Source organism: Ambystoma mexicanum, chromosome 7p, assembly GCF_040938575.1.
Source record: "Ambystoma mexicanum isolate Mex_15411 chromosome 7p, UKY_AmexF1_1, whole genome shotgun sequence".
In the NCBI taxonomy this organism is placed as follows: domain Eukaryota; kingdom Metazoa; phylum Chordata; class Amphibia; order Caudata; family Ambystomatidae; genus Ambystoma; species Ambystoma mexicanum.
The window spans coordinates 513066332-513138420 of record NC_090939.1 but is presented as its reverse complement, the minus strand read 5'-3'; positions in this window follow the sequence as shown (position 1 = coordinate 513138420).

The following is a 72089-nucleotide window of genomic DNA, read 5'->3' as shown; positions in this document are numbered from 1 at the left end:
TAAACTGAATCAGTTCCGAACTAAGGAACGTTGTAGTCATTGGGCTGATCTGTCACCAAACATGCAATTAATGAACTGTGAATTTCCTGACTGGAATGAGCCTCATGAAACGTTAAGACATGTAGGGGCCGATTCATGGAACAAACTTGCGCCGAAAATCCCAGCGCAAGCAGGCGCAAGGAGGCGCAAGCGTGAGAAAGCAAGCGCACGCGTGCGATTCAAGGAAGGTGCTGCGCTACTTTCCCACTGGTTGTGCGCCAAATCCTTGCATGGCGCACGCTGGCGCACACGTCTCCAAACAGCGTGCGCTAAGCGCACAGCGAAAGCGCACATAGTGCAGCGCACACAACAAAAGTAGGCGGAACAGGGGGCGTAACACGCGGAATGGGGAATAATGCATGAAAAATAAGGCGTAACTGGGGAAGTACTGCTGGGAAGTACACGGAACACGCACGTGAACCACGCGTATTCATGGAATCGAAGAGGGCAAACCCATGCACGGGCAAAGACACGCACAGGCCTAAACACGTCCGCCACACGAAGGCAGGCTGTAGCGTCCCTGCGCATTACAAATGTGTGCACAAATAAAAAGCACGTATATACTGAGTGGGGTACGTGTATTACTGGGGTTCGCGGGAAGTTTTACACACGAAAGGGCCCTGTACGAGTGGGGTACGTGTATTACTGGGGTTCGTGGGAAGTTTTACACGTGAAAGGGCCCTGTGCGAGTGGGGTATGTGTATTACTGGGGTTTGCGGGTAGTTTCACACGCGAAAGGGCCCTGTGTGAGTATGGTACGTGTATTACTGGGGTTCGCGGGAAGTTTTACACGCGAAAGGGCCCTGTGCGAGTGGGGTATGTGTATTACTGGGGTTCGCGGGTAGTTTCACACGCGAAAGGGCCCTGTGCGAGTGGGGTACATGTATTACTGTGGTTCGCTGGTAGTTTCGCACGTGATAGGCCCTGTGCGAGTGGGGTATGTGCATTCCTGGGGTTCGCGGGAAGTTTTACACGTGAAAGGGCCCTGTGCGAGTGGGGTACGTGTATTACTGGGGTTCGCGAGAGGTTTCACATACGATTGACCCTGTACGAGTGGGGTACGTGTATTACTGGGGTTCGCGGGTAGTTTCACACGTGATTGGCCCTGTGCGAGTGGGGTACGTGTATTACTGGGGTTCGCAGGTAGTTTCACACGCGAAAGGGCCCTGTGCGATTGGGGTACGTGTATTCCTGGGGTTCGTGGGAGGTTTTACACGCAAAAGGGCCCTGTGCGAGTGGGGTATGTGTATTACTGAGGTTCACGGGTAGTTTCACACGCGATTGGCCCTGTGCGAGTGGGGTACGTGTATTGCTGGGGTTCGCGGTTAGCTTCACATGCGAAAGGGCCCTGTGCGAGTGGGGTACCTGTATTCCTGGGGTTTGCATGAAGTTTTACACATGAAAGGGCCCTGTGCGAGTGAGGTACGTGTATTACTGGGGTTCGCGGGAAGTTTCACACGCGATTGGCCCTGTGCGAGTGGGGTATGTGTATTCCTGGGGTTTGCGGGTAGTTTCACACGCGATTGGCCCTGTGCGAGTGGGGTATGTGTATTACTGGGGTTCGCTGGAAGTTTCACACGCGATTGGCCCTGTGCGAGTGGGGTACCACTCACCTTCTGCCATGTGTGTAGAAGAACGCGTAGCCGACACCCACCCGCTGTGAAGTAATAGTGTGTGAACCCCAACAGCTGGAAAACACACGCCCGCACCCCACGAAAAGTACGTACAGAGCAATGGAAAGCCACGTGGGATCTTCAACCCGTGTCAGGGCAACGCCCGTGCGCGATACTTCACAGACGCGCTTACGCGCTAAGGGCCTTTGGTCCAATGAAATCACGTACGTGTGCTGACGCGCTTACGCGCTAAGGGCCTTTCCTCAGATTTCACACTGACGTACACTTTTTTCACGTGCCAATGCACTCCGTATCAAGCTGGCCACGCGTACACACACGGAAGATCACGCTCCTGCCCTGAAGGCCATTTTCCTGCCCCCCAGAGCCCCGAGCACGCTCCCATCTGCCATCTGCTGCTGCCTGACAGCCTGCTGCCCCCGTGCCCTGCTATTTGGTGCCTGCATGTCAGCCAGGGTTCCAGTTGCTCTGTCCACCCCTGCTGGAACAGAAGACTCCGACTGGGATACCATCGCTCCACAGCCCAGCCCCAGGACCCAGTTACCCACCCACGCCTGCCTCTGGGGTCGCCATGTCGGGGCAAACACCATCTGAGACCACTGGCGACCCCCAGCGAGAGAGGCAGAGAGCCACCAGCTTCAGTGTGAAGGAAGTTGGTGTCCTGGTGGAGCATGTCATGGGGCATTATGATGCCCTCTTCGGAACATCACGCACCAACAAGGAAGGACGGGAGAGGATCTGGGACGACATAGTGGTTGCCATCAACGCGGAGGGGGTGGCAACCCGTGACATCAAGCACGTCAAGAAGCGCTGGGAGGACTTCAGGTCCAGGACCCTCCACAAGGCCCGGCGCCTCGCGGAGGGGGGCCGGGTCAGCATGAGTGACATCCAGATGAGGTTCCTGGAACACGTATGCCCAGCGCTCCACGCCCAGATCCTTCAGAGGAATACCCATCTAGAGTTGAGCGATAAGTGGCCAAGCATTGGTGTGCGAGACAGGGCATGTTGCAGTGTGCTGGTAGTCTGATACTTGCCTGTATGTGTGACATGGGCCATGTATGGATGTGTGTGTGCAGGGACATCATGGTCATGCATGTGAGACCAGTAATGTGCGAACCACATGGTTGGTGCATGAGTTCCAAAGCTACATGGGGAGCTGTATGGCAAATGCACACATGAAAGCATGCCAGTGTCTGTTCTTGCACATGGTGGCGGTGTGAGGGATGGGTGCTGCTGTCATGTACATGTATGGTGCACATGTGTGTGTGTCTGAGAAGTGTTTCTGTGACTTTGATATGCCATGGATTCATGACACATATCCGTGATGATGTGTAGATTCACTCATGCAGTGCGGTCACCATTGTATACACTGTGTCTATCCACTGTGTCTGTGGTGTACAAGGCATGATGCATGACACTCCGGTGATGTGTGTGCATGGGATCAGTGTGAGCCAGGATGCATGTGAGTTTGAAGGCAATATTTTGATTAATAGAGGCCCTTGTACATGGATGCTGATGTTGATTGCAGGCGCCATGCCTGTTCATGCATGTGTGTTGTGTGCATTCACCCATGTGTTGTGGAGGGACAGGATGGAAGTGACATTAGACACTGCCACTCATGTGTTATTGCTTCCTGTCTAGGGGAATATTGTACTGTACCCTGATGCTTGTGTTCTATGTCTCCCTCTACGCAGTGTCAAGTGAAGAAGAGGGCAGAGACGGCGCTATGGAGCCAAGCTGCGGGGATGCCTCGACTGGGCGGCGATGCAAGGCCCAGCCACCCTCCCAGGACTTGCCATCATCAGGGAGTGAGGGGGCTGGTGCTGCGTCTGCCACTACGGCTGTGGCGGAAGGGCCGGGTGAGCCCCACAGGGGCTTGCAATGGCAGAAGACGGTACAGAGACATCCAGAGGAGGAGGAGCCTGCTACTGAGCCGCACATGGGGCCTGGTGGGGGTAGTACCACTGGTGCAAGTGGTGCAGTCCAGGGCCAGGGTCAGGAGTCAGCACAGGTCACCGTGGAGGGGCCTGTACATATCCCTGTCCTTGACCCTATGACTGCACCACCATGCACCAGCAAGGAGGCCCCGTCCCAGGCCCGTCCGCAGGTAGGGTAGAGTGCCATGTCATCTGCCTCTCCACTACCTGCGGATGAGGGGTCCCATGAATGTATGGGCTCCGTCCTGATTGGTGTCGCGTTGCGCACGGGTGACATTCGTGATGACGTGCGTTCTCCCTGGGCAGGGAACACACGCCATCACAAAGAGCAGCGTCGCGACATGGCACTGTTGGTAGGGGCCCTGGTTTGTGGGTTCCTACATGTGACGCGCACTCTGGCCGACCTCTCCTCCTCTGTGGAGACTATGCGCCAGTCGTTCTCCCTACCGTCTTCCAGCCCAGATTCCACCAGGGCCCCCTGTGGACCTGGCCTGACCTACACAGCCAGCTTGGTGGAGATCCCATCCCTGCCAGAGTTGGGAGTCGGCAGTCCAGCAGGGGTGGACACCACAACTGGAGACCAGCTGATGGAGGATGTGCAGGTATCAACGGACAGGGCACATGGACAGCAGCAGCAGCAGGAGCAGACTCTATGTGGGAGCAATGATGGCTCGGGGCCATCGACATCAGGGGGGCAGGCATCGGCCAGAGGGCAGGAGGACCCTGGAATGGATGTGTCTTCCATGTGGCTGCGGTTGGGCCAGTGTATAGGTGCGGAGCGGCGGCGGGCGGAAGAGGCGCGGCTCACTATGGTCAGGGCGGAGTTCTCCATGCGTCGGGCGTTGAGGCGGGCAGAGTGCCTCGAGGCGACTCGCAGGGAGTTGGAACAGGCCATGAGTGCCTCCCTGCGAGACCTCGGGGCCAGGGCAGAGGCCCGCCTCCGGGACATCGACATGGAGTTCGATGATGCCCTGGCCCGGGACACCACAGAGTGAGCCGCAGGACTTGCCCGCCGCCATTGTATATAGTTAGATAGTGTTAGGTTTCCTTTCCTTTTTTTTTTATTTTGGTTGCGCTTGGACAATGCACCACGTTTTTGTATATACTTTTTTATTAGGTAGTATTTTTGGTAGGTTTAATTTCATCAGTTGGGCTCATGGACCCTGGAATGTTCATTTGTAGATAGTTCGCCATTGGATTATTCTCATTTTTTTTATTTTCACCATGGAGCAATGGATTTCACTTTCTTTTTTCCCTTGGATTTGCTTTGTTGGACTCTGACTTTGGATGCCATATCTTTTGGATTTCTTTGGATTATGATTTCTTGTTTTTTATTCTTTTACGGAAATGCAGCATTTCTTTAATTATTCCCATTGTTGTGTGTTTTGTTTTAATTACATTCATGTTGTGTTTAATAATTTTTTTCTTCATACTCCGATGTGTGGTATTACCTCATTGGTTTCATGCATGTCATGATATGGGTTTTCACATTCACTTGCACCCATTGTGTGTGTGTGACAGACATGTGTTCAGTAACATACTTGCCTTTGGGGTTGTATCATGTAATTAGCTTTTCTATGTGGGTGTATGCAATACTTGGTTGGATCTTTGGGCTCGGGAGGCTGGCCATAAGGGCCATGATTGAGGATCACCATGACGTGGGGGCAGGGGGACATGAGTGGGACATGAGTGGGGGCCTGCTGGCAGGTGCCCCACACTGCTGGGGGGGTGGGGGTGCAGGAGGACATGAGTGGGACATGAGTGGGGGCCTGCTGGCAGGTGCCCCGCACTGCTGGGGGGTGGGGGTGCAGGGGGACATGAGTTGGTGATCAGTAGTGCAAGCTGACATGTGGCTTGGCTGGGGGGCAGGCCCATGGTGGATGGGCTGCCTGCGGGACATGACCAGGGGTGCAGGGTAGTCCCCTGTGGTGTGGGCTACCTGCAGGGGCCGTGGAGGGTGTAGAGGGAACACCTGGGAGGACCCACACTGCCAATTCACATGTAGGACTCCCCGCGCACCCCAGAAATACACGTACCATGCTCAAATCGCGTGTGAGATTTCACACGAACCCTAGTTATACACGTACCCCACTGTACCCCACTCGCACAGGGCCATTCACGTGTGAAACGTCCCACGCACCCCCGAAATACACCTACCATGCTCAAATCGCTTGTGAGGCTTCCCGCAAACCCCACTAATACACGTACCCCACTCGCACAGGACCCTTCGTGTGTAAAACTTCCCGGTAAACCCCATTAATACACATACCCCAGTCGCACAGGGCCCATTCACGTGTAAAACTTCCCACAAACCCCAGTAATACACGTGCCCCACTCGCACAGGGCCCTTCGCGTGTAAAACTTCCCGCAAATCCCGGTAATACACGTTCCCTGTTTGCAGTGCTGGTACAGGGTTAGCACACCCCTTTGCGCTGGATTGGGAATTTTGATAGCTTTTCCCTGCGCGAGGGGCGTTCTTGGGGGCATAACTGGCGCTGCTGCAGGGTCGCTGCGCCACTGTGCGCCACAGCTGGATTTGGTAGCTAAAATCCATGAATACGTTGTGCGCGGAAATGGATTTTAGCGCACACGGCCGGCGCAGAGATTCACACGCGCACACTGTGCGCCAGCCGCGTGTGCCACTTGTGCGCTAAATTCTATCAATTACCCCCGTAGTTCGCTTATGCCCACAGTTCAAATCAACGCGCACTAAGTTTCTGAAGAAATTTGTTAATCCTGATTTTGTAGACTGTTCTGTTTTTTTGTGCGAAAGGTTGATGAATGGGAATCACAACCCATACATTTTTGCTCCAGGTCACCTATTAAGGATTATAGAAAAAGATCTTGCACTGTACGCATAAACCATGATGAAATTAGAAAATGATGAACTTTGAACTCTAAAACTTAATAATGTTTTCTTAAATTTCTGTGATATTTTAAAAAATGTTTTAATGTTTTATTGGTATATCGTATATTTTGAAAATGTTATGCAAATGCATCAAGTACTTTTATTTTACATGTTTTGTAAAGGTTTTATTAACCAAATACAAATAAAACAAGTTTAAAAAATGTGATATTACAGTGCGATGCGAATGTGCTTATGCCAATATTTACTATCAGATGGTATTATAGAAAATACATTTTCACACCTTGTGCAGCTCGGTTTTCTTTGCACGTCGGCTTACTTTGCGCTATGAAATCCAGGAATATACGGAAAGTGGAAAGTGACTTTCGTGCGCAGTTGTCCACAAAGTTGTTTTATGCGCAGAGGTGTTGCGCTTAGTCTATACATTGGGCCCTTTAAGTTTTTCAGCTCTGTGCTGGTTGGCTGGCTGGCCGACTAGTAATGTAAGCGATATTCAATCAACACTACAGCTAAGTCAATGCCTAGTCTGGGATGCTGAGGAAAACCCTTATTGATGTATTTTTATGTCCAGTTCAGTACTCTGGATGACAACCCTTGTATAACACCCCCCTCTTAGAATCCCCCTGACCCCACTGAGCCAAGAAGTAGGTTTGTTTTGCAAATTTAAAAGGTTTATTTGGACAATTCAACAATATATATCTATCACACTTTATAAATAAATTGATAACTGCTATCACACTTCAGAATATGACCGTGATCAACAATGGATAATATTACAGGGGTACACTGATTTGGTTACTTAGGAGTAGTGTAGAGGATGCGGTAGCTGAAAATGCTTGATGGTTTCAAGGAAATGCAAGGTGGAATAAATGCAGTACAGAAAATAAACTGATATGGTTTCACAAGAGATAATATGTTCACTTTTCCCCTGGTGGCAATTCACCCCCCCCCCCTATATGCAATGCAAGGAGATGGAAGTAACACACACAGTCTTCGGGAATACAATCAAATACAATACGGAATTCAGTCCCCCCCCCCCAGCAAGCTTAGACAACAGGTATGCTTCTTAAAACACAGGCAAGAGTGCTTTGTAATGTGGTGGCAAGGAAGTGAAAATGTGCTAACTGATTTTAATTCCCTCTAGAGATTCAGGGTGTGAGATGCTTGTTGGTATTAGTTCAGGCTCACTTTAGCAATGCTCTATGAGTTATTACCAGGTTGCAAACAGATTTTAACAAAGGAAAGAATGGAGCTGCTATTTTGACAAGTGGAGAAATTGAGCCAAAATCGCAAATCGCGGTAAATTTCGTGAGTGCGTAAATCGCGATTGCGGATAAAGTATAGGAAGTCGGTTCTAGGTTCATCGGAAGGCCTAGATTCTAAGCTTTCAGAGGAAAGTTAAATCTCGTTCCTAGGGCAAACGGTTCTATAGATACGGACGATTTAATAAAGGTAGATTTTTGGATATAAGGTAAAACTCAAAATGACAGGTGACAGCTTGCAGCTGCAGAATCGACAGATGACACGATTTCTAGGAGGCTGTTCTAATTAGGTTAAAAGAGTTTAGATTAGATTATTTTAACTAAGAGATTGGTTCTGCACAGTTCTGCTAGGTACTCACAATATAAATTTGAAATAGGCCTCATCACGGATCTGGTCAACACGTCCGGCGGCGGTTCTCTCTGCTCGGCGGGTCAATCGGGCACCGGTTCTGCTCACAGCGATCTGGATCTCTGGTTCTGCTCACAGCGGTCTGGGTCTGGTCTGCGGTTCCGGCACAAGTTCTTGGCAAAGAATTCAAACAGCTCGCCCGGCTGTTGAATAGTTTGGTTAGGTTTGCTGGATTCTGAAGGCCTGCTGAGAATACTTTTGCTTGCAGTGGGCCTTCTAGGTTCAAAGTTCTGTAGTCTATGTTTAGCTTGGAAGTCTAAGTGTTGGATCTCTGGATGTGAAGTCGTCGGTCAGCATGCTCAGCAGCGAATGGAATTGAATGTCCCTACCTGTCCCAGCAGTCTCTTTTTATGTGTTTTGGGAGTGGGTGTGTGCGTGGCATAACTGAGCCTGCCCCTCTCTACTTGTCATTGGCCCAATTCTCCCCTCTCCCATGATTGGGGGAAGGAAATGGATTGTCATCATGATGAGGTCTGTTTATGTGTCAGAGGATCCTCCCCTGGTCAATTTGCCCACAAATCTATATTTGATTCAAATACATATTTCCCAGATACACAATTTGTTGAAATTACATGTACACATTATATATTCCTTATGGTCCATGCTTGTCCGCCTCCGATCTTCCTGGGGGCTTGCATTCAAAAATGACAACATTTTGCGCTTTTTGACTGGTTTACCAATATCGGACATTTACCAAAAATGACACACATGTGCGCAAGGGGTATGGACATTGATTGATGAAGTGTCAGATTTTTAACATGCAGACATTTGGAGTACAACCCTATTTTCCGCTAGCAACCCCCAGAATACACCACAGGGTCCTAACGCCTCTTAAAACGTGCACAGAAAAATCACAAGAATAATGATATTACTTATATAATTTTGACCTGTCCGCACGATGAGTTATCTATCTTTTTAACTTATGCCCTGGTCAAAAGGGGGTGTGGCTTCCCACATCACATGGTGGAAGAACTGGTTTATCCTCTTCCCCCAAGCTCAGCTGGCTCTCACAGGTACTTCTCCTCCCACTTCTCCCAAGAGGAAGCCACTTTATGGCCCCCCCAATATAACATTTGCCTGAGTCCATTGTTCAGTTTCCTGCAGTCCCCAGGTAATTCAATCAGAGAGGTGTCACCTCCTTTTTGTGGGGGCAGCAGAATGCAGCCAGGCCTGATAACACAGCTGTTGATCCAGTTTCAACTCCTGTTGGGGGTAGTTGTCAGGCAGAATCCAGTTTCATTAAGCCAGGTTTCAGCTAAATGTCACTTTTTGTTTCCAGTTTTCTACATTCAAATCCAACTGACAATTTTTACACATGCAGCTAGAATGCTGATTCTAAGTTCAAAACTATGACATTTCAACAGTTACAAACTATGTGACACTCAAAAGTAGGTCCCTCATTTAATTTAAACATTTCGATTTTAGTGGTTTTCAGTTCAGTTTAACTTAAGCTGCTGACCTCCACAGCTCAGCCAGTTTTGTTATGAACATTGTTTTGGGCTCTTTTTCTTTCCAGATTTTGTATGCACACAAAACTTCATTCTGCCAAATGTCTGCTGGTGTTCAGTGAGATTTTTGAATATCCTGCAATGTTTGAAATAGGCATTTTGAGCTTGCATTCAGAGAAACCAAGGTGATTTCAAAGCGCTTTTTAAGCTAACAGGCACTGCTGTTTTTCCTTTGGCACACATTCCACTCATGGCACCCCTGGCCCATCACGCTCGCACTGGTGGGTGGAAGGTTAGGCGACCATTTTGGTGTGCGCACAAACTGCGCGGTTCTCCTGGATTCTGGCGCACATGTGGGCTTTTTGGCCATCTTGGATTTTCTAAGCCCACAGCACCAAATGTTGCAGCTTAATGACTCAAACGTGGGTCAATACACCTGACAGTAATAATCTGCAAATATTAACCCAGGCTGTGTGTCTTTATGTCCATTATAATGTATGCTCCCCACAGGCCCCTCAAACTGTTTTTCTCTGCTCAGAACAAGTGGGGCCCCCAAACACCATGTAGAAATTAGCTCACCAGCTGCCAGCGAGTAGCTTTAAAAACCCCATGGGCCCGATTCATGGAATTCGTTGCACGGTTCAAAGTGGCTTTGCACTGCTATAAAGTGACTTTGCACTGCTGACACAAACCCTAATTCATGAAACTGTGCAAAGTGTATTTTTGAAGGACAGAGTCAGTGCAAAGTCATTTTGTACTGTAGAAATGACCACTTGCACTGACTTTGCACTGCAAAAATACTCTTGCACAGTTCCATGAATCAGGGTGTGTGTCGGCAGTGCAAAGTCACTTTCAGCAGTGCAAAGTCACTTTGAACTGTGCAAACAATTCCATGAATCGGGCCCCATGACTGCCAACAGTACCAGAGCAAGTTAAAAAATTAAAATACGTGAAAATGTAAAAGTCACAGAATGTAGATTAGATATAGGCATATTACAAGGAATACGCTCTGGGCTAAAAGTCACATCTCTTAAGTTCATTGCAGCTTAAACTCATGTGGGTTGGAGGATTATAAAGGTAGCAAAGAGTGTGCAAGTAAGAAGTGCAGTGCAAAATATATTGGGCCTGATTTACAAAAGCGTTTTTCAATGGAAAATCGACCTTTCAATTTGTTTTCTTTCACGTTAAAAATCACACATTTTACCAAATTTCAGATACACATTGTCAAGAGTAAAATTTCAACAATATCAAAAAATTGATTAAACGAAAAGGTCTACGCAGATAGTACATGTCTGAAGGATCAGTACAGGCGTCCAAGCAAATTGTAGACAAGTGATACATTCTTGTATATTTCACTAAATATTTAAATAATGATAACGCAGATTCACAGTCTAATCAAACATTGGCATAGTATTATTATAAGCTAAATATAAAAAGATGCTTTGGTTCCAAGAGTGGTAAAGGGTTCGCTGGTGATCAAAGATTATTATCACTCCCTGGCAGGATTTTTTAAGGCAAAGGGTGACCCATCCAAGGTTACAGCTTTAATTTATTTGTTGTTGTTGGTATTGCAATTTGGCTTCACATTAACCTTTTGCAAAAGATTCATCATTAAACATATATTCTATTTCATGCATCAAAAATTCAACACAAAACATGTTCTATTGCATAAAATCCAAAATTCAATAATAGAAACATGGCCTATTCCATACATTTTTTTAATTGTCAATTTGTACAATGCCAACTGCAAAACATGCTTACCTTGTGGCGCTCCAAGGTGGAAGTGAGACAAGATAAAGGCAGATACCAAAGAACTGATCTTCACAGGTCTTTTTTCCATTCAGATCATAATAAGTGGAAAGGACCAGGGTAAAGAAGGCAGAGTGCAACTTGGGATATGCCAACAGGTGCTGGGCGATTCGTGCAAATATGTGTGAAGATGATGTCGATAAGTTTGTTTAAAACCTTTTTATAGGCTGACCTGGATATTCCTGAGGGAGTGCTTATCCAAAACTCGGTTTCCATGGATGTTTGCTAGATCTGCGGGCACAACCTGTGCCAACACTGGTGCACCCGTTGTCATCAGCGGCAATTCCCCTTGGTGCATGGTACTACACATGGATGCCCAATGTTGCCTTTGTTAAATGACCTGTCGTTGGACCCTTTCTGAGACATCAATATGGGGATGGATTCTGTAAAACATTGCCATATGCATGTGATGTCTCGCTCTTGGTGTCAGATCAGGAATGCCTGCTGTCAGTCTTATTTGGATCCATAAAGATATACAGTGGGATTTTGGGCTACAAGCTAAGCTAAAGATATATAAAACTGAGGCCATGCCAATATCCTATGTGTGCTTTCGGGGTCACTTGGGGGAGTGCGGGCTCAGATGGTGCAAGGATGGGCTCTGGTACTTGAGAAAAGCGATGGATAAATAAGTGAAAGGGCTACTGAATCATAATCCTTTGAGAATTTCGGGAACAATTTGGTCTCATTTCTCAAGATGGACAGCATTACACTTTAGTTTATGAGGGAATGTTCATATTATAAAACTGAACATCTGCTGAGAATTCTCTATGCTCCATTGTATCCAATATAGGTTGAGTAAGAGAATGTTGAACAAGCTGTGTGTGGGGACAAGCAACTTCCTCTGGGGTCTGGGGAAAGAGCCATGTTCTCCTGGAAGACTCTGGTGAGCGCAATAATGATGGACATTTGAAATTCCCGGATTTTTAAAGCATAAAAAGAGGCCTGTACCAGAGGACAGTTGTCAGTGTTCCAAAGGAATGCAGAGAGGAATAGATGAATGGAGATAGAGGGAGGGATTCTGGCCATCTTGCAAATAGGGGACCATATCTAAACGGAGATGCCAACAGAAGAACCATGTGCACTACACATGGTGAAAGGGGATGTCAAGGTGTTATTGGGGACACTGAAAGACTCAGGCCGAGGTAGGAGATGTTGGGATTCGTCCAGGATCTGGATTAGTCAAAGGTTCAAGGTGAATGTCAGAAAGATATGTTGAAGGTCCTGGGTTAAGAAGAGCAGGATAGTTTCTGTGGATCAACTCTAGCTTGATGGCAGCATGCTGTTGTTTCAGTTTCTGAGCTTTCATTATTATAACCTTGGCCAAGGTGAATTGAGATGACATGAATGACTGGAGGACTGTTTTGAGAGTGCGCTCTTCAAGAGGAAGGGCCTGCACTGGGTCTCTCCAATGTGTACTCAGGACTTATTGAGGAGAGAATCATGATAATTTGGATACAATTTCAATTAGTGTAGATTTGTGTATAAGATATGCTGGAGAACTGGTGCAAACATTGTTTGCGGGAACTGGGGGGTGGGTCTCACCAATGAGGTGGTAAAGGGGATATTTGCTCAACTTTTGGTCGACTCTGGATCAATCAATGATTTACATTACGCAGAGGACAGTCTTTGAGAAATGATGGACACTGGAATTCATGCTCAATTGTGGTCTGCTTGGTTCTATGTGATTTGGTTGAAAACAATCCATCGAATCCTGTAGAGGAGCAGACGTACACATCCGCAGGAGATCCTACCATTCTACCTCCCCTATATTGGAGACATGAGACTGTGCTCTGTCTGACACCCACCATTGTACCAATACTGCAGCGGGTATTCAGAAGACAGTATCCATTGAGACAACCATACGGAATGTACCCTTGGGTTGATGACAGCCTGCAGGGGGAACTCCCTGAAGCCATATGAGAAAGAACGTCCTGAAATACTGAATGAACACAATGTATGGATCCTAGAGGAGAAATGACGCAGCAAAGAATCAGGTGAACCTTTAAGTGTAAAAGAAGAAGATTACAGTGTAAAAAGTGCTGGAGAAATTACAAGTGTGGAGAATGTACAGATGCTGAAATGCAAGATATATCAAGCCATCGAAAAGGCTAGCTATAAGTAGTAAATAGAATGCAGGCGGAGCCGCCATTTACAGAAACTGGACATTGGTATATTGAAATAATAAGCCGAAGAATCATGAAGAAATAATGGAAGGCTGTGTTGGGAGGCTGTCTAGCCTGATGCCAAGAACTGAGATGTCGAGGTCAGCTATGTAGGCTGAAGAGGAACGTGTGTGCAGAGGATGAATCCTCTCACATTAAGGTGGAAGAAAGAACACAAAGGGTGCTTAATCTTAATTAATTTAAAACATTTGAAAGCTTGCAGGATGAACAGAATTATGGTCTCCTGTCATGTGAGTCGAGGATGAAAATAAGGCTGGAACTTGGAGTTCCAGGCACGATAGCGAGTGCCCTCACTTCCGTTGCATTCCGAGGACAAGAATACTCTGCAAGGATGAGTACAAAGAGAATGTCATGGCAGAAGGCATGGGTGATGAGAGATGTTGGGTTAATTCGGTAGTAGGGCAGTCTAATGTCCTATCTACTTGCACCTGGGTCTTGATTTATGTGCTGCTAATTGAACCGAATGTTAAAGACACGGCACAAACCAATTGTATTAGTCCATATAACGAAGGACCTTATAGCTTGAGAAACCAATAAAACACTGTGTAACTGAATTTTCTTAAATGACACGTATGAAGAGGTAGGCATAAGTTGTCCACCTGATATCAGAAAGCCAATAACAAACATAGCTCCTGGGAAGTACCCGAAGTACGGCTGTTGGCTGGGACTGCTGGCTCAGAACGTTGCAGAGGCGCTGCTTGACGCGGCTTGGAAATCCTTCGTAGCAAAACTGACAGGACGTATTTAAAGGCAACACAGAAGTTGCCTGTCCTTGAGGAGCCCCAAATGCACTGATTGTATATCCACTTTTCAAACCCGCCCCTGACCTCGCCCATTGGTAGCGTTAAATACGCTGTGCGCTGCGCACCTGCGCGCGCACCTGGGAAGTACCTGAAGTACGGCTGTTGGCTGGGACCGCTGGCTCAGAACGTTGCAGAGGCGCTGCTTGACGCGGCTTGGAAATCCTTCGTAGCAAAGCTGACAGGATGTATTTAAAGGCAACACAGAAGTTGCCTGTCCTTGAGGAGCCCCAAGTATAAACTCTAAAAGCTAACTACTGTAACGTTAATGCATAAAGATTAAGAGGTGTGCCTGTTACTGATTCTCTGCCCCTCCTCTTTCAGATGCACTGATTGGATATCCACTTTTCAAACCCGCACCTGACCCCGCCCATTGGTAGTGTTAAATACGCTGTGCGCTGCGCACCTGCGCGCGCACCTGGGAAGTACCCGAAGTACGGCTGTTGGCTGTTTGCTGCGTTGCGCAGTGTGCAGTCGAGCAGCTTTGTGTGTCCAGATTCATTAAATCTTATTCCTGAATAAAGGCACGGGATCAGGGCAATTTATAGAAAAAGGCAATACACCCATATGAGTTGTACTGGTGGAAGAAGTTGATCTGAGTAAGGTACGTGAAGGTCAATACCTGTATACGCTTGATTGTGGGTACTGCTTTATCTCCTCAGAACGTAGGAGTAGTAATGAAAAAAGGTTTGCCAGGGGTAAAAAAGATCCAGCAACGGCAATGAATAATATAAAAACGCGACGTATGAGTATAGCGCATGCTATTGCAATAGCTCTTCCATTACCCTCCGATTCTGATGAGGATCTGATTGAATGTGCCCAAAATGAATCTGCCAGAATAATTATTGAAAATCGAGATGATGTGATCCCTGCCTCCTCTCAGTCTCTGTTCAATGAGGAGCTGAGATTGGGAAGAGGGGACGGGATCGATATGGGATGGAATGCGGGAAATCAGTCACAGCAAAGACAGAATACCGTCTCATTTATAGATACACCTCACATATTTACCTCTGGAGAAATGACTTTACTGGGTTTATCTGAACACTTTGATTCATCCACACAATGTTCTAATTCAGCATGTTACATTGTGAATATAGAGGAAGCTATGAGCGAGTCCAGTCGCCCTCAGATTCCACAGAGAAATGATGGGATTCATGATTATATACTAAAAGAAGTGAAGTCGCAGACCCGTATTCTAAACGAAATCTTGCTTGCCTTGACAGCTTTCCCTGAAATGCTAGTTGAAAATATGGCAAAGTGGAAAGTAATGTCAGGGGAAGGCTCTCTAAATACTTTACCTAATACATTAAGCAATGGTGATAAGGACTCAAGCGAGTTACATTTGCTTCTTCCTAGACCTGGCATTGTAGATAATGAACAGAGTGTTATTGAGGTGCATAATACTAGGAATAACAATAGCTTGCTGGAAGATTTGCAAATTCCTGCTGCAGCCAATGAGCCTATCAGGGTGGCGGATATATTTAATGTCAAGATATCTAAAAAAAAATAGGCAAAACAGGTGCGAGCTCAAAAGGCTATGAATGCATCTGTCTTAAAGTCTTTGAGAGACATTGATATACGCAACCCTGATTTGGCAATGGGAGGGAAAAACATTACAGGACAGTCAAAAGCTGGGTTGGAAGTGTGCATGGATGATGGTAAGCTGGAGAAAAGAGGGACGACAACAGTAATCCCTCGTTTAAATCCTGCTACCAACAAGACAGAGGTGAATATCGCCCAGCTGGGGCTTGAGAATGGCACATGTAAGGAACCTAGGGCGATTCTGGCTTCTGATACAGGGACAAATAACGATCTAAAGGTGACTGGCTATTCTGATGCGGTAAACAATTTATCAGATGCTATGAAAAATAAAATAGTCACCAATAGAATCGACACTAACTTGAAAAACCTAGAAATGGGCATGCTTGATATTTTTGATTTATTCAAGAACCATGATGCTCAGATGCGAATAAAGATACCCCTCAGAGATCTGAAGGTGAATGACAAGTCGAATGAAATTGCGAAGAATGCTAGTAAGCTAAGGCAAATACATGAGGAGCGAATGGATGTACAAAGAGAGAGATCAAAGGAAGAGAGAAGTCCTGAGAGAATTAATAAAGAATCCTTAACTGTAGATCAGACGTGCACATATAAAGGGGTTCAAGTCATCTGTGACCCTTTGGCGAGCGTGATGGAAAGCCTAGTAGGTATGCCTGTACCAGAAATAATGACAAAGAGAGATAATATACCATCTAAAAAAGATGTCACAGAGGATAAAAATCAGCTTTTGACTGTGACAAGTGTGCGAGAAATAATACAGGAAATACTGTCAAATAAATCTGGAAGAATGCTGGCGACAGAAAATGTAATCATAGGTAACGGTATGCCGATTGACAATAGATATAGTGAACTAAGAAAAGGCTCCTGTGTAAAATCTATGTATGAAGCGAGAGTACAGGGGGCTGTTAGTTCTCATGGTGAAGATGCTACTAGGGATCGCGAGGTGTACCCCCACAGAGTGCAGGATATGGCATATGAAAATTATGTGAATAGGAAAAATCAGATCGGTAATCAGTATGATAAAGTGAGACGGTCTGATCATCCTAGTGATCCAAGTTTGATATTATACTATGTGTTCGATGATGGCTACTACCCGATCTTAAATAGATCATACATCTTGAACTTGTTTAGAGAGATCCCAGAATTAGCTCTTGTATCATCTTGTGATATCCAGCTAGTGGACTTTATTGATCCACATAGGATGGACTTTGTGCGCCTAGTGATTGCATCGCCTATGGTGCGAGCCCTTATACTCAAGGAAGCTGGGGTTCTGCAAAAGAGGGGGATTGACACGTATGCGTATGTGGATTCTGGTGAGAATATGCGAGAGAGAAATGATGAGCAATACCCTCGAAATAATAGTACAAGAGAGAAACAAAGGGTGATGAATCAAGTAGGGGGTTAGCACTTAACTGTAAGTGAAATGGACGAATGGAGATCAATGGCGGTTTCACTTAGGGATACTTTGGAACAACTAAAAGGTATGGGTAAATCCCTTTAGCGATGATAGCTTTTTTAAATTGGTGTCTTGGAATTCTAGAGGACATACACACCTGGTACAAAACAAAAAAGTATGTATGAATTTAGAGAAATTTGACTTTGTTTTGTTACAGGAAACTTGGGCATGTGGACCACTTTTATGGGACGGCTTTGTTGTCCTCTGCCTGTTTGACACGAAGGGCATTAGAGGTCGCGCCAAGGGTGGTTTGGCGCTCGCGTATCGTAATGATAAAGATATATCTCTGATAAAAGAGACACATGTTCATGAGTCATGCCAAGCGGCTAATTTCAGAATTGTAACCAAAGAGGGCATTACTCACCTTATGATCATTAATATCTATTGGAATGATGCGGAAAATGATGATCTTATGCTTGTAAAACTGTTGTCTGATCTGAATACATTGTTAGAAGAGTGGATAGTGTCCACCCCAAATGGTTTGATAATCCTAGCAGGCGATCTGAATGCGGATTGCGATCTAACAAGTAGTGAAAGAGCAGTGAGATTAAGTGGGTGTTGCAACCAAAGAAGGCGAATAGATAATAAACAAAATAGAGGAGCGTTATGGTGCAATTTTGCAAACTCCTGGGGGCTGACACGGTTGTTTAATGATAAACCCACCTGGAAGGCGCGTGGGGTTTCCTCAATTATTGATTTTATCTTTGCAAGTGAACACCTAATTTTAAATGGGGCTAATATGCATGTGGAAGTTAATTCAGAAAGCGATCATGCAATGTTATCATTGAATATAAATATAAGGAAACAAAATAATCTTACCAAAGTATATTGTGCCCAAACAATTGTAAATGTCAGGGCACAATATATCAAGAATAAAGAATAAATAAATAAATAAGAATAAAGTGGAATATGAAAAAAACAGCAAAATTCAATGATATGATGATGCACGATTTTGAGAAGTGCGCTCTAGAGGTAAAAAGATCCAATACTCGGTTGACAAATTTGGCGAATTCTTGGGTACAATGATGGCCAAGTTTGAGCAACCAACATCCAGAGTAGCGCTAAAAGACAAAAATCACAGGCACTCCTTTGACCTTGAGATCAAGTTGCAAAGGGCTAGGCTGAATAAGGACCTCCGTGCCATAAAAAAACAAAAGTTACTTGCTGATGATCTCGGGGAGCAATGTAGACGGAGGCGACAAGCTTATAGGAATTGGAGGTTACATCATCAAGCCTTCTTATTACAGAGGGATGGTGAAAGAATGCTGAAAGCAATGAAGGAAAGCAATTCGCGAAATTATTGGGCTATCATCAATAGTACGGAGATTACACAAACTCAATTAAACACTAATCCTATTAGTGAAAAGGTATGGTGTGAATACTTCGAGAAGTTATATTCAGGTTCCTGTAATGATGACTTTGTGCTCGAAAAGATGGCTTGTCATTGGTCCCTCGATGTTTCTGTGAATAAAATACTATCCATAATAAAGAAAATGAAAGCCTCTTGTACTCCGGGACCCAACAATTTGGCCATGGTGTTGATAAAGCAAAATGATTTGTTGTGGGCGAAAATACTCCATAAGATATTTAAAAATGTAATTGAGACGCAAACTATGCCAGTTTCCTGGAAAGTTTCATATGTAATTTTGATCTTTAAAAAAGGGAACCGACAAAGTACGACTAATTACAGACCAATATCTTTATTAAATATCGAGACAAAGATATTCTCAGCCATAATTTTAGAAAGTTTATTAAACTTGATGGAGGAAAAAGACATTTTAGATGTCCCACAGATTGGTTTTCGTAAAGACTTGGGAACTGATGCTGGGGGTCTAGTAGTTACAATTTGTCATGATGCCTACCCCCGGAGCACCAGGCCAGGCCCAGCACCCCTGGGAGCAGGCATCACGCTCCCGGGTAAAAGCCCAGCGACCCTTTATAGGGGCTCTTTGGACTCTGTCCTGGCGCCGTTGGCGCCAGGCTCATGTTGGACATCAGTCCTGGCGCCATAGGCGCCAGGCTCATAAGGGGAAGTGTTTGGTGCACTTACCTGAAGCAGACCATGCTGCACACTCACCTGATGCAGACCATGCTGCATGAAGAACCAAGCCAAATGAGGCTTAGGAGGGACTATTTTTCTGAAGGAACTATTTTGTTACTTGGGTGGGGCTGTGGAAGAATACTCACCTGGAACTTCTTCCAAGGCTATTTAAGCCACGCCCGGACAGCCACACGTGCTTCGCGTTGTTCTGCATCCCAGCAGCTGAACGCTCACCGTGTCTGCTCCTGCACCTGGACTCCAGCCACGCCCGCCTCGATCCTGGAACTCCTGTAAGGAAAGAAGAGAAGAGAAAGGTGAAAACCAAGAACTTATTCAACCTTCTTACCTGCATCCGGAATCTTCACGCCAGCATTCCTGAAGGAAGACTTCCATTTAAAAGCACTGCGTTGCTCGCTGCAGCACCGCGCTTCACTCACCTGTTCCCGAGACGCCGCCCGGCTCCATCGCGGCTCTCAGCACCGGTCGCCACATCTCTGCACCTAGGGGAGAGAAGAAGAAACAAAAGGTGAGCAAGGGAATGATACTCAGGGAATACAAGAGGAAAGCCGAATTTTCAGCCATATTACTTACCGGCTTTTCTTGGTGAACCATTCCACATCTCGGGTCGGCGCCGCATCTTTGGCAGGTACCGCACCCCGGCCCCTATGGGGAAAGGACAAAAGACATTACTGGGGAATTATAAAGACATTTAGAGGGGTCGCCCTCATCACTAACTCACCTGATTTTACCACCGGCAATTTAACCCCTCAACGCATCCTCTTTGTTCTGCACCTGAAATAAAGGACAGATCACAGGTTAGGAAAAACAACATAACAGGAGGCTCACTTGAACTTTTGCATCTTCTTACTTACGGCGTATCGCTCAGAAAAGTCAAGTGGATTTGCCAGCGCCATTCTGAAAACCAGTGAAGTAACTGGACGAACGCGCGCCCCTGCACCAGAAGCAGGATGGAGAGTTCATCCTTCCAAACCATAAGGTGAGCTTAAACCTGGGATTTTGGAGGAAGTCAGAGAAGAACGAAGGGGGAAAGGGGGGAGCAAGCACACTATTCAGCAGACAGTTAATCCCCTTTCTCATCTGCAGAAGGATATTCCTACGGGCCAGACAAGCAAGATTTGGGGGTCCTGTTCAATCGGTGGTCCAAATTCTGCGCATCACGCTTGAAGAGGCCACAGCAACCCAGACCAGACCAGCGCCTCCGTGGGAGCCAGGTGAGCGTTACAGAACGCGAAGCCTCCCTACAAATTCCCACCCAGGCGCTATGGAAACTTCTGAGACTGACCAGTTGGCCCAACTACTGGGGGAATTACGGGCCGAAGTACACGCCGCTCGTCAAGAGACTAATGCTCTCAGGAGGGAAGTGATTGTAACAAAGGAAAGGGCTGATGACCTGGCTAGACAGCTTTTGCAAGGTCAAGCTGGACAAACTCCTTTACCCGGTTCCGGAGGGAACCCCGCTCCTGTGCTTTCCAGTAACCCGGTGCAGATTAATCTACCTGGAAACATGCCGCTGGCCCCACCCGAACGCTTTGCTGGGGACCCCAAACGATTCGCCGTATTCATGAATCAGTGTCGTTTGTATTTCCTGTGCAGACCTGGGGCCTTCCCTAATGACCAGACCAAGGTAGCCTTTGTATTGTCATATCTCAGCGGCAGTGCTGCCGATTGGTCAGTTCCACTGGTAACTCAAGATGACCCGATTCTTCGTGATTTTCAAGGATTTCAAGCAAGCATGGAAAGGTTATTTGCTCCTCACTCCCAGGGGCAGGCTCTAGATGACGAACTTCTATCTCTGCGACAGGGCAATCAAGTCCTCCTTTCCTACATTGCAGCCTTTAATAGACTTATTGAGGAAACTGGGTGGCCAGAGGATAAAAGAATCACGTTATTTTATCGAGGTCTACGCGGAGAACTTAAAGATGTCCTGGCCCAAGTTGTAAAACCGCCCCAAGAATGCTCCGAATATATAGACTTAGTGGTCCAATTGGATCACAGACTGCAAAACAGAAAAGCAGATCGGTCCAAGTTTGAGACCCGGGTGTTAGTCAAGACCCACGCTAACCTCAAGGGGGCTGAAGCCTCTGACCCAATGCAAATCGGAGGAGTTAAAGGACCTTTAACTCAAAAGGAACGTGAAAGAAGACGGCAGATGCACTTATGTCTTTATTGTGGTTCCTCTGGACACTTTCTACGAGATTGCCCGGCAAGGCCGCCCAGGAAGGTGGTAGGAGCCGCTGATAAAATCCATGAAACCTCTGTATCGGGAAACGACCCCGCCCGACAAGCGTAGGGGTCTGCTTGCCGAGCTTGAAAACAAACTCTCAGACCTCGCATTTCATTGTGCCAATGGTCCTCGTAGATCCGGAACAGCCTAAGCGGTTGCATGCAATAAAGGCATACATCGATAGTGGGGCTATAGGAAACTACGTGGATCGTGAATTGGTCTCCAGGATTAACCTACCTCTGTGTCCTAAAACCAGCAAAGATGTCATCACCACAGTTGATGGAACCGAAATTGCCTCGGGACCGGTAACACATTCCACAGCTGAGGTGACACTTGTAGGTCCAGACGGCCATCGGGAGTCAGTTGTGTTTGATGTAATCAAGGCTCCACAGTTTCAGGTTATTCTCGGAATCCCTTGGTTAGAAACACATAATCCTCAAATTGATTGGCGAACGAAGAGAATAGCCTTTCCGGAGTGTGCACGAACCTGCTACCCAGAAAATCTGAAGATCAGTCTAGTATCAGTAACCTCTGTCTCCATGCAACTACCTCCGGAATACCAAGACTTTCAGGACGTCTTCCAAAAGGAACAGGCCAACACGTTACCTCCTCACAGATCGTACGATTGCCAAATCGATCTGGTGCCCGGTGCACAACCCCCTTGTAGCAGGATTTATGCCCTTACTGAGCCGGAGAATCTGCATTTGAGACAATATTTAGATCAATACCTAGCCAATGGTTTAATTCGCCCGTCAAAGTCTCCGGCATCCTCGGCTTTGTTCTTCGTGCCAAAAAAAGAAGGCGACCTTAGAACTTGTATCGATTACCGCGCATTGAACCAGATAACTGTTAAAAATCGTTACCCTCTGCCTTTGATCCCTGAACTCCTTGACCAGGTGAAGGATGCTTGCATATACACCAAGTTAGATCTCCGGGGGGCTTATCATCTGGTACGAGTAAAAGAAGGCGACGAATGGAAAACGGCCTTCCGTACAAAATATGGACTATTCGAATACCAGGTGATGCCTTTCGGGTTGTGCAACGCACCTGCTGCCTTCCAATTCTTCATGAACGATGTCCTTCGGGAACTCATCGATGTCTGTGTTGTCGTGTATATCGATGACATTCTGGTGTACTCCTCTTCGGAATCAGATCACAGAAAACATGTCAGGGCCGTCCTTGAGAAATTGCGCCAGCACAAACTGTTTGCAAAACTGGAAAAATGCGTTTTCCATAGCACCGAGGTTGAGTTTCTTGGATTCATCCTGACACCTAAAGGGGTCCGAATGGACTCACGGAAAGTGGACGCCATCCTCAAATGGCCATCACCTAGTTCGGTGAAAGGTGTCCAAAGCATGCTTGGTTTTGCCAATTTTTATCGCAGGTTTATCCCGGAATTTTCACGGGTGGTGCAACCCATCACTGCACTCTTGCGGAAGAATAAACATTTTGAATGGACCGAGGAAGCTGAACAGTCCTTTCAGGAATTAAAAGCTACATTTACGTCCGCACCTATTTTGAAACACCCGCGTCCTGATCTCCCATATATAGTTGAAACCGACGCATCCAGCTTAGCCATGGGAGCTGTCCTGTCTCAGAGAGACCCCGAAACCAACCAACTGCACCCCGTAACATTTTGGTCCAGAAAGTTCTCGTCGCCAGAGATAAATTATGCAATCACCGATAAGGAATTATTAGCCATTAAGTCCGCCTTTAAGGCTTGGCGGCATTATCTTCTTGGCGCCAGGCATACCATCACCGTGATCACTGATCACCGAAATTTACAATATTTAAAAACTGCCAAGGCTCAGTCTTCCCGACAGCTCCGATGGGCTTTATTCTTTGCTGAGTTCGATTTTGTAATCACTTACCGTCCCGGCTGTAAGAATGGCAAAGCGGACGCGCTATCTCGAATTGGAATGGGAGAAATGGACACAAACTCAGAACCTGTGCCGATAATTCCCGAACAAAGAATCTTGGGTATAACCACTTTACAAACCCTTGAAGACATTCAAGCACGGGTAAAACTATTCCTGGACTCTTCAGCCTTGCAGGATTGGATCAAAAGGGGGTCTGACTTTTCAATCAACGATGGCTTACCTTACTTCCAAGGACGTTTATTTTTGCCAGAAAAGGAATTGCAAGAACTGGTTATTTCCCGTCATCACGATACTCTGATGGAAGGACATCCTGGCATTGCCAAAACAGAGGAAAAAATTAAATGACAATTCTGGTGGCCGTCCTGGCGAAAGGATATTTTTGTGATGTCCTGCGGAGTTTGCGCCCAAAACAAAGGTCAAAAAACAAAACCCGCCGGTCTTCTTCAACCCTTAGACATTCCACCAGCACCTTGGCACACCTTGTCACTAGATTTTATCACGGACCTGCCCTCTTGTAATGGATACAATACTATTCTGGTTGTGGTGGATTTATTTTCCAAGATGGCCCATTTTATTCCGTTGAAAGGATTACCTTCAGCTTTTGTTCTTGCCAAGGAATTCCTCGAAAATATCATCCGTCTGCATGGATTCCCGTCCATACTAATCTCCGATCGGGGAAGCCAGTTTATTTCTCATTTTTGGAAAAAGTGTTGTCAACTGGCACAAATCGACGTAAGACTCTCAACCAGCCACCACCCACAGACCGATGGTCAGACGGAGAGAACGAACCAGACCCTTGAACAATATCTACGATGTATGTTGCACCAATCGGAGGGTAATTGGAAGGATATTTTATGGGTGGCTGAATATGCATACAATAACTCGATACACTCTGGAACTGGTCAGAGCCCCTTTTATACCCTATATGGACATCATCCTCGTACTTCAGACTTGGACTCACCTTTGAGCCTCGAAATGCCCGCAGTGGACCATTTGCATTCTACGATTACTCAAGCCTTCAAGGATGCTACTGCACACTTACAACATGCGAAAGAGAAATACAAAAAGAATGCGGATCTGCATCGAAAGGAGGCGCCTCCATACCAAATAGGGGATCAAGTATGGTTGACTACCAAACACTTATCGCTCAAGGGACCTCGGACTTTTAATCCAAGGTATTTAGGCCCTTACTCGATCATGTGTCGCTTTTGAAACCAGTGCAACCAGGATCCAGATTAATAAAGCCACCAGAACCAATCCAGATAGATGGGGAGCCTGAATTCGAAGTGAAGAACATTTTGGACTCTAAGATCTCAAAATCAAAACTTTTTTATCTAATTGATTGGAAGGGGTACGGGCCTCAGGAAAGATCTTGGGAACCCAGCGACCACGTAGATGCACCTCGGCTAGTAAAAAGGTTCCATCGGAATTTCCCGAACAAACCGAAACCTCCTGAGGGAACGACCTTGGGAGGGGCCTTGGGGGGGAGTGCTGTCATGATGCCTACCCCCGGAGCACCAGGCCAGGCCCAGCACCCCCGGGAGCAGGCATCACGTCCCCGGGTAAAAGCCCAGCGACCCTTTATAGGGGCTCTTTGGACTCTGTCCTGGCGCCTTTGGCGCCAGGCTCATGTTGGACATCAGTCCTGGCGCCATAGGCGCCAGGCTCATAAGGGGAAGTGTTTGGTGCACTTACCTGAAGCAGACCATGCTGCACACTCACCTGATGCAGACCATGCTGCATGAAGAACCAAGCCAAATGAGGCTTAGGAGGGACTATTTTTCTGAAGGAACTATTTTGTTACTTGGGTGGGGCTGTGGAAGAATACTCAGCTGGAACTTCTTCCAAGGCTATTTAAGCCACGCCCGGACAGCCACACATTCTTCATGTTGTTCTGCATCCCAGCAGCTGAACGCTCACCGTGTCTGCTCCTGCACCTGGACTCCAGCCACGCCCGCCTCGATCCTAGAACTCCTCTAAGGAAAGAAGAGAAGAGAAAGGTGAAAACCAAGAACTTATTCAACCTTCTTACCTGCATCCGGAATCTTCACGCCAGCATTCCTGAAGGAAGACTTCCATTTAAAAGCACTGCGCTGCTCGCTGCAGCGCCGCGCTTCACTCACCTGTTCCCGAGACACCACCCAGCTCCATTGCGGCTCTCAGCACCGGTCGCCACATCTCTGCACCTAGGGGAGAGAAAAAGATACAAAAGGTGAGCATGGGAACACAAGAGGAAAGCCGAATTTTCAGCCATATTACTTACCGGCTTTTCTTGGTGAACCATTCCACATCTCGGGTTGGCGCCGCATCTTTGGCAGGTACCGCACCCCGGCCCCTATGGGGAAAGGACAAAAGACATTACTGGGGAATTATAAAGACATTTAGAGGGGTTGCCCTCATCACTAACTCACCTGATTTTACCACCGGCAATTTAACCCCTCAACGCATCGCCTTTGTTCTGCACCTGAAATAAAGGACAGATCACAGGTTAGGAAAAACAACATAACAGGAGGCTCACTTGAACTTTTGCATCTTCTTACTTACGGTGTATTGCTCAGAAAAGTCAAGTGGATTTGCCAGCGCCATTCTGAAAACCAGTGAAGTAACTGGACGAATGCGCGCCCCTGCACCAGAAGCAGGATGGAGAGTTCATCCTTCCAAACCATAAGGTGAGCTTAAACCGGGGATTTTGGAGGAAGTCAGAGAAGAACGAAGGCGGAAAGGGGGGAGCAAGAACACTATTCAGCAGACAGTTAATCCCCTTTCTCATCTGCAGAAGGATATTCCTACGGGCCAGACAAGCAAGATTTGGGGGTCCTGTTCAATCGGTGGTCCAAATTCTGCGCATCACGCTTGAAGAGGCCACAGCAACCCAGACCAGACCAGCGCCTCCGTGGGAGCCAGGTGAGCGTTACACAATTATGCAGAATCAAAGATCTAAAATGGGGAATGGCCCCATATATGATGCATCAATGGACCTCTAGGCAGCATTCGATATGGTGGATAGGCCACTTCTATGACAGAAATTGGCAATGTTAAACATAGAGGGGGCCTACTCTCCATGATTATTCACCTATATTCAAACACAACTCTAAAGGTTCGACTTAATAATGAGGGCTTGATGTCTAAGGAAATTCTTTCAAAGAATGGCTTGAAATAAGGCTGCACATTGGCAGCAATCCTATTCAATTTATATGTCTCTGGAGCGAATGCTAGATTGGACCCTGCGGGCCTACTAGCTCCCAGGGTGGGTGGAATTGTGATCAAGTGGTTGGCATATGCGGACGATTTCATGCTTTTTGACAAAACTAAGATCGGTCTCCAGAGGCTTATTGATGCTTTCGTTAGCTTTATCAGTGACCTGAAATTGAAAATTAATCTGCAGAAAACAGTGGTAATTAACCTAGGAGAAAGCAATAAAAAATGTGTAAATCCTGTTTGGTTTGTAGAGGGTACTGCAGTTCGTCTACAGAAAGCATTCAAGTACTTGGGCTACTCTTTTGTTAGCAATATGTCATATAGCTTTGTGAAACAATGTTTGGAAGTCAAAGCCATTGATGCAGCGAAACAAATGAGAGTTATTGAAAGCAAATACGGTAAATTTTCCATGAGTGCCTGTAGAGATTTCTACCTCATGAAGGTGATCCCAAGGTTGGCATATGGCCTCGAATTCTACCCAGAGAAAGAAGCTTTACAGTTAAAAAGTTTTGAATCAAAAATCTGGAAAAAGCTATTATTTTTTCTCCCAAAATATATACCGATGGAGCTAATAAGATACGAGTTCGGTTTTAACTCGCTAAAATGTTGTATGGATTGCAAAAAAGCGATGCTTTATAGACAATGTGTTCTTGCTAAGCATAATTCAATATATCAAGTTTGTAGGAATGATATGGGGATATATATGTCGAATTTGAAAGTAGAGGTGGAAAAGACGCTGAGTAATATTGGTGTTACTATGACTGCCCTTTTAGAAAGACCCGCTAAAATCAGAATGATGATTAAAGCCTTCAATTGGGTTGCGAATAATTCTGTAATAATAAACTCAAAATTGTATGCGCTCACCTCTGTCTTCTGGTCTACCCACTGCAGGCTACCAGCACCTGTCCCCATCTTTCCCTTTCCTCCAAAACCCCACTTATTATCGTTATGCATGGACTCCTACAGCTTCTAAGCACTCGAGCAGGGATCAAAGTAATGTTTCATGGTGCCCTTTTGATCCCAAGGCGAGTATGTTGCCTTTGAGCTATCCTGCGGACTACTTACCTTTCCCTCCCTTTGCCTGCTTTCTTCTTTGTTCACCCTTGGAAGCGCCAGCTATAGAAATGGAAGAGGAGCTCTGCACAGAGGCCTAAGTCCATTTCCATGGGGGTCACGTGAGGTGGATATTTTATTCATTTATTTGTGTAAAGAAACAGGCTGCAGATTTGTCAGGGGTTGCTTTTTCACACAAATGACTCACCTTTAGCACCCCAGGTGTTTGGCCCCGATTGCTACCAGCAATAATGACTTGTGGTGAGAGCCGTGCAGGGTGGTAACAGCTAGGGGTGGGTGACAATGTTTAATATCGTTCAGCTGGAAAATTGGCGCATTGCAAGTAAAATTCGCCCAATGCGGCAATTTCGTCTGCGGGGAGTTATTGGCCGTTTGGGACCCGTATCCTCCGAAAATTTTGTTTTTCAAAATTTAGGGTGGGAATTGGGGTCGTTTGCCCATTCGAATTAGGCTTTTCCACAAAATGTCTATTTTTGGTATGATTCGGACAAAAAAACGACATTTCAGTGAAAAATTACATTTCAGCTGAAAAGAAAATCCCTTCAAAAGTGTGGCGGAAAAGGTGGTAAACCGTCTAGGTGGTGGAACAGTATTGGTGGTGAATTTTGACAATTTCGTTTTGCCGGATTCATTTTCGCCCACCCCTATTAACACCCCATCGTTGAAGGCCTTTTAACTTTGGTCATGGGCCGTTATAACGTGTTTATGGGCCATGTCACGAGTCATTATTTATTAAATGATGCATTTAGTAAATTTCCTTGTATGATAAGCCATTAGGGGGAAGGCTGAGTGGTTTGTGTTTCTTAACAGAATCCACGGAACATTATAGACATGTTTCTCATTGCATATTTTGTATTATTATATATTACATGAAAAATAAGGTAGCTAGGCTTGGCATTAAGTGAAATCGATAGTTGAGATCAATGATGTAATTTCTGTGAAATATAGACATTCTTTTAATTTCTCATACGTTCCAGGTGTTGTGAATTAATAATACCCAAAAGGCAGTGTGGGCTCAGGGTGTGCTCAGAGGGTGCGGCCACACAAGGGCGCCCCCATGGCAAAGCAAATAAAGGCAGGCATTGCCTCCAGCTCAGTGTCATGGCGCTATTTACATGACACTGAGCTGGGTGCAAGGCGCCCTGAAATCACTTTAGAAGAACAGCGGGGTGCTCAGCTCTGCTGTTTGGCTGATAGCCAGCCAAACAGCAACACTGATCAGTGATTTAAGTGGGATTGGAAATTGAGGGGAGGGCCTAGTTAGAGGGTGTAGCCTAAGGACACTCCCCCTAACGAGAGCCCCCCCTCGATTAAGGGCGGATGCGGCTGTTAAAAGTTGGAGCTGGGGCACACTGGCATTATTACCTTTGATGTGTCCAGTATCTCCAAAAGAAGGGGCTGGGCTACCCAAAAGCTCACACCTAGCTCACACCCAGCAGGCAGTCCTTTCATTCAAGGAGCCCGTGGTAACCACAGGGTCCTTCAATGAAAGGTCTGTACTTGAAACATGAGGAGGGCTGGAGGGCTCAGTCTCTCCTTTTGTTTTCGAGTAACTAGTCATCACCCAGCATCATGCTGAGTGATGACTAGTTAGTTACTCAAAACAAAAGGAGAGCTGGGCAGTCCAGCCCTCCTCCTGTTTAGAGTATATAGACACCTGGCAGACCACACTGCATGGTTACGCCTGCTGCTTGCAGTTGTCAGTACTTCGGTTTAGAAAAAAGAAAAGTATTGCCTTCTCTTTTTTCTAAACCGAAGTGCTGACACCTGCAGGCAGCTCGTGTGACCGTGCGGCCTCTACATGGGCTGCCTGAGGTGTCACCTGGCTGGGGCTAGTGATTGGTGGGCCACGGCAGGGCCCTGGCTCGGGAGTCCTTTCAGGAGATTGCAGGGGCGCGCCCCGGCTGGGCCCGGCCCACTTAAAGCCCTGGCACTGATGTTCTGCTTTTGTTGTGGTCGGAGCAACCAGGGGGTGCACAAATATCGCACAGGGCGCTGGCAGACCTGGGGCTGGCCCTGCCAAAAGCGGAAGGTAGAGAGAAAGGAAGACTGGTTGCAATTGAGCCTTAAGAAGCAGCTCCATTGCAAACATAGATCTTCCCAAATCACCAATAAATACATGAATATATAACTGTAACAGCACGAGGCAGCCCTTTGTGGCATGATGACCCCCGGGACGTACGCTCTCATAGCCATTAAGGAAATGCAGGCCGTTGCGGGCCTAACCATCACTCCCAATGGTAATGTATGTATGCGCTGACAATGAACTCAGCGGCGCACCAGATAAACAGGCTGGCCTGCACCGACGGAGCTGGAAATTGCGTTTTGGGTTGTTTTCGTCATGGGTCACGAGCCGCAAAGTGGTTTGGCCATTTTGAGACTAGCACAGCAGAACGCCTCAGGGGATTCTCTCTTAATCTGCGCGCATTATCATGCCGCAAGTCGTAAGTGGCATTGTCTCTCTGGAATTCACACCCCGTGTCTAAACACATCCAGGCGCACAAACCACGCCCCCACAGCCTGCGTGCTCTCCAGAGGGTTGTTGCTGTGACACACGTTAAACATCAGATTGTATTTTTTTTTTTATTGAGAGCGGCTGGCAGATGTGTCAGCGTTTTAACACCCCCTCCTGCGTGCAGATGTGTCAGACTCGCAGGTCTTCACTAATGAACTGCGCGACACGCTGCACGCCACCAGCTGCTCCCCGTAAATTGAGAGCACACAAGGACGTACCATAGAAGCAATTTAGGTTATAAAACTGCACAATCCAATGCAAACTTCAACATCATGCGTATAATCGATTTTCTGTTAGGCAACAATTGCATTGATGTCTGATGAGAATCACGTGAATGCTGTTCCAGCTAGTTTTTTTAGTGTGCCAAATCTTAGTGTATAAATCACCACAGAATCGGTATGGGGATAATTTTGACTTCCCCAAGGGGACCTGTTATGTTTTCACTTTGGAGCAAGCTGCTCCCCTCCTCGTCATTTTCACTTTGGAGTGAAAATGAAAGGCCTAAATGCAGGGATGTCATTTCACCAAAATGCCAGGGTTAGGAAGTGACATCACACAAGCCTTGAACTCTGATGACATCACAGGAAGTGACACCCCAACGTGGTATCGCAGGAAGTGATGGAACACAAACGTTCATCCCTTGACAAAACAGAAAGTGGCATCACATGGCATTGTTCCTAAGCAGTGGCGTCGCTAGGGAGGAAGCAGGGGGGCTGGAGCCCCCCCTTCAAACCTTGTGCCCCCCCCTTGTGCCCCACCTACCTAAGACGAGCAGTGACCATGTTCTCCCCCTACTTTTGTCTGTGCCCCCTTACTTTTGTCTTTGGCCCACTCTGTGCCCCTCCTAAATTTGATTCGCCACTGTTCCTAAATACACTACGAAAAATATGGTTACAATATCACTGTAATGTGATATGCATTTCATAGAAGAATGGATCACCACATGGATCCTTAATATCAGTGTATATAGGCCAATATTACAACAATTCTGTGAATCTAAGCAGACATCCAAGGCCAAATGATAATGATGTTTTATTATATAACCTACGCTTTATATGCAAAAAATGTACTTACAATATCACCCAACCTGTGTTTGTACTCATTTATCGACCTCAGAAGGTTGAAAGGCTGAGTTAGCCTTGTAGGGATTTGAACCTGCAAATCACACACACATCGTAGCAGCGAATGCTCAACCCACTGAGCTATCTTACCAGCTATAGCCAGCTTGACAGCTATAGTAAAAAGAGCAATTACATGTCTGAATGTTCTCAAAGTCAGAAAGCAAATTACACTCTGTAGTGGATACCATTAAACCGGTAACTGAGATTTAACATCAGGCCAGTTCAACTGCAGGTCTGGTGCAAAATTGGCCAAATGTCAAGCATGCGTGGATCTATTTTTCAGGCTTCAGAAGTTGGCAAAATACATACCATTGGGAGGGATATTAACACTGAATTAAGGAATTTAGATTAGCGTGGCCAATGCAGTGCACTCACAAGGCATCCTGTACTCTAGGAACTCTTTACCTGATACATGCAAACAAACACCCTGAACAGCATCTCAGGAAGATAGGAAAGATAGATACATTACTACAAAGCATAAATTGTTTCAAGATGAAATCAAGGGCCACTTTATGTGCCATGGTCAAACTTTTCTACACTGTACACAAGCTTTGAGACACAAAGATTTTGTCAAGTGAGCGAGGGTACCGAGATAGAATGTCTTGTGATGATTGTAACAGAGACAACCACCCTCATTACAACCTTGGCGGAGGACCATGGTGCTATTAGCACCATGGTCCATGGTCCATGCCGCTAAGGTTACGATTCCGCCATGGTGGATGGCGGAATTACCGCCCCATTCCAAGGTGAGTGGGGCGGTAATTCCCCATTCCCATTTTTGCCCCCATAGGGCATAATGGGAATGGGGAAGGCGCTAATTACGGCACCGTAATTTACGGTGCCGTAATTAGCTCCAAAGTCCCTTTGCGGGTTGGATTTTTAACGCCTGCTAAAAGCAAAGGGACACTTGTAATCGGGCGTTAAGGGTTAACGGCGCCGACGGCGCCGTTAAACCCTTAACGTCTGAGTTGTAATGAGGGCCAACGGCAGAAAAAAACATGCTATAACTGCAACTTGCAAAAAACTAAATACATGGTCTGAAATTTATGCTTTTTCTACTCCAAACGCTTTTTGGACATTTTTTTCTGCATTGTGAATTTGAGGTGTTTAAGAACAGACTAAATCATTGACTCTCCCCCTGAAGCCTGCCTGATATAAACGTTTAATGGTCTAGCAATTATTGTATAGAATTCCAGAAAGTCAAATTATTTGTTATTCCTATTCTTTCTGATTTAGGGTCGCTGCTCAAAGTGTTGTCCCTGCCTAAATTGGAGGCGTGATTGCCTTTTCAACTCCCTTTTGAATTCTGCATGCAAATTGAGTAAACACCACCTGCCATTTACCCATGGCAGGCAGCGTTTCCAACGGACTCCTCCAGAGTCCGCTCGCAGAGCAATTTTGCCAGCATTAAAACGTCATGCTCCCATAAATGCTGGAGCATTTGTATGTCGGCGAGGAAGGAAGAGGCAGAATTGTAAACTACAATCCATGCTCACACTCCACCATACAAGTGAATGAAAATTGTGGGGTGCATTTAAAGGCCCCAAACAGAAATCCCTTTCATCTGAAAAGCCGCATTTAAACAGTGCCACCAAAAACGGCCTGCTTTGCTTTCCCTGTCACACGAGTGGCAAGCATTAGATTAGATTAAGCAAAAACGGCCATGCTTTACTTTTATTTCCCCTGAATGACAAGAAGTTATACACTGCATCCAAAACAGCCTTGTTTTACTTTTCATTCACATGAGTGGCAAGAATGTCTAAACTACAATCAGAAACTACTTTTGCTTTCCCTTTGACTTGAACAGCATCCCTTTAAAATTTACAAAGGAAAAATGGCTTGGCTTTTCTTTTGTTCACATCAAATTAAAGAACCACTTGGAAGGGGGCCTACCCCTCATTATCAATGGACCAACAGCAAATGCAAACTTGCTTAAAAAGGAGAAATCAAAGAATCATCTGACCTGCAAGACAAGATATTAAACATTAGAAGCAAAAAGCCTACATTCATGTGAAAAGAAAAACAGCTTTAAAAAGCCACAGTGGAAAGATAGCACTGCTCCTGCAGAAAAAGTCAGGGAAATATAATGGGGCTGAAGGCTGGGCCAAGCAAATTTACATTATGTTCCAACCCACAGGACTCCAGTCACCTTTGAAGAGACACTACATCAAAAACCAGTTTGGGCTGAGGCAGGAAACTTCACAATTAAAACCCCTGTTTCTAGCTGGAAGTCGCACCTACCAGTGAACCATCCCACAATAAGCTGTGATGCTGCTGAGGGTGTCATAATTCCCTGCTCTGCCAGACATGAAGGCAGAAGCCCAAAGATTTCAAAGAAGGCAAAGTGTGACTAAAGCTTGACCAGGAGGTGTGAGCCCTTCATGTACCCACCTCAAAGAGCAAACTGCAAAGTTCAAAGGGTCTAATAAAATCTCTGGTCACCGGCTGAGGCCAGATGAAGACAAATGGTTGTGGGGGATGAGGTGCCCAACCCACAGGTAGGACAGACACTCCCAATTGCCATTAAAAGACTGATTTCATTTTAGGCATTTTTCGCAGCACTCAGAATGAGGATTAATTTCATTTAATGCAATTTCATCATGTAATTTCCAGGCGGTTTTAAAGAGATACATTGCATTTACCTGGGACTTTGGGGACTGAAATGGCCACTTAAAACTAGTTTCTGGCTGTCTTAAAAATGGGACAAATGTAACAGTTGGTGGAAAGATGGAAAATTAAATTAGGAACATGTGTGATCATTTGCAGAGTCATAACTATTGTACATTTTGTGAAAATGACAACAATTTGCCAAAGGGCCATGCAACCTCATACCGAGTTGGTGATCGGCTTACCTAATTCCCTATGACCTACTAAAACCACTTATATAGTTCATATGACAGGGGCTAGTAGAATTATGACGTTAGGAGACATAACTCATTTTTGCCAAAAAGTGGTAATGGGAACAAAGAATTGTAATAGATGCAAACAGACAGATGGTTCTCTCTTGCCTTGAACCAATCATGCCAGGGGGTGGAGAGAGGAATGGTAAACTGCCCTATCCAAGCAGCAGGGATAATTACAGGGACTCCCCCTAGATTGTAAAGTTAGTGATGTCATTCATGCCATATAAGGGGGCCTGTACTAGGTTAGGGACAGAGACACCAAAATCCTGGGAGACAGGATGCGGCTGAACCTTATCATCCTTGAGAGTGCAGTGACCAGAACCTTTGCCCCAGCTGTCCACAGTGTCCTGAGATCCAGCTGACTTTCGTGAATCACAAACCATGGCTTGCTTTGTAAGTAACATACACCCCAGCCCTGAATTTCCCTAAAGTGTTATCTATCCACTGTGGGAGATGGGAGGCCAGCTTATCCCAAGAGTTGAAGATCTGATATAATTAGGCTATAAAATCTATGCCTCTCCAGCAATTTGTAAGATGGAGCAGGATACACGTAATAAGATCACTCAGCTGATCCCACAGACGAAAAAAGTTCTAATGAAATACTGCAGGTTTTCGCTCATCCCTTTGATTAAATACTATAAGGTGAAGGTGGTTCCAGTAGTTTTATACAGGTTGGAGGCAAAGTCCCTTCTTTGGAGTGGAGATTGGCACAGATGAGAAGGCCTTATTGGAAGAGTGTTCTTGGCCTGCCGCACAGCCTCCAGCTAGCAAGCCCGAGATTCGAATTAGGCCTCCAATCAGTTAAGGCCCAGTCTGGATGGAAATTGATCTCTTTGTTTTGGTTCAAAATGACATCTAACAAGGGGCCCTTGTTTGCAGATATAAAATCCCATTTGGGTAAAAGTAGTTCCAAGATGCTCTTAAATTTGGAAGCCTCGGCAATAGAAGGGCTAAGGACAGCAGATTTAGACTGTAAAACTCTGTTTGAGAATCCAATCAAGGCAACAAAGCCTGGTTTGAAATGGACTGTATAATAACTACAGAAAAACTGCACAGTCTGGTATGTGAAAACTAATTTTTGAAATTTGACAAGACACTAGGATGTATTGTGAAATATCTGGTTAAATTCCCAGACAGTAAAGTCAGGAAAAACATTTTCAGAATGCGACTAAATGTTGTCCATACAAGGGAAATTCTATGTCAAAAGGGGCTGGGTGACTCCTCTATTATCCTGTGTAATGTGTGTAAAAACCCAGAGAAACAATCCGTGATATATGTGTTAATGGACTGTGAAGATACACGGCCAGCAAGATCAGTATTGTTCACAAGATTTGGTGTGGGAACTGAGAAATACATCTCGGACATGTTTTGGGACAGTTTGATCTCGGGGTACCATCAGAACTTAACAATAGCAGGGGTCCAGGTGTTGGAAAAAAGCAATATTGTGTTCTAGAAATTTTATTTACAATTCAAATGTGGAATTGGCATTATTGGCAGTAATTACCAGGGTGGAGGTTATGACCATGTAGAACCTGGAAATTGATTGCTTTCTTTTCATTTTCCTCTTTTTATTGTGAGCGCTTTAGCTTTTTTGTGAGTTCTACCATCCTCTTCTCTTCCTCCCTCTTTTTCCTTCTTCTTTATTCTGGTTTTTTATACATTTTGTCACAGGAGATGGCTTCTAACGGGTGATGATGATGATAACTGTGAGCTTTCCTTTATGGTTTAATTGTTTTTGAATGTTTTCATGGGAACTCATTGTGGATTTTATAACTTGTTTTATTAATTCTTTAATCAATTTTAATGTGTTGAAAGAGATATTGTAAACGTTTTTTTTTTTTAAAACAAATACAATTAAATAAAAAAAAGAAATTGCATAAGCACTTCATTTGTGTAGCATCCAATATTTCTCCCATTGAAACCCCCATTAAAAATCCCATTGAAAACTCCATTGAAAACCCCCCAAAAATTGCCATGGTAATTCAGTCACCTTCCCATAGAAGAATCTATTATTTAGCCTGTGTATGTTAGCAGATCTCCTTTGGAAAACCTCACATTTGTCTGTGTAAATCCCTAGTATTTTTTCAAGTAAATCAATTAATTCCCCCATTGAAATTCACAGTTCAAGATTGTTGAAGTTCGAATTCAACCATCTTGTCCCTGGTGTTGTGTTTAATTATTCTAGTCATTAAAGTTTTGCCTCAAAAGTATTAGTATCCTTGTAACTGAAAACTGAATTTGTCTGTGTATTGTGTGCATTAACAAACAAATTCCCATTTACATCTGTCTTATTAAACCCAAACCGTTATTCCATTGTGAGCAATCCTTTTTGCCTGGAAGTATATCTGTTAGGTGCCTCTGTCCTTGTCATTGAAAACCAATTTTCCTATTGTAAGCTAAACCGCTTTGCTGAGCTGCCTGTCATAGTAAACCCAGTGTAAAGGAATTGTCACTGTATTTTTCCCTTTTTTATTTGCTTACTCCCAAAACCAATTTTCCCACTTCATGTCTATTTTTGCCCTGGAGTGCTGATTAGTATTCTATTAACTTTCCAAATCTCCTAAAGTGTAAGCAATACAAATTTGCTTTCATTCTGTCCCTAGCACTTGTGAGTAATAATCAAAATCCCATTCTTCAATTTTGCTCCAAAAACGGTTTTCACTTTCTTTGCTAGTTTCCCATCTGGTGGTGGTGGGCTTTATCCCAAATCCAATTTTCTCTCTCTATTCCTAACCCTTGCCACTGCCTTCCATTCAAAGGAATCAAGTTAAGCTGATGTTTGGGAGTGAGTGTTTCAGGGGGATGTCTTAAGGTGTGGCTTTTCTATTGACCGCGGGGCGGACATTACTAAAGGCTCACCTAACTCGCTGGGACACTGTCCTTATTTGTTTCCTGTATTATATGTCCTGTCAGCGCCCTCATGCCCTAGGGTCCATGGCTGTGTGATACAAATTAATTAAAGTAAAGTAAAAAGTTTAACTGTTGGTACTATCATTTTGTGATAAATTATTCTTGTTCTGTTCTGACATAAAAAAAAAGGAAGCAACTGTGATAGTATATCTTAACAGGGTTGTTTTTTGGAGACTATTGCATTTGTGTTGCCACAACATTGGTGGCTGTGAAATTGTGTGATTTTCCTTGTTCATTAAATAAAAAAATAATAAATATCTTATTGATACACACTGACCTGGTTCCTAGTCCATTGTGAGACGGGGTGTTTGTGTAGGCTGGGTGCGAGAAGGGTTAGAGGCCTACTCAAAAGAATCCATAGTATATTAAAAATAAACACTGTTTTATGGTGCGCCACATCCATTGTAGGGGAAGGAGTTCTCTAGCTGGCGTGTGCCATGTTATAAACCGTAACTAAATATGGTATGGCGTAAAATGTATGCATAAAATGTTTACACATATATTTTTTGTATTGTTTGTATTATTCAATATATTTTATGCATGAATTTTACTCCACACCATCACGAACATGAGTTTATGTACGTTTTTTCAATCTTTGTCTTGGTTCTTCTATGCTTTGTTGACATCAAATGTTCAACTAAAATCCAGGCAATGTGTTTTTTGCACACTTAGGTACTTTCTCAAGGCTCCTCAGCTATTGGATTGTTAAATTTCCACTTATTTTTTCATACACATGGGGCCTCATTAGGACTATGGTGGTTGCCGTGCCAGTAATTAACGGCAAGGCTGCCATCGGAGCTGTTTTTTTACCGGCAATGGCCAATTATGGGGCATTCCAGCCCGCTGGACCCATTAATCGCCCATTGCTGAGTGCCAGTATTTATTACTCCCAATGGGAATAGGGAGGCCAGAAGAGCCACCACCGTTAATAACAGTGCCAACGCTACCAGGTAGGTCTGCTCACGGGTGCCATTCTGCCCGGCAGGTCGGACCTGTCAGGCTGACAGGCACCCGTGGGCAGACTTCATATTTTGCCAGTCCGGTAACTACATTACCGGCAAACTTACTGGTACTGTAGTTACCAGACCAGCAAACTTGTAATGAGGCCCAAGATCTCCATAATTATTTCTTGAAAGGTTTTATCATAACCGGCATGTGATTTGGGGTATGGTTCTTTTTTTTATGCCTGGAGTCTTGTAATCTCACTCTCTATTTATGGCCTGTCATTTATCAACACTGTTTCCACTCATTGGACAGCTGCTTAGCATTAAAAATCCACTTGCAGTGGAATTTGCAGCTTGAGACACTATTGAGCCTGTGACAAAATGACTAGAAGTAGATGGATGAAGAGTGGCTAAACTCAGCTGCACTCAATTAATAAACCAGCATTCATCCCAATCACAAAGGTAAAACAGGCACAGCCCTATGAGTAAACCTCCTTTGCCTTTTGTTGTACTGTGGGCAAAGGCAGGCTATACTCTCAGGAGGGGCATGAAATGATAAAATTAGGAACACAAACAGCAATAGTAGAAGGACTCCACAATAAAAGAATATCCAAAAAAGGTTTTATAAAATATGTATATACTTTAATAAAAACAATTCAAAATGTCAATTACTAATCAGAAACACACCAACAAAACCCACCCATGTAGTACTTGTATTTAATAGTACTTTAGGTACTTTAGGTACTTGAGCAGTGGTAAACAGGGAAGTATTTGCAGCAATACCACTTAAAATTATTTGTCTTAGCAAAGAAAATCTGCAAAAAGAAACGTCACTATGTTCCCAAAAGGTGGTCCATGGGACAGGTGCTCTCAACTGCATCTTGTTCTTGATGTTGGGTGGTTCGACAGCATTGAACCATACTTCTGCTGCCTTTGTGGTCAAATTGGGTTCGAGATGCAGTGAGCCACGTTGATCCAGGCAGAAAATCAGCATCGAGTCAGCTTCAAGACAGGTCTCTGTGCAGTTCAACGCATTGTCCTATTAATGTTTTGCAGTTCTAAGCTCCAATAGGTCTGAATCAGTGGTTTGCGTCGATGTGTGTTGAGGGGAGGTGCTGTTAGTTTGTTGAAGCACTCGAAGTAGCAGTGACTATATGGTATCCTCAGCAGTGAGCTTGTGTTTGAATTGAGTCATCGATGAGTGCTACGGGTGCAATGCAGTAACGATCAGGTTCAAAGGTTGGCAACTGCTGTTCAAAGATGTGGAAGTGTGCCAACGTTTCTTCTAGAAAAGGGCAACTGAGACACTGCCACATGCTTTAAACATCTGCACAGTCCTTCCCACTTGGCGTGGAGGGTATGTTGCATGGATGGGACATCGACCAATATCACTTGGGGTCCGTGGCCTGATGCATGCAATGTCGATTGTTTTTATTAAGGGGCATAAGGGAGACATGAGAACTCGAGCGACACAATTTGTATATGTCGTTTTGCACCCCTAACTAAAAACAAGCGGTAATGCCGGCTGCCATGTATGTGCATAGCAGACTCCAGTACAAGAAACCACACAGATTGCGTCTGATTTTTGCTGGTGTAAAAAAGCGTAATCCATAGGGGTTATCCATAGGGGTTAATGCGTCTTCACCCACGTCAACATTAGATGTGGCAAGGTACGCTGGTGGATTTAATGCACGTTGATGAAGTAATAGTCAGAGTGGGCTTTAAACGTTGTGCCTCTGGTCTGTGCCTTACATCCAATGGAAATGTACCAGATGGGGCAGAGAACTTGTTTTGCCAGTTAATTCGTTTAGGCCACTTACGACAGCCTGCAAAATGAAGCTGTTTGTCAAACCCATTCCCCCTGTTTGAGGGATCAAGCTCCACCAATCAGAGTGCACTCCGCTCTCCTGATTAAGCAAGCCCCTGCTCAGGTAATAACTATTGGCCAGAAGTCCACACTTCCACTTGGCGAGCCAGAATGCGACTGGTAGTGTTCACAGTGCTTTAAATGGGGTAAGAAATTAAGGGGGGTACCTCATTTGGGGGCGTGCCTTCCATGATGGGCCTGGCCTGAAAATTACCATATACATTTATGTAAGCATTTGGATGGATACCTTACTATGGTTTGTGTACTTTTCAAGCCATCTTTTATACAAATAGAAATATTCATATTTCTGTTTATGAAAGATGGCTTGAATAGTACGCAAATCATAGTAAGGTGTGCACACAAAAATATAAATGATTACATTTATATATTTGTGTGCAAACCTCACGACGGTTTGTGTACTTTTCAAGCCATCATTTATAAACCTAGAAATATGAATATTTTCCCCAGAGGGGTCACGAGAGGAAGTTGCAGTAACTGAGAAGTGCCAGCCAACCACAGCGTTGCTGAATTTGAGCGACGCTGTGGTTGGCTGATACTTCTGTCAGCTTACCTGACTTAAAAAGGAAGGGCACATCGCCTGTCGAAGATGCGACAATGGTGGGTTAATGTGACCCGCCTTGGCATGGTGGGACCAAGGGACACCGACAGGGCCCCGGCTAAGCCCCACTTGTTGGAGACTGCCAGGGACCGGCTGCGACTGGCCCCAACCCACTTAAAGCACTGATTGCTCAGTAGTTAAATATATAAATAAACAAAGGTAAACCCACACGGCTCACAGAATGAGTAACACATGGGGCTGTACCTTCCAATGCAAAAAAGGACAGCTGGAAAATTGTTAAACACAGAAAACCGTGATAATGAGGGATTGTTCCGTCTTGATTGCCCCAAATTCAACTAAAGCACCCTACTTTCTCTTGATAACTACAACGAAGTCCCGCAAGAGATGTCTGAACAATGGCTTTGTCAAAGGTAATTTGGCAGCAAATGTATTGCCAGTTGTCCTCGTCAAAATTATTTTTGACCAGAAATATTCTGCTACTAACAAATTATGAAAGCTACAAACCGCACCATATGCACTGTGTTGTTACATTTTCAGTTTACTGACATAGGAGCTCATTTTCGAAGCCCCTGTAGCAAAAATGGAGGGGACTTCATTAGCATGGTTACACCTGTCCTAACAACTCCATTCACGTTCCAGGTGATTTTCATTGTTTTTGAAAGCTGAGGGCAGGGGGCTATGGGAGTTATGTTTCTAACTTCCAATGTGCCCTCTGCCTTCAAACACAACTTCGTTTTGCGCGAGCAGGAGATTTTCCTGGTGACGTGAAACCAATGGTTTTCCATGGGAAATGATGGAAATATCGCTGACCATGCGCGCATGGCAGGCAGCGTTTACTCTGTCTGTAGCGTGTAATGCAAACAGAGAAGAGTAAATAGATTCCGGCCCTCTTTTTTCACTCCGTTGTGCAAATGATGAAAATTGCCCTGTTTGCACCTAAGGACAAATGTAAGGGTGCCCTCTGTGCATTTTACGTTTGAAAGAAAATGAGCTCCATACTATGTAATGGTGAGAACAAAGACAAAGCTGGCTGAGAGAGTTTTTGTGCCACGTCCTAGGTGAAGTGGCACACTTTGAAATTCAAGAGCAAGCCTGCCTGTCTTTGGTGCTTACTGTGAAGGCAGTGCTACAGAGGGACACACTCTGCAACATCCTTAAAATCTGAGTGGCTGCACATAGCGCGGCGCAGAAAGTGGTGTGAGACGGAGTCTGCTGTGGTCACGGTGCTTTGCTGGCAGGAAGTCTGTCTTTGGTGTTTACTGTGGAGCTACAGAGAGACGAACTCTGTAACACCTTTAAAATCGCAGCAGCCATGCAGAGCGCAACGCGGAAAGTGATGTAAGAAGTGGTCTACTGTGGTCACTGTGCTTTGCGAGCATGAAGGCTGTCTTTGGTGCATACTGTGGAGGTGGAGCTACAGTAAGGCAAACTCTGTAAACTTTTAAAATCTTAGTAGCAACGCAGAGCGTGTCGCAAAAAATGGTGTGAGTAGGTCTGCTGTGGTAAGTCAGAGGCTGCGGAAGTCCAGCCTCCACTGCATACACTGCCGATGAGCAACACTTCTTTCATCCTCGCCCACTCCCGATACAAGGTAACGTCTTCAGACTTGCTTCCTCTATTCCTTGCGCGATACTGGAACTGCTAACTTGACCACTCAGAGTTCTCATTTGCATCTTCACTTTCACTCTCGTTTCCTAATGGCGACCTCTATATATAACCTACATAGTAATCCTTCTTCTTCCATCGCTTCGCCAATGGATCCCCTTCCTGAATCTTCCATCTCTACACCTTTAAATGCTATGGAAGAACCTCTATCGGTCACTACTGAAGACTCTGCATATATGACTTCCGTGACCTCTGCGTTTTCTGTGACTACAACAAATGGGATTTCCCCATGGACTAACCATGAGTTAAAACAGGTGTAAATTCGCCAGTTTAAACCTATTTATGACCTATGGGGTGCTCAGCCTGGGACTCCTATAAAGACTGCTATAGAGACCTTGTCTGACATCGCAAACGTGGATCTCTTGGATTCTTTCATATTCGATGCATCCTTCATCCGTTTGTGTAAAGAGATGGGGGGGTGAGCCATTGGCATTTGGGCTTAATGTACATGTTACCTCGTGGAAACTTACTATGAACAAAGCATTGCCTGATGATGCCTTTCACTCAATACTGTATCCCTGCATGGAATTGACTACTTCTGCTAACGCAATACCGAGATTGAGAATGGATTCCCTTTCAAATGTTAATGCTCTAGGACCGTCTTTGGTTGCTGCCCTTCATTTAGTGTTAAAGTCTAGGCTCTACAATAACATCAAAGGCTCTGTCTTACATAACATAGGGCTTTTGCAAATGATACTCGAAAGACTCAACAAAGACAAGGCCCTCTCCAACTGAGGTCAAAATTGTGACACTTCGACAAGGCCCTTGGTCTTGGAAACTACATCCGACAAAACCCTTAATCAGGCTATTAATCACTTGCAAAATCATTCCTTAACGTCCTCCAATCGATTGAGCATGTCTTCCGAACTGTTTGTGACTGAACCTAATGAGATTGTAGTGGATACCTCTATCCCGTCAGATGCAAATCCAGTTTTTGGTGATCAGAAAGACTCTAATGAGCCCTTGCCTTTAAGAGCAGAAACTTAAAAGAAGAGCTTGTTGTGCCCAAGAAAAGAAATCTAAAAATCTCCCAACCTCTAAGCGAAGTAGGAGCAAATAAATCTTCGCAAACATTCTTGAGATCTCTCCCCACGAGCGAGGAGATCATTGATTTGAATATCCCAGTTCTAAACACTATCCTGTAGGAAGAAACAATTGTATCTCCTAGTAATACAACTAAAAGGTCAAAAAAGAAGAAAGACACCAATAAAAATGAAATCACCCGTGCCCTACCCTTGGATGACAGAAACCCTCTTTAAAATGGAGAGGAAGTTGTTATTTCGAATTCCATCTCTCAGAATCCGACCAGCTCAAGTATGGCGGCTGTATTGGGAAGGACAATTCAAGAAAGCCATGTTGTGACTAATAAATACATAGTCAAGCCAAGTTAGTGAACCAATGGATTACGACCCTCGTATTGCTAGTTTTGAAAATATAATCCAAATTGATGGTTTTCTTCCAGATTTGGGCAGGAATAAGCGTTTTGCCCATTTCTATTCTAGCCTAGTAGCAAAACTGATGTGGGATGAATCCGATGCTATTAGGTCTATGGGATTCAACGTCCTCCATTGTAGAGATAGGGAGCAAATTGACAATTTCTTAACCTCTGAGGACTACCTAAACACGATTGTGTCTATCAAATTACTTGATGACAAGAAATATCCATCTACATCACTTATCAATTTCTTAGGAGGGATAGCACAAGTTTGTAACGGAACAACAGATTGGACGTTGCTCTTGGAGGCGATCTGCATGACCATTTTGCCCAACGAATAATCTTTGACAATAATCAGATAAAATTCCATTCTTGGAACTGTTGCAGCTTTTATAATGTCATTGTGTTGACTGACTGTGCACCTCTGGTACGGGATTGCAGTATCTACATGTTCCAAGAAACAATGCTTTCTTCTGATTTGTCTTTGAATGGGTGTCAGGTCTTTTCCCAACATGCAGCCAAAGGTAGCTCAGGTAGACCATAGGGGAGGTTGGCAATTGCCATTGACCTCAGAGTCAAAGTTTGTGTTCTTTCTATCGAGACTATTTCTCCTGGACTCTCGACATTGGGTCATAAATGTTTAGATTCCCAGCAAGAACAACATCTCTTAGTTAACTTATTTTGGAATGCTGCTCATGTTGAACTAAGTGATTTTCAATATTCATTAACAGAGATCCTAGAATCTTGGTTGGGTGATGGTGATGAGGTAAAGATAATAATAGCAGGTGATTTTAATTCAGATTGCACCATAGACATCCCAAAAAAATGTAATTACTTGACTTCCAAGGTGAATCACGCATCTAAGATTCGGGGTAGAGTGTGGTGTGACTTCTTTATAAATTGGGATTTTCGTTTCGTAATTCACAAGACTTGGAGAGGTGATTCCAGCATTTACACTTGATCTAGGTATCAATCCCAGTCATGGATAGACCATGGGCCTCATTTGGAGTTGGCCGTTTTCTCGGTGGTAAATCCACTGGAATACCACCCAAACAAATTACCATTAATGCTACTTGTTCTGGTGGAACTTCTGCTGGATTACAAGTGGTGGGGTAATTCCGCATTTAATATGAGTCCATTGGACTCAATGGGGCTTTTTTGGTGGAATTACTATGGCAGAATTTCCGGCATGGTAATTCTGTCTATTCTGCTGATTTTTCAGTGGTGAGTTGGAGGATTTAACTCAAGGAATTCCGTGGAGGCGAATCCTCCATTCCATGCCCAAACTTGTAATTTGGCGCAGTGGTAAAAGTGGCGGTAACAGAGTTGCCGCAAACTTTACTATGTATTGCCAAACTCGTAATGAATCTGCATGTCTTTGTTTCGGCCTCTATTTTCCCACAGTGTTCAAATTTATCAATCAACAGGACAGTAGTGAGTGACCATTCCCCCTTATCTTTTTCAGTTCCTTTTATTAATTACAAGTTTTCAACTTGTAAATGGATCACCTATTTAGAATTTTGCAAACAGGGCACTCAGGTTGGATGGAATCGCTCTTTATTGAATACATTTATAATGCAAATTAGAAGACTATTTTTGAATCCCACAAAAAAAGCACACTTTTCCTGCAAATGTCTCCAGGAAACTACGGCCCTATGGTTAAACAGGTGTTTGAAGAAAGGTATTGGCCATTCTACAAGCTCTCATGGTCATGCCTTTGATACCAGAGTGGCCCAGGCTAAAAGATTGAACATCATACTCATTCTTAAATTATTTGCACAATATCCAGAAGGAGCTACGTACATCCTCCACAAATATTTAGTTATACACCACTATCACAACTATTTAAAAGGGTTTCAAATTCACTTGACTATTAGGGACAACCAATCAGCTGTGAAGCTACTGATAAAAAAGATATGTCCTAATTCTGGAAACTAATTTGGTGTGCCATTGATAAAGGCAAGGTTGAAGATATTCATATTATAGCTGAGGAAGTTTCAGTTGACTGTTACACTACAACATTTTCAGACCCTTAAAACAATGGTTCCCCAATACTCTCCAATGATGTCTCAAGGGCATTGGCCTGGTTTTACACTGACCCGTAGGAAAAATGCTCAGTTATTAAAAAGAGTAAAGGTTCTCGAGCCCTGACAACCTTGCTCCTATTACCTTAAACAAGACCCAGTCTTACGGTCCAACATTTTATCTAACCTCTTTTGGGAAATCCTTAGCACACGTACTACACACACTTCTTGGAGTCTGTCCTACATAATTCCTATATTCAAAAAGGGTGATCGTCTAATCCAGCAAACTACAGACCGATTGCCTTTCTTGATGCAACTGGTAATATCTTAGCATCTTTGATTGTTAAATATTTGGAATTGTGGGTTGATAGATTAAACATCTTGTCAGACAACCAAGTAGGCTTTCAAAAACGGGTAGAGACCTCATGGAATGGCTCTATTTTGGCCCATATCAGGGAAGCAATAACAGATGGTTCTATAGCGATGGTATACATGGCTTCACTCGACCTATCGATAGAGTCACTAGGCCCAAATTGGGTGCAAACCTTGGAGTGAGGGGTGCATCCTGCTCTAGTTAAACTGATCATGATGTTGCATCACAATTCCTTGGTAAAAAAAAGGATTTCCAAAGAAGGTCACTTATCTAGGGCTATTGAGATGGCTGTTGGGCTGAGACAGGGAGGAGTCTTGGCACCCCTGCTCTTTAACATATACTTGTCCGATTTAGACTCGATATGGGATTCTGTCAACTCATTCCCAATTAAGCGTGTCTCTTTGAGATTGAACTGGTAGGATTTTGCTGATGACCTTCTATTCTTTGATTTGACCCCATTGGTTTGCAACAGAACGTGGCCGCTTTTGTCTCCTATGCAGAAGACAATAATTTTGAAATCAATGGAGGGAAATTGAAAATTGTTTTTTTTCCAGAAAGCAAAGATCAAAGGTTATGAGCTTGGCTACCGGTAACATGCACCTGGAGTTGGGTACTTCCATCAGATACTTAGGTTTCAATTTAACTTAAAGAGCCTCTATTAGAGCTACTCAGGAACATCTAAGAACTAAGACTCTGCCTCTGATGACCCAATTGAAGAGACTACGATGGACCCTGTGGCCATCTACTTTGGAACCCTTCCGCAAATTCTATCTTGCTAAGGTTGTCCCAATTCTATCCTATTGTTTGGAATCCTTTATACCCGATATTGGTGTATTTCTGAATTCTTTGGAGGGAACCAAGTCAGGTAGTGTGGTCTGGGTCTTCCCTTATCTGTACCTAACTGTTTCATTGGATACACATTTGGACTAACGTCTTTAGCAAAACCTGTATTGTGGGTAAAAAAGAACTTATTTTCGAATATTTTTGACCCTCCATCTAAATGGCTCTGCATTCGCTGTTAGAGAGGAATACCCTTTCTTCTTTGACCCAGTTAGCAACCTCTATGGAGAAATTTCTAACAATGATTGGCTTGAATGAGTCTGCTCTTATTGAAAATCCTACCTTAGTTAAAAATAAATTATTTGACTTTGACTGGTGTGAGACAATGGATAAACTGAGCACTTACTCATTATATAAGGAGGATAGCCGTTTTCCAGGGAAAGGGTGTTTCCACCTAGATATAATGCCCTTTTTCCCAGCGCTAAAGTCCAGACCCTATACATAAGATTTACATTTTATGTGTTCCCTACTTTGGAGTGTTTGGGCTCGAGAATACTGAAAGCTAACCCTACTAGAACGTGCATGTTGTGCAAACATCCCTATATTATTGAAACGATAAAGCACCTTATACCCTAAATTTGAGTAACCGAATTATGAAGGACCGGTGTTTTGTTTACTCGAGTGAAATTTGCACTATGGGTAGGCACACCATTCTATGGTCTGACCTGATGGTGTGTAACAGTGTTACAAAATTGTTGGAGCTAAATTTGATGCTAATAGTTATATGTGAAATGTTGCGAATTCAGATTTGATTATTTGTGTCTCAATTTCTAAACTTTTCTTTCTTGATGATGTTTTATTATATTTCAATTTTCATGTTTTGACACAGTGAAAAGATTTCATTTGCCAAATTGTATGTATCTACCAATTTCTAAGCTTGTCTTTTTAGACTGTGTTTTATTATATCTTGCATATAATCCTTAAATTTTTTGATATAGCAAAAAGGTTTCATTTGTTAAACCAACTCACTAATAAAAAATACAAATACATAGTCCAAACCTCACAGCTCAGTTGTAAGAAGCAAGCTTCATGGCCAATATATTTTTAATGAACAGGTCAGAAATATTTGACCATGCTCCACTCCCCACACAGAGGGTTCTCAAGATTAAACGATGATGATCCTGATAGCCCTGGTGCACGCTCCCCTGTGGCAGTTCCTTAATCATTTTAACGGGTCACAAGATCTACATTGGATATTGCCGGTTAAACTGCATCACACAGGCTATCTGTGGTGAATTTAGCTGCATGGCTGATATGACTGAGTTTCCAAACTGCATACATATCCTGCTGGAAATGTAAAAGCCGCCCACAGGAATGAAAGAGAATGGATAAGACTCATTTTAAGGTCGCATGTAAAATATTAAGATAGTACTGCATAACAAATCTAGATCTTGTAGTTTTTTCTCGTTCAAGTCCATTTAGCTGTCAGAATTTCTATTCAGTTTTTCAGGATTTAAGAGCGTTTAAATAAAATCAATCCATGAGTGAGGCACCATTTTCCTGCATGCGAACTAATCTCAGTTATAGCAAAGATATGTGCCCAATTACAGCCTATGTGAAAAGTGGCTTTTCAGCATATTTCTTGAAAAAGGAACGGTCTGGCATTTCAAGCACAATTGTTCACGGTATTATCGCTAGGGCAAAGTTCACCCCACAGCAAAAATCTTTTCTGTCAGTGCATCTTTACACCAGGTCAAAGTTTGCCTTTGTGCTAATATAGCGTTATATTCAAACTTTGCCCTACTGCAAAAATACTTTGAAAGTAAATGTTTTTTGCATTACGACAGTTGTTGGCATAGTGATGATACTGTGCAAATTGCACTTCACACTTACACCAATGCAAAATTTCTGTCATGTGCACCCTGGTGGAATTTTCACTTTCCAACAGTGCACACTGGATACTGACTCACCAACTCCACATCTCCTCCAGAAGGGTCACTTAACTCATTACATGGGAAAAATGGCCTATGGCCAAGGAAATTTAAATATTGATCCAGATCAGAGTACGTGATCGAATGGTTCAGTACCAGAAGTTGACAATTGTGTTGCAGGCAGTCATGGAGGCCACTATACGAGAGGCAAAGAAATTCCATCCTTGCTCTCAGAAATATATCCGTTCCGAACTCTGCAAAATGGTTTCAAGGAAGTCAGTGCTTCCATTTGCTAGACATTGCTGTCTAGACTTCAAGTGTGAGAACAGATGCCCAACTGTGGAAAGCCTGTGGCTGCTCGTGAATTTTTTAACTAGAGGTGCGCAAATGATTCCACCGAATATCCCATATGGAGCGACTGAACACAACTAAGGAATCTGCACCAACCAATGGAGATTCAGTGTGATTCTCCACCAAAGAAAATATTTTAACTAATGGGTTAAAATGGTGAATTGTAAACACTTTCTGTGAAAAATTGGGTAAAATGCCTTGCAGTTTGCAATTGGTTGTGTATGGTAGCACATAAAAAAAAACCAGTAGATGAAAGTCACCAACAGTTCACAGGAGTCTTTTCGAAAACATTTTCATGATGTCTTTTCCCACAACATATGCTACAATAAAAAAAAGTGTATGCTGTGCCCATACATGTCAATGCACGCTGCAGCAATATATGCCAGTATTAGCATATAAGAATTTCCAGCAAATAAAGCATGCCATACCACAGAATATATATCCAGACGGGCCTTCTCAATGAAGGTCAGTGTGCCATGCAATCACATTTATGTTTGCTCTGATGTTTGATTCCCAGTACAAAAATGTCATGACGCACTAAGAATAAATGGCCATATTAGATACAGCAATGTAGGCCAGTCTAGCCATGTAATAACAATTATGTTAGCTTTACCCTTGATGCCAAGTAAAAATTGTCCTGCCACAGTATGAACATATATGCACACTGGCACCACTAATGTGGACAAGTTTAGCCATGTAAAAACACTTATCATGCTTGCTTCACCCTTGTTGGCAAGAACAAAATGCTATGCCACATTAAGAAAGAAAATGCAAATTGGAATTGTTAATGTAGGTCAGTCTTGCCATGTAATAACACTTCTCATGTTTGCTTTACCCTTGATGCCAAGTAAAAAATGCCATGCCCATTAAAAAGTAAGCGTAGACTGGCACTACCAGCATAGGCCAGTCTAGCAATGTAATAACATGTCTCATAAATGATCATTCCTTTCAGTTATTTTTACTTTTCCCTCTTTTACTGGTCCCCCACCACCAGTGCTAAGAGACTATCGTATTATTATTTTTCACTTCTTATGAATATTAATGAAGCTCCCACAATGGGAACGAAATTACTTAATTATAATCCTAGTTCTTCTTCATCATGGAAACATTCATTAAATTCTTAAGCAACTGTCCCTCAGAACCAGAGAACCTAGAATCAAGAATGGGGAAAGGTAAAGAAGGTCACTTCTTAGTAGGAAACGAAACAAAAACTCGACCTACTATTTTGGTGTGTGAACGGATGCCACAGTAGTTTAGTGGCAGTTTCTTCAAAATTCAAGTGTTTTAGTGCTTTTCCTTTTCCCTATTTATTCCATGCTCTATATTAGGTGAAATCAATGAAAAAGCAATGTTTAATTGTAATCTATTTTATCAAGAGTGTTTTTTCCCTCTGTAGTTAATAGGTGTTCAGGGAGCTATAGCACAAGCCAAAATACCTACATGCTAATTGACAAAAATGTTTGCAAGTAGGGAAAACACGCGCATACTGCACGCAGACTGATTCATTAAAATTAATCTGCCTTTGTAAAAGGCTTTGCCCAGCCAGATTCACTTTTGATCATCAGGCCACCTGTTAAATGATGGCACAGTTCCCATTGCCGGAGAGACTGCCTCAATTCAAAGTGCTTCCTGATTCACATCAGTGGTACACTTGTTTCTTCTGTGCCTGGTCTGCCCCGTTCGAAAGCAGGTATAGGGGAAGCGTAAAGTTGACTGATGTCTGCACAGGATTTAAGCATCTTTTTTAAAGTTTCTGCCGCTGTAATAGTGGTGAACATTTAAAAGTAGAATTTCCAGTACAAATGTGCATGCTAAACTTGGGTAAAGACTAACCAGAGCTTCAGACCACCAAGGGGTCAGTTAGCAGTGCATACGTAGATGCCAGGAACACATCTGACACCATGTTTACATGGTAGGTGATGGCTATGTGGCCCTGGCAACAGACCCAACGCCTCCTATTCTTCTTAAATCACTTTTGATTTAGGATCTTGCCAGGGGTGAACTGTGGGGCACAGATGCAAGAAGCACTTTGCCACTCGCATTCTGCCCTACTGTTCTTTGTAAATTGGGGCCTATGTGTTTATGAATGCATCAAAGAGGCCCAAAATAGAGAACTAGGTTTACAGATAAATAGTTTTTCCTTATGCACTTGTAACAATGGGTTCTATCTGATATGGTCGCAGCAACAATCCTGCATCAGAAAAGACCAGTATTTTTTGCACTTTATATGTGCGGGGGACCACCCGCATCCTCCATGCCTCCATATAATAAATAATTACCCTAACCCACCCCCCATATATATATTTGTGTGAAAAGTGCAACAATTTTTTAAATTTATTCTGTCTTTTTTTGCAGCAGGATTTTTCACAGCGACTATATCACTAGCTACGGTCTGGCAGTCACTAAAGCATCTGATAATAGCTAGCCTTTGTTGACTGAAACAGAGTTCCTCCTCTTCACTCCATCTGTCTTCTGCCCCCATGGTCTAATGATGGCACTTAGGTTTGCTTCCAATAGCATGGCCTCCCCTCTCTTGGATTCTGTGAATTTCCTTCTGGCCCAGTCCTGTTCTTTAATGGCCACATCAACAAGCGTGCCAAATGGCTTTTTGGGAATGTAGCCGATTGCAATTTATTAGGCCCTCAAATTTTGAGGCTGAGTTTCATACTGAGGTTCAAATCCCTAATTTCCTCCATATAGATAGGGCGATAATGCAGCAGGATTTTTATTTACAAAAGAAGGAGAAATCAAAGATCCCTCTCACATGGATAGAGGATTTTTAAACAATGAAAACAAAAATGGCTTGCACATGTGTGTGCAAATAAAAACCGTTTGAAAAAGTGAAAGAGAAGAAAATATCACTGCTCACAGATAAATGTCAGGTAAACAAAACATGATGTGCGGGTTGACAAAATGCAATATATATTATGTTTCACCTTACCAAAACTTGAGTGACATTTGAAGAGCCTGTTTGTCTTTATGGAAAATGTCAACCTAAGCCAGACCCTTTTGCTGGCTGTCGGCAAAACCTCACAAGGAAAACTTCCACTCTCAGCCTGGCTGTCACATCGCCCATCTAATGACCAACCGCAATACAATGTCCTGCTAAAGGTGTCGAAATTCAGTAATCTCCAGACCTGCTGGCTCTGAAAGCATTAACTTTAAGAAAAAGTCACCCTTGGCTGGAGCACGACTAAGATGTGTGTGAAAATGGGGACACCTACTTCAACGAGCAAGCTTCCAGCAAAAAGGAGACTGACAAAAAAAATGGAGCACATGCTAACCCAGTGAAAACAAATGGCCGGAAGGCAGGAGTTAGGGCCATTTGTCCCACATAAAGATTCATAATTCATTTTAAAAGGACAATTATCATTTAGGCCTTTTTATCAGCCACCATAAGGCAGATTGATATCATTTTTGTAACATCTGTTATGTAATTTCCAGGTGATTTGGGGGGTATAAAATGCACCTACCTGTGACTCTTGGAACTGTAACTGCCAGTTAAACTAGGTTTCTGGCTGATCTGAACATGCTCCAAATGTGAGAGTTGGTGAGTGGGTGGAAAATCAAATTAGGGATATGCTTAATAAATTACATATTCATAACTGTTGTGCTTTTTATCGAAACACAGAAAGGTGCAATCTGGCGGTGCTATATGGTACATATTTCGTGGTCAGCTTATCTAATTCTCCATGATTACCTGAATCCAAAAATATGTTTATTTTGGCAGTTGCTAGTAAAATTACGAAGTTGTGATACATAACTAGTTTTTGCCAAAAAGTTGAAAGGAGAACAAAGGACTCTGACAAATGGGAATTGTCATATGTTGCTCCAGACCCTTAAACCAATCCTGACTTTGAGGCTAGGTTTGGGAGGAAAGAAAAGGGTAACTGTACAATCCTAGTGGCCGGAATTATTGAAGGGTACTTCCCCAAGTTTGTAAAATTGGTATTGTCATTGCTGCTGTATAAGGGGGACTGCACTAGGACAGGGAAACAGAAAAAGGAGGACAGAAAAAAAGGAGAAAGATAAGAGGACAGAGAGAAGAGACAGACCATCAGGAATGCTGCTGTAAATTGCCATCTGACAGCTCTTAAGGAACACCAGAGGGGATTGCTGAGAGTGCATCTGGGTGGCACTATTTCTAGGAAGGCCTCAAAGCTGGCTGGGTCCCATGGTGGAGAGCGGGGGGCCATCTTTGAGAGTGGAGTGACCAGACACCTGCCCTATCTTTCCAGAGTGTCATGAGATGCAGTTGGCTTTCCTGAACCATAAACAGAGGCTTGCTGTGTAAGTAGAACTGAGCCCTGGAAAACCAAAATGTGGGGGACTCCCCTTGCCTTAAGTCCTTTCTCTTTATTGTGGGAGGGGTGGCAAAACTGCGTAGATCCTTAGACTATTTAACCAAACATATTAATTATTAATTTGAATAATTCCCCATTTGGCAGAACACTACGGGTGAATTTTGTTAAAATTCAAAAATATCAAAGCTCACTTCCCAGTGTGTGCTGAAAGCAATAGCCTATGAATTAATTGGGTAATCCTTGTTGTCCAGCTGACCTCCAGCTTCTTTAAGGAAGAGGGGTGTCTTTGTTCTTAAATCAGTCCAACCTTTTCATCCAGCTTCCCCAACCCAGGCCTTTCAGTAAGGGGGGGTCTGAAATTCAAAATTCCCCAAAGCATTCCAATTTTTCTGTCTGACTTCCCAACCAAGATCAAAGCATGGGTGGGTCTGAAAAGCGATACATTACCCTGTGTTTATTTTAAACCAAAAGTGTGGGAAAAATTATAATTGCCATATGTATTTTTCAATCTTGAAATCCTATTGCTACCCTTTAAGCCTGAAGGAAAATCAAAATTGCACAACATTACATTAGTGCCTTTGTTATTGATCAGTGTAATTATTTTGTGAAGTCAAATTTACAGAACGTATGAACTGTTATTGTGTTCGTTTTAATGCATTTTTGTGATTTATTTATGCTGTGAATAGTTGATTGTGATGTGCCACGGATAAAGTGATGTTTTTGACATTTCATGCTAATTTCTATTACTGTTAATTTAAATAAATACCAATACATTTCCCGTACACCAGCCTGGTTCTTGGCTCATTGTTAGCTCAGGGTAGAGGGATGCAAGGGGCATGATATGTGTCTGAAATAGGGCTAAAAAAAGAATCTGTTAAATAGTTTGTTGCATAACCACTTGAGTGGGGAGGGAAGTAATGCACAGTGTTTGGGGTGGCTTATCAATAAACGATTACAATAAGCCAGAGGATGTGCATCAGCTAAGACCCTACTTTTTTCTGCAAATCTCCCTTTTGTATGAACGTCACTAAGCTATTAATTGTAACTATGTTTCTCTTATGTCTCCTGTAACCATTCCTTGATGCCCCAGGGCTTAGTGTGCTTAACAAATGCACAAATAAATAAATACATAATAATGGGCCAGCTAATCTGCCAAGAAACCATTGTAGATAACACTGGAAAGTGCTTCCAACATGTATCAGGCAGACATTGCTGCAAATGAATAGAACATGACTGCATACTCCCCCATTAACATGGCTATAGCAGGAGCACACAAGGGATGGTGTTGTGCAGAAAAACTGCTAGCTGGATCAGAGGATTCATCAGAGAGTAACCCATCACCAGAGGGCCAGGCAGCACAACATGCAGAGAGTGACTTGGACAAAATGAATGAGGTTATGTGCGGACATATATGCCTGGCAAGATGGTGGGATTCACAGCAAACTGTGCATTTGTTGCATGCAGAGCGGCATAAGCCCCACCTCATGTCACACAGACACATCCCAGCCATCACTTTGCACCGTAGAAAATGGTGGCAAGCCACACAAAGCAAACAAACGTAAACCACCAATGCATGCAGTGTCCAGTGTCAGTGAATCATGCACCAATGTTGCCACATTAAAAGATGTGCTTTCTTCTTCCTCCTCTCATAGCTAATTGCATAGATACAGCCACAGGACATGCACCTGCCGTCCAAGAACATGAATGCAGAGGCAGCTTTCCAGCTGTATTGTCTCTATCAACTGATGATCATGGACGTCACAAATGCCTTCGCTCCAGGCCTTGAGTCACAGATAGACACTGGCACATTGATTCCATGAATCCTGACGGTGATAAGCGTCCTGCACTTCTGTGTAAGCGAATACTTACGAACCACAGTGGATAGTGAATTTATGGCAGAATAATTGAACCAACTCAGGAAGATGACAATGTACTGTTTTTATTATCAATTATCTAAAACAGGGAGTTACAAAGAACATCAAAGGACGTACGCTCGATTTCTCTCAACGACCTTTTCATAAAAACAAGATCATATACTCAAAATACATCAGAGCTGACGTCCTACTACATGGCAAATAATTAAAAACCTACGTGGGATTGGGATAGGCTTAAAGGGAACATCAAGTGCATATTATATAGGAACTAGGATTGTAATTGGCTGCCCACTGTCAGGTGGACAATATATGCCTACCTCTAAAACATGTCATGATGAAAAACATTAAGTGCACAGTTTCCATTGGTCTTCAAACTATAAGGTCCTTCGTTATTTGAACCATTAAAATTGGTTAGCACGCTTGTGCCATGTCTGGAACATTCGGTTCATTTAGAAGCACGTAAGCCTAGACTCACGTGCAAGGAGATGAGTACTGACACTACCTCCCCACCCAATTAGCCCAGCATCTCTCATCACCCAAGCCTTCCTCTTTGAAGATTGTCTTTGAACGTGGCCTTGCAAAATATCCTTGGAGTGCAGGCGCTCACTTTCATTGTTCTAGGACTCCAAGTGCAACTCTATTTTCATCCTTGGCTCACGTGAACATGATTTGTTCCATTTTGCGGGTTTTAAATGTCTTAAATGAATAAAATGTGGCAAATTTGGTGTTCTTGCTTTGCACCTTAACAAGAGATGATTCATCCTTTTCATATTCACTCATTTCCAGAATAGATAGCCAACCTTGGCTGCTTCAGTCTTGACTTCAGGACAGACAACCTCACCATGCAGCTTCACTATTCAGCTTATTCTTACGGCAACACAATTTTCCCTTTCTTCTTCATGGGTCCCAGCGTACTAAATTCATGATACAGATGTCCAGCTTCTATACAGTGGCGGCTTCCACTGCATTCTATTGACTACATATAGCCAGCTTCTATGATGACTTAGTGTACCTTGCATTTCAACGTCCGGACAATTATTAAAACGGTTGATTCTCTATAGCACTTTGTGCACGTGTAATCTTCTGTTTCAAAATTAAAAGTTCACTTCATTCTTTACTTGGTCATTAGTTTCTGTAGGATCCATACATTTTCTTCAACCAGTATCCTGAGACATCATTCATATTCTCTTATGATGTCACAGGATTGTTCCTTTGTTTTGTTTCTCATATTTCTTCAGCGAATTTCTCCCTCAGATTGTCTCCCCTTGGGAGATACATTTGGTAGGGTTGTCTCAATGGGTATCTTCTTTCGAAGATATGCTGCAGTATTGGCAAAACTGCCGGTGTCGAACACGGCACAAACTCAGGCTTTCAACATATGGGATGCAAGGGGTGGGGTTTACTTCAGAGGCATGTAGCTGCACCTCTACAATAGCATGGCAGCAATAGCTCAACCCATTTTCAGTGACATCCTGACACACGGGTGGTGTGTGCCTTCATCTCCCATGGGCAGAATGCACTACTGTGCCGACTGATGGCACCACCTTCAAGAGGGTAAAGGGATACAGTGTGAGAGTCAACCTGCGCAATAGAGATGTCAAAGATGGAACATATGTGCCTCTCATGCCCCCAAAATGCATGAACGCATGTTCTGCAGAAGGAACACCTTCCACAATTAAGCAGCATGCTGAATAGGATGCCCAGATGCTCTTCCCACACACGTGGCAAGTATCCTAGCTTCAGCCATGATGCCATGGTCTTGAAAAACAGCAGTCTACCATGTGTGATGCCAAGCATAAGCAAGAGGTGGACATGGTTGGTAGTTAACTGTTCCACCACTCCAGGTGGGTGACTATGTCTGGATCAGGAATGCTGCCAAATTGACAAATGCTTGTATTTTCTCCCATTAACATAAATAATACTAGAGACCCATGTAAAACCTGGCGGCTGACCTCAGTGCGTAATCCCCAAACTGTGCCAACGGATAGTTACAATCAGGCCCATGCTAAGACCCGAGTAATGGTTGAGTTTGTCTTTTTCATGTTAAGAAACAGATTGGGTTGCCTGTAATGCACAGGTGTTACCCTCATATGAGCACCTGGCAAAGTATGCAGGCTCATTGTCTGTGTGTTCTATTCTACATAACATTCCCGGATGAAAATGTGTCCCTTTGTCCCAGGTAAGGAGGGAGACATTGAGGATGATGAGGATGGCCAAGGTGACACAGAATCAAAGAGCCCACCCACACCCTCTGAGGAATCCTCCGCCAATAGACAAGAACTAATTTGGGACTACTTCTTCGTGTGGGCGGCTACCGATTGACAGTTGCAATCACACACATGGCATGAGGAGGCAAACTGTGCACAGAAACACATGCAAGGGGAGTTTTCCTGGATATCCACTTAACTTCTCATAGACGCCTCTCCTTTTGGAGAGCAAACTGTCCACATGGAGGGACAGGCAACAGCCCTCGATTTATTCCACATTCCTATGACTCAGCATGCTGTGATAGGCTAACACCATGACATGCGGAGGCACACTCTGCCTGGAAACACATGCATGGGGAGTTTTCCTGGACAAACACTTAACTTGTCATAGCCGCCTCTCCTTTTGGAGAGAAAACTGTCCACATGGAGGGACAAGCAACAGCCCGCGATTTATTCCACATTCCTATGACTCAGCATGCTGTGATGGGCCAAATACCATGTGTCCATTCTCAGCCATGCTGGCCCATCATACAGGTCACTGAAAAAGACAGTATGACTCATGAGGGCATCTAGAATATGCATGCAACTGTTAAGATGGTCTGGAAAACCACAATTTAAGCAGAAATGAGAGGCTGGGAAATCCCACACTCGGAAATAGTCGAAGTGAAAAGCAAAACTTGCTTTATTAACAATCCAACATAAAGCAGGGACAGCATACACACATCAAAAATCTTGTAACTCTCAATCAAATGTTCTCATACACAACAACAGATTATAAATCCTTTTACAAAGGTAGCGGGCGCCCCTCTCTCGCAAGAACAGACATGATAACCTGTTCAGTGGTTATTAACCACTTGAGAGTTCGCAGCCACTGCTTTTACTCACTGTGCCTTTCACAGATGGGAAATATCCATTTGCATATCAGTCTTTGTCCTGCCCAGGGGCAGTCCAGCACCGAAATACAATGGCAATTCCAATCTGAACGAGAGTACCACCAGCAACCCCATACACGTGTTTCACCCTTGTTGGGGATCATCAGTGAGGTGAAGCTGATGCCTCTCTAAGCACAGTGAGAGGGAGACCACGTCTGGTTGCCCCCAGGAGACCTAGGGTTACCAATCCCAGGTTCCTTAAAAAATAGTTTTACAAAGGTAGCGGGCGCCCCTCTCTCGCAAGAACAGACATGATAACCTGTTCAGTGGTTATTAACCACTTGAGAGTTCGCAGCCACTGCTTTTACTCACTGTGCCTTTCACAGATGGGAAATATCCATTTGCATATCAGTCTTTGTCCTGCCCAGGGGCAGTCCAGCACCGAAATACAATGGCAACTCCAATCTGAACGAGAGTACCACCAGCAACCCCATACACGTGTTTCACCCTTGTTGGGGATCATCAGTGAGGTGAAGCTGATGCCTCTCTAAGCACAGTGAGAGGGAGACCACGTCTGGTTTCCCCCAGGAGACCTAGGGTTACCAATCCCAGGTTCCTTAAAAAATAGTTTTACAAAGGTAGCGGGCGCCCCTCTCTCGCAAGAACAGACATGATAACCTGTTCAGTGGTTATTAACCACTTGAGAGTTCGCAGCCACTGCTTTTACTCACTGTGCCTTTCACAGATGGGAAATATCCATTTGCATATCAGTCTTTGTCCTGCCCAGGGGCAGTCCAGCACCGAAATACAATGGCAACTCCAATCTGAACGAGAGTACCACCAGCAACCCCATACACATGTTTCACCCTTGTTGGGGATCATCAGTGAGGTGAAGCTGATGCCTCTCTAAGCACAGTGAGAGGGAGACCACGTCTGGTTGCCCCCAGGAGACCTAGGGTTACCAATCCCAGGTTCCTTAAAAAATAGTTTTACAAAGGTAGCGGGCGCCCCTCTCTCGCAAGAACAGACATGATAACCTGTTCAGTGGTTATTAACCACTTGAGAGTTCGCAGCCACTGCTTTTACTCACTGTGCCTTTCACAGATGGGAAATATCCATTTGCATATCAGTCTTTGTCCTGCCCAGGGGCAGTCCAGCACCGAAATACAATGGCAACTCCAATCTGAACGAGAGTACCACCAGCAACCCCATACACGTGTTTCACCCTTGTTGGGGATCATCAGTGAGGTGAAGCTGATGCCTCTCTAAGCACAGTGAGAGGGAGACCACGTCTGGTTGCCCCCAGGAGACCTAGGGTTACCAATCCCAGGTTCCTTAAAAAATAGTTTTACAAAGGTAGCGGGCGCCCCTCTCTCGCAAGAACAGACATGATAACCTGTTCAGTGGTTATTAACCACTTGAGAGTTCGCAGCCACTGCTTTTACTCACTGTGCCTTTCACAGATGGGAAATATCCATTTGCATATCAGTCTTTGTCCTGCCCAGGGGCAGTCCAGCACCGAAATACAATGGCAACTCCAATCTGAACGAGAGTACCACCAGCAACCCCATACACGTGTTTCACCCTTGTTGGGGATCATCAGTGAGGTGAAGCTGATGCCTCTCTAAGCACAGTGAGAGGGAGACCACGTCTGGTTGCCCCCAGGAGACCTAGGGTTACCAATCCCAGGTTCCTTAAAAAATAGTTTTACAAAGGTAGCGGGCGCCCCTCTCTCGCAAGAACAGACATGATAACCTGTTCAGTGGTTATTAACCACTTGAGAGTTCGCAGCCACTGCTTTTACTCACTGTGCCTTTCACAGATGGGAAATATCCATTTGCATATCAGTCTTTGTCCTGCCCAGGGGCAGTCCAGCACCGAAATACAATGGCAACTCCAATCTGAACGAGAGTACCACCAGCAACCCCATACACGTGTTTCACCCTTGTTGGGGATCATCAGTGAGGTGAAGCTGATGCCTCTCTAAGCACAGTGAGAGGGAGACCACGTCTGGTTGCCCCCAGGAGACCTAGGGTTACCAATCCCAGGTTCCTTAAAAGATAGTTTTACAAAGGTAGCGGGCGCCCCTCTCTCGCAAGAACAGACATGATAACCTGTTCAGTGGTTATTAACCACTTGAGAGTTCGCAGCCACTGCTTTTACTCACTGTGCCTTTCACAGATGGGAAATACCCATTTGCATATCAGTCTTTGTCCTGCCCAGGGGCAGTCCAGCACCGAAATACAATGGCAACTCCAATCTGAACGAGAGTACCACCAGCAACCCCATACACGTGTTTCACCCTTGTTGGGGATCATCAGTGAGGTGAAGCTGATGCCTCTCTAAGCACAGTGAGAGGGAGACCACGTCTGGTTGCCCCCAGGAGACCTAGGGTTACCAATCCCAGGTTCCTTAAAAAATAGTTTTACAAAGGTAGCGGGCGCCCCTCTCTCGCAAGAACAGACATGATAACCTGTTCAGTGGTTATTAACCACTTGAGAGTTCGCAGCCACTGCTTTTACTCACTGTGCCTTTCACAGATGGGAAATATCCATTTGCATATCAGTCTTTGTCCTGCCCAGGGGCAGTCCAGCACCGAAATACAATGGCAACTCCAATCTGAACGAGAGTACCACCAGCAACCCCATACACGTGTTTCACCCTTGTTGGGGATCATCAGTGAGGTGAAGCTGATGCCTCTCTAAGCACAGTGAGAGGGAGACCACGTCTGGTTGCCCCCAGGAGACCTAGGGTTACCAATCCCAGGTTCCTTAAAAAATAGTTTTACAAAGGTAGCGGGCGCCCCTCTCTCGCAAGAACAGACATGATAACCTGTTCAGTGGTTATTAACCACTTGAGAGTTCGCAGCCACTGCTTTTACTCACTGTGCCTTTCACAGATGGGAAATATCCATTTGCATATCAGTCTTTGTCCTGCCCAGGGGCAGTCCAGCACCGAAATACAATGGCAACTCCAATCTGAACGAGAGTACCACCAGCAACCCCATACACGTGTTTCACCCTTGTTGGGGATCATCAGTGAGGTGAAGCTGATGCCTCTCTAAGCACAGTGAGAGGGAGACCACGTCTGGTTGCCCCCAGGAGACCTAGGGTTACCAATCCCAGGTTCCTTAAAAAATAGTTTTACAAAGGTAGCGGGCGCCCCTCTCTCGCAAGAACAGACATGATAACCTGTTCAGTGGTTATTAACCACTTGAGAGTTCGCAGCCACTGCTTTTACTCACTGTGCCTTTCACAGATGGGAAATATCCATTTGCATATCAGTCTTTGTCCTGCCCAGGGGCAGTCCAGCACCGAAATACAATGGCAACTCCAATCTGAACGAGAGTACCACCAGCAACCCCATACACGTGTTTCACCCTTGTTGGGGATCATCAGTGAGGTGAAGCTGATGCCTCTCTAAGCACAGTGAGAGGGAGACCACGTCTGGTTGCCCCCAGGAGACCTAGGGTTACCAATCCCAGGTTCCTTAAAAAATAGTTTTACAAAGGTAGCGGGCGCCCCTCTCTCGCAAGAACAGACATGATAACCTGTTCAGTGGTTATTAACCACTTGAGAGTTCGCAGCCACTGCTTTTACTCACTGTGCCTTTCACAGATGGGAAATATCCATTTGCATATCAGTCTTTGTCCTGCCCAGGGGCAGTCCAGCACCGAAATACAATGGCAACTCCAATCTGAACGAGAGTACCACCAGCAACCCCATACACGTGTTTCACCCTTGTTGGGGATCATCAGTGAGGTGAAGCTGATGCCTCTCTAAGCACAGTGAGAGGGAGACCACGTCTGGTTGCCCCCAGGAGACCTAGGGTTACCAATCCCAGGTTCCTTAAAAAATAGTTTTACAAAGGTAGCGGGCGCCCCTCTCTCGCAAGAACAGACATGATAACCTGTTCAGTGGTTATTAACCACTTGAGAGTTCGCAGCCACTGCTTTTACTCACTGTGCCTTTCACAGATGGGAAATATCCATTTGCATATCAGTCTTTGTCCTGCCCAGGGGCAGTCCAGCACCGAAATACAATGGCAACTCCAATCTGAACGAGAGTACCACCAGCAACCCCATACACGTGTTTCACCCTTGTTGGGGATCATCAGTGAGGTGAAGCTGATGCCTCTCTAAGCACAGTGAGAGGGAGACCACGTCTGGTTGCCCCCAGGAGACCTAGGGTTACCAATCCCAGGTTCCTTAAAAAATAGTTTTACAAAGGTAGCGGGCGCCCCTCTCTCGCAAGAACAGACATGATAACCTGTTCAGTGGTTATTAACCACTTGAGAGTTCGCAGCCACTGCTTTTACTCACTGTGCCTTTCACAGATGGGAAATATCCATTTGCATATCAGTCTTTGTCCTGCCCAGGGGCAGTCCAGCACCGAAATACAATGGCAACTCCAATCTGAACGAGAGTACCACCAGCAACCCCATACACGTGTTTCACCCTTGTTGGGGATCATCAGTGAGGTGAAGCTGATGCCTCTCTAAGCACAGTGAGAGGGAGACCACGTCTGGTTGCCCCCAGGAGACCTAGGGTTACCAATCCCAGGTTCCTTAAAAAATAGTTTTACAAAGGTAGCGGGCGCCCCTCTCTCGCAAGAACAGACATGATAACCTGTTCAGTGGTTATTAACCACTTGAGAGTTCGCAGCCACTGCTTTTACTCACTGTGCCTTTCACAGATGGGAAATATCCATTTGCATATCAGTCTTTGTCCTGCCCAGGGGCAGTCCAGCACCGAAATACAATGGCAACTCCAATCTGAACGAGAGTACCACCAGCAACCCCATACACATGTTTCACCCTTGTTGGGGATCATCAGTGAGGTGAAGCTGATGCCTCTCTAAGCACAGTGAGAGGGAGACCACGTCTGGTTGCCCCCAGGAGACCTAGGGTTACCAATCCCAGGTTCCTTAAAAAATAGTTTTACAAAGGTAGCGGGCGCCCCTCTCTCGCAAGAACAGACATGATAACCTGTTCAGTGGTTATTAACCACTTGAGAGTTCGCAGCCACTGCTTTTACTCACTGTGCCTTTCACAGATGGGAAATATCCATTTGCATATCAGTCTTTGTCCTGCCCAGGGGCAGTCCAGCACCGAAATACAATGGCAACTCCAATCTGAACGAGAGTACCACCAGCAACCCCATACACGTGTTTCACCCTTGTTGGGGATCATCAGTGAGGTGAAGCTGATGCCTCTCTAAGCACAGTGAGAGGGAGACCACGTCTGGTTGCCCCCAGGAGACCTAGGGTTACCAATCCCAGGTTCCTTAAAAGATAGTTTTACAAAGGTAGCGGGCGCCCCTCTCTCGCAAGAACAGACATGATAACCTGTTCAGTGGTTATTAACCACTTGAGAGTTCGCAGCCACTGCTTTTACTCACTGTGCCTTTCACAGATGGGAAATACCCATTTGCATATCAGTCTTTGTCCTGCCCAGGGGCAGTCCAGCACCGAAATACAATGGCAACTCCAATCTGAACGAGAGTACCACCAGCAACCCCATACACGTGTTTCACCCTTGTTGGGGATCATCAGTGAGGTGAAGCTGATGCCTCTCTAAGCACAGTGAGAGGGAGACCACGTCTGTTTGCCCCCAGGAGACCTACTTTCATCGTAGCTGATGTCATACTACAACCTTGGTTACAAAAGCCTATGGGGTGAAGGAATTGGTTAGGGGATAAAATACATATGCAATTCTGTATTGGTTAACTTCCTAATTGGGTAACACTTATCTGCTGGATCCTCCTGGAGCCACCTCTAAATTGATAATAGTAAATACATATCATCTATACAATATATGATTGGTTAATGCAACTTGTACTCTGCGGCCAAGCATTGAGGGTTTTCATTGGTTGGCATCTTACTGACCAACATTGGGCAATTGACATGCCATCAACACATGAGCCAGACAGGAGCAGGGTGAGAGATGCCCAGGAACAGCTTTCCTTTCAATAAAATGATATACTATCCCTTATTTCTAGGCCATGGGCCAGGGTGAATTCTTTGTAGTTGACCTTGGAAGGTGCCTCATTTCTGAGATAATGTGGGGAGTCCAGGCAGGTGACCTATCTGTGTCTGGGGCTAATGAATAGACAGAGTTTTTGAACTATGGGTCATATGTGAGAGGACCGTGTTTTGAATTATTTCACCTCGCATTTATTGGAAATGTAGCTAATATGAGTGTGAGTGTCATTACTTTCTCGACCACTAGGGACTTGCTTGGTCCATTCACTAGGAAGGTTATTAGCTTATAATATTCTGCACCTGGCCTTCAAACACTTGTTGTTCTTTTAATGAGTCTGAGAATATATTGCATGTGCCTTCGGAATTTTTATCTTGTGTTCTCTCTGAGTCGTCTGTGCCCTCCCTAATTTCTCAGTAACCTTGGCTGGGTCCGCGCAGTTACTGTCTGCACCTTGTGTGAATATATTTTTCAGTGAATTCAGCATTTTGGGTTTTCATGAAGCCTTGAGGCCTCTCGTTCACTTCAATGCGTGCTGCTGTTTCCATTTTGGAAAAGATGGCTGCTGATTATTTTTGTGTTTCTATGTTAGTGAGCTATATACAGGTTCTTCATGTTGCATTCACTGTATACAGTGTTTGTGTTAATATTCTTTGTGTCTAAATGGATGCAATCACTATTCTTCATTTATAAATGCATATTTGACCTAGTGTTTGTGTTTCTTCATGTTGAGTGCAATTTTGCTTTGTGTCTATTGCATGCACGTGTGTCAGTTTGTAGTGAGTTTGCTTGTTCTCGCCATCTTTAGTCCTTTTCCTTCTGTACCTTCCTGGGATTAGGCTGGTATGGTTGCCTTAGTGAGTAAAATTTCTCACCTGTGCGATATGGGGGGCAGGGAGGGTCAGTGGCTATGAATGATGTATGCATCTGCCTGTCAACACAACACTCACCTCTATTGTCCGGTCCACGTACAGAGGTACGTTGCATAGCACTGTCCACCTACATAGCCCAACAGGGCCAGGTTTCTGCACTTCAATCAGTACAGGGAAACATTGCCCTATGTGATGACTTATGGTTACGCAGTGGGGATAGGGGGCTACCCTTGAATCATGCCAGGGCACATTGCATCACATGCTGCCTTATAGTTGCCTAACAGAGGCAGGGTTCGTTAATTCTTTTCAATCCAGGGAAGGATACTTGAGGAAATCCAGGCCACCTACACTCAGGTGATGCTGCAATCTCTGTGTCCCTTGCTTGTCAGTGGTAATTGCCATATTAATGAATCATTCCCAGATGGCTCATATCCACCATGCAGGTAGTTACAGTGCCTAGGGTGTATCACCTGGTGGTCATGTGGGTGATTCATGGCTCCTTATTTGTGGTGGTGAGCTCTCCAGAAATGTCAGACTGGACGAATGTGATGGCGATGACTGTGCCTGCTCTAGCTGCAGAAGGATGTGTTGCACTGAATGGTTTTGCCGGTGGAGCGCTGTCACCACACTGTTATTTGCATGATTTGAAAACTCCTGGTGCCGTACCAGGTTGACATGAATGTCCCACTGCAGGATTCCTAGAGCAGACATGACTTTCATGACACCCCTGCTAGAGGAGGCGGGTGTGGCATTTTGGTGAGGAAAACTCCTTCTGCCTGCCATAGACTGCCTTTGATCCTCTCTTGATAGCTCCAGCATGATCATTAGTGCTGCAGTGTGACAGCTGACTGTCTCCTTGATTGAGGCATGGATGTCATTCTGCATACTGAGCAGCTTCTTCTGTTCCCCAGGCCGTTGTAGAAAGTCCTGCCACAGTCAGCAGTGGAGGCAGTTTTTGGTGCAGGTGTCGGGGGTAGGGTATTATTGGGCACCAGCAGGAGGCTTGGCTACCTGCCCCCACCATGGCTCCGCCACTGCCTACAGCTAAACTTGAAATCCGGCAGCCTCAGACAGATAAGATGCCCCAAGCATGAGCTCACAATGTCCCTCCACCAACATGACTGCATGGTCTACGATGCCACTCTCGTTCAGGGGTTTGTGTTGGGGTGTTCACATTGGTGTATGCGTGGAAGGCCAGTGTCATTGCGTTCTGGGGATTAAAGTGGTTGCATGTGTTGAGGTGCTTGATCTCTCTCCTTCTCCTGGACAAGCACCTGATCATTTGCCCATTTCTGCTGTAGCACACCCTCCTCTCCCTCCTCGTGTTTGTTGTGTTGTGCTGGATCTTGGCTCATAGAACTGGGTTGTCAGCATGTGCCCCTTCAGTGCTCCCAAGCACCTTTGTAAGGCTCCCTTGACCTGGATCTAACTTATTCTTCCTCCAGGACTACTTGCAGTTTCCTGGGTAGATTGTGAGGCAGTGGCAGTAACAGGGATGTCTGTGGTGGCTGTTTTCTTGTCAGACTTCTGATCCAGATTTCTGCCTAGCTTTCTCCCGGATGAGTCCTTTGAGGTTCTTCCTGCTGGGACACAGACATTAATTGGTAGGCATATGAATATAACCTTCATCACTATGTCCCACAATACCTGTTGCTGCCCACAAACGGAATGGGTGGTGCAGCCGATCATGCATTGTCATATGTGGGAACACCTTGAGGCATGTGCCAAGAGCTCCGTGTGTGCAGGCGCTCAGCTTTGCCATCATCGTTTGTGTGTGCATCTGGATGTGACCGCATGCATGCACTGTGCAGCTGCAGGGGTCCGAGTCTGTTGTATTTGAGCTTTATTGTGCCTGGTCATTGTTAGGTGAATCATCAGTGTTTGTCCACCTGTGATGTGCCTGCATGGAGTGGAGGCCTGCGGACTGTGAGCCATGTATGCCGTCTATGGTTGTGATGGGCTTGTGAATTGCACATGTCATACTCACCTGTATCATCTCCCTCAAACAAGCCAGTAACACACTTCATTTCAATGATGGGCAGAACGTTCTGTTTCCCAAGATGTCCAGATGATGGTTTCTGGTCCCTCTTTGCCTCTTTGACTCTTTGAAATCTGCGGGCACATTGCATGATTCTGATCATTCCAGTGTTTACTTGGGTCTTGTCTCATGGAATGGCAGGCACCACATTGACAGCCACTACAATGTTGGCCAAATGCCCCCCGCACTCTCATGGCCAGTGGATGCATGGGCCTCATCTGATCCTAGGGGCCTTGCTACCACAGCCATCATCTTGTCTCCAAGCACATTGAGTTCTGCGTCCATGAAAAAGGGGCCACAGACATCTGCCACTACTTATGGCTCTACATGTTTACTCTAGCTTCCTGTTAAGAGCTCTTCCTCTTTCTTGCAGTCTCTTGACCTGAATTGTGTGGTGTGGGCCACGTTGAATGTTGGAACACGTTTTCCACCGGCATACCGTCCGATGCTGAAAGAGATCTGACGTTACTTAGGCAGGTGTACAGTACGACACCGGAAGTGGTCCAATGTCATATCTACTGAAGGAGTGTGGCCTGGTGTTGGTGAATCCGTCACTGTACTGTGTGCACTGTTGGATAGCGTGTTGCCTCTGAGCCGCTGCGGCATTCTTTTTTATTATACAGTGTTTTCCTGGTGCGCATGGGTGTCAGATGCTTACTTTGGAGGTGGTCTGCTGGTCCAACTGGCACATTGCAAATGATCCCCTTGATGTACCTCCCTCAAACCACACTTTTCACTCAGCAACCAACTTAACCAAGGGTGCTTGAAATTAAGACATCATTACATTGATCCGTCAGGAATTCTACGGGCTGCTACTGCAAGGGCTTGCCCCATACTGTACTAAGCCTCCAGCAACTTCACTATCTCGATAACAAGCTGTACGTTTCTGCTGATCTGTGCTCTTTAGCATTCCAAGCATCCCACGTCTTCCAATCCCCATCGCCAAAAAGGCCTGACTTGTGCTCAAGTTTTGCATTCCTTTGTTTCCGTCTCTGGAATTTCCTCTCTTCTATATCATGGCAACCGAACACAACGTATATTTTCAGACAGTGTCCCTTGCCCGTCGCGTATGTTTCCATTTCTGCATTCTCTTTATTTTGTAATCATTTTAAATCCTGATTTTCTTCATGTATTCATGTCAGATGTGGCTAATGGTCTGGGGCGGATGCTGTCCTTAAAGAGCTGGGATGATTCGGCGCTCGTTCATTCTATATTAAGAATGATAGATAATCTGACCCATCAGCACACAGTATGAGGCGTCGTTGTAGTTGCAGTTTTCGGCTCTTTTTGCAATTCTGGTAAAGACATCTGCACTCATTTTGGCGATTGGCCACCATTAATCTATGTATTAATATACTTTTGTTTTTAAAAAGTGTTACCACATTACTTAAAACATCTATAATTTTCTTTTTTCTGGCAAAGCCTCAAGCAACAATGTGGGAAGCCCCAACCTGACTAACTTACCTCCTAGAGCTCCTTATGTGGACCGGATCACCTGAGCATTGCCACAGCCCTGTGACCTGTGCCTCATCAGGCCATTGGCCCCAACAACACCCTCAAAATCCCTCTCTGGTATAGCATTCTTCCAGAAATCCACTACTTTTCTTCAGTAGGGCTTACTCAAACCCCACGATTTTAGCACTCACCTCCAGAGACAGAGATTCCCAGAGAATGCTGCCACGATCCAACTTGAGCCAGAAGGTTCCAAACACCCCGACAATTCCCAGCATCTCTCTCCAGATCCAGACCCGCTCTCCGGACAAGAAAACCATGGGAGTCCCATTTTCACCTCATCCTTTCTTGCACATTCTTGACTTTCGGCATAGGAACTGTGGTCTCCACGCTTGCACTGAATGCAGAGAGTCTCCCCCCCACTCTACCCTTCTTGTTGTCCCTCACTACCCCTTTCTCCACCTACCAGTCTGAACCCGTTATCTCGGTATGCTTGCATTGTACAAAACACCTCCAAGGATGTTTTGCATCATCCCTTGTTCAGGTAATGGTTCACTGCAGTTCTGCACTCGCCTCCATTTCTGATGCAGATCCAGGCACTCAACAGTGCAGTTAGCAAGGTCAAATGGTATGAAACTCCCAGGAATATGGCATTAATGGGAGCACGCCTCTGAATCGACCCATATATTAATTAATAGTGGCTCTGCCTTTCCCTACCGAACCTGTATACCCTGCCTGTAGCATTCTCGCCAACGGCCCTTCAAGTGTTCACTTAATCCTCAGTCCTAGTGGTATCCCTGTTTTGTACCCCATAAATTCGATGTATACCCCTGTTTTTACTGCGTGACGTTGCTTAGCAGCTAGGTTTGCACTCACCAAAACAGAGCACAAACATCCATGCACACCCCACACGTATTTGAGGCTACTCATTGTAGCCACACAGTGCAACGCCACAGAGACATTCCGGGCCCTCACTCTGAAGGTTGCATTGTTTGCAACATGAGCTCGCCTTAAAAATGTTAGAACGTACATTTTGAGGAGAATGGTTGCATGTGACCTGCACACCACGTTTTTATGAAGCATTTAGTCAATGGGTGCACAGCAATGAGGCATGAGCCGGCTCCTGCGTATGTATCACATGCTTGGCCCTGCATCATTGCGCGGCCGGCCACAGCCAATGTAAACACTCATATTAGGGAACAGCGAGACTTGGGCACGCACGGGATTCTGAATAAACACTGCTGTGCAAACTTAAGTGAATCTCAGATGTGTTGACTTCGATGATATGTGTGCAACTTGTCATGCAAATGAGCATCACACTGCCTGCGCTGATACACGCGACACCCTGCTACCAGGACCGTCCCTTGTCGCCTGCTGCTGCCATCGCGCTGTCTCCTCTGAGCTTCGATCATCACTTCCCGGCACTCAGAGGAAGGCCCGCTTCCGCGACACAGCTGGAGACGTGCAAACACGCTGACGTCTGCAGCCTGTTCCACGTTCCGCTACCGTTCAGTACAGTTTCTATCACTGGGCCCGATTCTATAAGTACCGAAGAGGCCGCAGAAAGCGTTAGCGACCTTTTCGGCACTTAAGGCACCTACTTTTTTTAGATCTTAATTTTTGGGGGGAATTTTCATTCAAGCAGTATAAACAATGACTTTAAAAAAAACGTGGAACTGAATTTGTTACAGTTCTTTCTTTAACAATCAGGTGCTTTACAGAACATGATATATAACAGATTGACTCCCATAAGTGCATTCCTATCTTCTGCTCCTATACTTATATCTAAGCGAGTCTTCTCCCCTCCTCTCCCCCCTTCTTGACACATCTGTCTTCCTTTATTTATGGTGTCGGCCCTGCTATTCCCTGTCGCTATACTGCATCCTTTTGGAGGTGCCTTAATCGGTGATGTGGCTATAAATCACTAGTATAGAGGGACAGGAGTTACAACGACTAGGGAATAAACCATCTGGAAACAACTAAAAAAAATAAAATAAAATAAATGGAAAAGGGACACAGAGCCAGATCGGACATGTTTGGAAAACTCTCCCACATCTACGCGTGCTTGCTTCCCTAAGGGGGGCTAGAAGGATGGAGACGATATGGGTCAGTGTGCAGAATTGCGAGTGAAAGCGTGCCTACTCCCCTCGACCTTCAATAACAAGTAATCTGGTCATCTGTCCGCTATTCGGCATTCGCACATTCCATGTTGAGTGGTAAGTAGATGCCCCCTCGTCCCAGGAACTCTTCCTCCCTGTCCTGCATTCGATAAATGAGCCTCTCATAAGCTGCTCGCTTCGGCATCTCTCCCTCCCGCACTGTTGCCAGGGGCTTTGTTTGTGTGCCCCAGAGCTTCGGGATGCCTTCCTTAGCCACCAGCACTGCTGCGTTGAGCCATTTCACTTCCTGCGCCGTGAAACCTTAGCACGTGACACGTCGTGTAGAATGTATAGCTCTGGCGTGCATGTTACCTGTCTACCGAAGGTTGTTTGAAGCTGATCTTGTACGTTCTCCCAACATTCCTTGAGCCTTTGGCATGACCACAAGATGGGGGTCATTCCGAGGTTGGAGGTAAGTAACTGTCTTTACCGGCATGGAGTAAATACCGTGTCCGTGTAGGTAATAGACTGCTAATAGAGTGCCATTACGACCTCGCGGGCACAAGCTTTGCGCCATTCCAGAAACAATATTACTGGCATGCCGCTAAAGTCCCGAAAAAGTCCCTTAGCGCCATCAACTAAAGCAAAGATTGCACTACTGGCATGAATCAAGACGGCATTAGCGGCGACCTAAATAAGCGGAACCGGAAGTAGCGTCATCGCACAGGAATGGGAAAGAGCGCGGCGGCCATCTTTAAAAACACAATCCATTTCATCCTCAGCAGCCAGGACCTGTTGGATACTGCTGTGTGTGAGATCTTAACCACTACAACACCACAATGCCCAAGGCTGTGAAGAAGAGCGCCTCCTGCCAGCGCAAGGACCATGCTCGTGGAGACCCTGGAACAAAATGCAGATGTCGTGTTTGCCCAGAGCATGAAGAGGGAGGCCATAATACACAAGAAGGAGATCTGGGCACTTGTGGCGCAAAAAGTAAGCGTGGTCGGTAACACCCCCCGCACTATCAAGGACTGCAGGAAGAGGTGGGATGACTTGCAGCTGCGAGTTCGCAACATCCTCTCGGCCAACAGGAGCCCGGCCATGTCAACTGGCAGAGGAGCAAGCTCCCCCATAAAGCTGTCCCAGTGGGAGGAC